The sequence below is a fragment of the Ursus arctos genome, chromosome X, assembly GCF_023065955.2.
Source record: "Ursus arctos isolate Adak ecotype North America chromosome X, UrsArc2.0, whole genome shotgun sequence".
Classification (NCBI taxonomy): Eukaryota; Metazoa; Chordata; class Mammalia; order Carnivora; family Ursidae; genus Ursus; species Ursus arctos.
Genome location: NC_079873.1, coordinates 79,571,876 through 79,643,964, shown reverse-complemented (window position 1 = coordinate 79,643,964; position 72,089 = coordinate 79,571,876). Strand labels below are relative to the sequence as shown.

The following is a 72,089-nucleotide window of genomic DNA, read 5'->3' as shown; positions in this document are numbered from 1 at the left end:
TACTTGGAAAGGAGATCCCAATCCCACATCCTAGATGACATCACCTCAACCCAGAAGCTTACTACTAGAAATGATGTTGCTTCAGATGACATTGTCTCAGTCCAACATCTCACCATTGGAGATGACTTTGCTCTCTACCCAGAGGAAGACTTCACGCCACACAGTGAGACTATCATCTCAACAATGCCTAAATGCTGCCTTTCCAAAGATAATGACAAATTAAACACAATATATTGATTGCTTTTCTTCCTTTGATATTAGGGATTCTATTACATTTCTTGAGTTCATTGTTTACTTTGCCCATGAAGCTGGTATATGTTTTGCTCTCTGCCAAAGGTATACTACATACCTCTGCACTGCCGTTCTAAAAATGAATGGAGATTATTGCTTTCCTCAGGAGGCAACTACCTCCTAGACCACCCCTCAACTAACTTGGTTATGGCTGGCCTAGAAGGACTTCTTATACTTCTACTTGTTTTCCTCCTTTTTACTCTCATAAAAACATGTCGACTTACGCCCTACTCTGTGTAAGTCTTTTCTACTATTTGAGCCATTCGAATATCCCATCTTTTTTGTAAAAATACTGTCTTGAGGCAATTTTGAGGCCCTGGCTAGAGGCCGGTTTGTTGCCCTTCTTGAGCAGCTGATGAAGTACACACTCCAGCCACTTCCCATATCATACATTCACACTCTGGGACACTATGCACCAGCCCTCTTTGCCCAGGGGCCAGGTCACAGACAAGTAAGGACAACCTCTATGCCCCCGAGCCTGAGATATTATTCAAATTAGCCAATCCTCAGAGACTCAGAAAAAATCTAGCTAACCCCAACCCACTTGTAATACAAAAGCTGCCCCTAGAGATCAAACTTTCTGTTATCCAGGCGTAACCTGTGCGGCTCTGCCTGGCAACCTTTTCTCTTTTGAAGCTGTAAGTAACAAAGAGTTCTGCCTTCTATCTATTTTTGTGACAGTGTGTTGTGTTCTGCCATCAAAAGAACCTTTAAATCTTACAAAGCCATTTACAAAAAGAAACTCACACCGCATATAAAAATTAACTCAAAATGATCAAAGACCTAAATATTTGAGTCAAAACTTTAAAATTCTTAGAAGAAAACAAAGGGGTAAATCTTCATGTCCTTGGATTTGGTAATGGATTTTTAGATATGACACCAAAAGCAAGAACAACAAAAAGAAAAAATATATAAGTTGGACTTCATACAAATTAAAAACTTACGTGAATAAAAAGGCACTATCAAGAAAGTAAAAAGGCAATCCACAGAATGGAAGAAAATATTTTCAAATCATATATCTGGAAAGGATCTGTATCCAGAATATATGAAGAACTCTTACAATTCAACACGAAAATGACAAACAACCCAATATAAAAAATAGGCAAAAGTTTTGAATAGATATTTCTCCAAAGAAGATACAGAAATACCCAATAAATATGTGAAAAGATGCTCAATATCATTAGTCATTAGGAAAATGCAAAATTTGAAAAAATGAAAAATTAATAATTGATTTTGAGAATGTAGAGCAATGGGAACCCTCACGCATTGTTGGTAGGAGTGCAAAATGTTGCAGCCACTGTGGAACAGTTTGGCATTTCCTCAAAAAGTTATACATGGAATTACCACATGACCCAGCAATTCCATTCTAAGATATATACCCAAGAGAATAAAAATGTACATCCACACAAAATCTTATGCAGAAGTGTTTAAGACAGCATTTACAATGGTTGAAATGTAGAAACAACCCAAATATCCATCAATGTTCGAATGGATAAACAAAATACAATATGAGCATATAATGACATATTACTCAGCCATAAAAAGGAATGAAATACTATACATGCTACAATGTGAATGAACCTTGAAAACATGCTAAGTGAAAGAAGCCAGACATAAAAAGTCACATATTGCATGATTCCATTTATATAAAATATATAAAATGGGTAATCCCATGGAGACAAAGCAGATTAGTCATTGCTAGGGACTGGAGGAAGGGAAAAATTAGTAGTAAAGGGTATGGGGTCTCCTTCAGAGTTAATGAAAATATTTTGGAACTAGATAGAGGAAATGGTTTCCCAACATCGTGAATGCACTATATGTCACTCAGTTGTACACTTTAAAATGGCTAAGTTTTATGTTACGTTAATGTCTCCTAAAATATAGTCTTATTTGAAAAAAGATGTATACAAGTATGTTCTCTAGGCCAGTTCGCCTTCACATCCTTTATATCACATACCCCTCTGAGCATCCAATGATACCAATGGATCTGATCCTAGGCAAATGCATACACCCAGCAACAAAGTACGTATCTCATCTCTCCCCCAACCACACACACACACACACACACACACACACACACACACACACACACATCATTTTGAATATAATTCCAGGGGATTCAGAGGATTCTCTAGTTAAGAACACTGGAACCCAAGGAGATAGTGCTCTCTCCCTTTAACATAGCTCACCTGCTATTTGTTTCTTCCTTTTTCTATCTCACCCCAAATAGCTTATTCTCCATCTCCTCTGCCTTTTCTCTACCTATAGCTTCTGCTTCTTCAGGATGTCAATCTGCTCATGTGTCAGGGTTTCTTAGGTTCCTAGGGTACAGATCTTTTCACAAGTGTACCTACTCTACTATCTTCTAAACATATGCACACTTGCATATCATTTCAGGGGGTCCGCAGACTTCCTCGGTTGAGAACACCAGGTCTAGGTCAATCAGTACAGTCAGCATGTCAGACTTCCTTAGACACCGAAACAAATCTGACTCAGAGGGCACAACAGTGGGTAGGGACTGAGAGGCAGCAATCCTGCAGCGTGGCTAGGCTCCTCCCAGGTGCCCTGAAGGTGAAGATATTGGAGTTGAGAAATCCATCAGGCTGCACCTCCTAAGTCTAGTGGTTGGCAGCAGACAGGGTCAGAGAAGCTTCCCTGGGCACTGTGAATAAGGGCAGAGAGCGGCCAAGCATGGAGGCTCTCCCTTCAGCCATCACTTCTCTGGGCTTTATGGAAACCCTCTGCTGCAGGAGTATGGAAGGGATCTGTTCTGGTTTCCAATTGTCAGGACAGCATTCCATCTCTGCTGGGGTTGACTAACTTCTGTGGGAATTTGGGGGAGGGAGGGAAGGATCCAAAGACATTTACTCTGATCCTCACTCTACTGCACCCCCTAACAGTCTCCATTTTTCTACCACTGGGCAGTGGCAGAGAAAGTTTACTTCCCAAAGGTTTCTATGTTTCTGAATCCTCCTCCCAAATTTCTTTCTCACTTGTTCTTGACAAAAATGAGGGAGGTTCAGGACAGTGATGTTCAGAAGCCAGATCCTGCTGTACTCAGTTATCTGCCTCCCAAACCTCCCCCTCCAGGGTGCCCAGATAGCACAAAACCCATCACGTCTCTGAAAATGGTGACGAGAGAGTAAGGGGGCAGGGCAGAAATGTCCAGAGCATTCCTGACACCTTGGTCATCTCTCCGTGTATGTTTTAGAGTAAGCAATAGTCAGGTTCTTGTATGCAAAGGATGAGAGCCTCTGGAAGGTGAGAAGGGGCCTGGAAATTGCATATTCCTCCCCTCTTGAAAGGACAGGAAAAATCAGACCATGTCTGCATCCCTCAGATCCTCAGCTGCCTTTGCACAACAGCTAAATCTCTGAAAGAAGATAGCCATGGGCCAAATTTTCAAGATTGATACTGTGTCTGCCATCAGATTCCAGAGAGTCTACTTAACACTCAGTGATTGTTTGGGCACAATAAACACATGTATTGTTAGTAGAACATGACAGAACTACCTATTTATGAAAATTAAGAAAAATATTTTGTGTGTACCTAACTGAATCCATTTTCTATATAGTGAAAATTAATGCAATGAACTTAATTTTGGAATCTTGTTGGGGGGGTTCTATCTTAAACACATTCTTTGCCCCAAATGAAAATAGGTTTATTTAATTTTTTTGCTTATAAGAATAATCCATGCTGAGGGGCAGTAAATTAAATAAAACTGGAAAAAATATTTAGGAGCAAATAAAATCCCCATTTCAGCTATCTGCTTCCCTGCCTGCCAATCCACCATGCACCTATTGTATGAAGGTCTGGAGGAGAGAAGAAATGAACAACAGTGGCTGAGTGGAGAAGTAGATTGAGGGGGTAGGTGCTTTGAGATCAAAGAAGAGAAAGAAAAAATTCCTCAAAGATGTACCAATGGCCAGTTGCCCTAGGAGATGTAGCCCTTCCTTGATAAGATAGAACAAACACATACCACAGAGAGAAGGGGCCACATTTGACCTGTGGGATTAGGAAAGACCAAAAAAAAAAAAAAAAAAAAAAAAAAAAAAGGCCGTGAAAGAAGGGGACTTCAGCGCTGCGAGGCGGGAGCAGGCTAGTCAAGGGAAGAAGTGGGCTGGCTCCTGACGCACTTTCTGCTGGTGGGAGGGGAACCAGGGACCCGAGCCCACTGGTGACGTTTCTTTCACGTGATCAGAAGCCGACGTGTGCAGAAGTCCCTCTCCTCCAGGTACCAGCTCCCCATTTCCGTGGAGAAAGATTTCAGACTGAGGGACAGAGCGGCAACTGCCCTAGAGCCCTGCAGGTAGGTACAAGCTGGAGGAGAAGCGGGGGGGGGGGGGGGTGTGCGCTGGGATAGGGGTGGTAACTGGCAGAGGCTACAGAGAATCTGGTGTGCTTTCCAGATGCCACCCCCTCTCACCCCCATTCATTTTGGCGCAGGAAATTGTATGAGTGTTGGGGGAGAGATCTGGGTACCATCTCTTATTTCCCTGGGTAAGTGTGGGCTTATGGCAGAAAGAAATGGGAGGAGAAGGAGGCATCTCTTTGGAATGACCACAAATCCACAGGCACCTGCGGACCCCTGGGGTGGGGGGTGGCAGAGGGCAAAGACCAGAGCGGGTCCCGGACTGGATTCTCTCTACCCCTTCCTTCCCCGATGGCCATATGTTTGGTGCAAGAAACGGAGGGCTTGGCGGGAGGAGATGGAGAGGGACCAGGGGTTGAGAATGGGTACCCGTTGGGATCTCCTAGGAGGTAGGCTATCTCACTGACGGAGAGGGCCGGGAGAGGGGGACGGCGATAGCGAGGAAATGGCCTGATCTCTGCAGGGCAGCGGGAGAGGGCACAGCCTGTGAACCCGAGGTGGGGAGGGCCTGCGCTCTCTGCATCTTTTCCTCACCTTCCGTCCATTTTGGAGCCGGAAATGGTGGGCTGCAAGTAGGGGGGGAGGGGGAGGTGCTGCAAGGGAGGGGGACAGAGGTTCGTTCTGGAGACCAGCTCCCTTTTGCGGAGGAGTGGCTTCTGAACTAGGGAGGACTGAGCGAAGATACCATGAGCCAAAATGTTTACTGAATTTGGAAATAATTTGTTTCTTGCATTGTCGGAAAACGTGGTATTTCTGTGTATGTGGAGAGGCAAGGGGTGTCAGGAATGCTCTGGACATTTCTGCCCTGCCCCCTTACTCTCCCGTCACCATTTTCAGAGACCATGATGGGTTTTGTGCTATCTGGGCACCCTGGAGGGGGAGGTTTGGGAGGCAGATAACTGAGTACAGCAGGATCTGGCTTCTGAACATCACTGTCCTGAACCTCCCTCATTTTTGTCAAGAACAAGTGAGAAAGAAATTTGGGAGGAGGATTCAGAAACATAGAAACCTTTGGGAAGTAAACTTTCTCTGCCACTGCCCAGTGGTAGAAAAATGGAGACTGTTAGGGGGTGCAGTAGAGTGAGGATCAGAGAAGCAAAGGGAAGGGCAAGGGGGTGGCGGGATTTAGGAAAGTTTGGACAACTATAGTGTGACAAGAATCAGCGTCCCAGTTGCCAGTCGCTCACTTCTCGACCTTTCCTTCACCCTGTCTCCTGTCTCTCCACAGGTCTTCAGGTCTGTGGTTGTAGGCACCAACCCAGACAAGAGAGGAAAAGACCTGCAGGACCAGTGCAGGTCAGTGGGAGAAAGTAACTGTCCTGGAACCACTGGGAGTAAGAATGACTTAAGCTTGAGCAGAAGTTGAGGAGGCCACTACCTGCCAACCCTCCTCCAGGCCACCCTACTGCAGTCTCAGAATACGTGGCCTCAGTCAGGACTCTCAGGGAAGAAACACGGTGCTTTATGACTGTTGAGGACCGAGGGGAGAACAAGGAAGTGAGAGACAGGAAGCGTGGCCTCTGTGAAGCCCCTTGAAGGTATTAGAGTAGCCCTGAAATCTGAGAAGAGGCCATTATTCTATTGTGTCTGAGGTTCTAGAAGTCTTAAAGCTGCAGACAAGGGAAAAAAGCAACTGGCCAGGATTCCTACAGGTCAGTGTAAGTCGGGACTACGCAGTTAAAATTGTCACGGGCATAGCTAACGCCAGAGCAAAGTTTAAGGACAAAGCTGCTCTTACACACTTCTCTGCACACCCCACTTAAATAGAGAAAGAAGCACCTGTGGGAGTTTGTGTAAGGGTGTTATCATGTAAACATGTGTGAAGTGGGAAGGAAAGGAAAAAATGTCTGGGTGGGAGTGCACCTGTAATTCGGGATGGGGTGAGGAAAATCCTAAATCATAAAAGGCAATTATTTTCAAGCTTTGTTTCCCCCAATCTGAGTCCTCCTTTTTATTTCCTAGGACAGGCAAAGGAGGGAGCATCTCAACATGGAAAAGATCTACAAAGAAAACGAACGAAAGCCAGAAAATGAAGGGAACCTGGAAAATGAAGGAAGGCCAGAAGATGAAGTCGATACAGAAGATGAAGGAAAATCAGATGAGGAAGAAAAGCTGGAAGTGGAGGAGAAGCCAGGGCATGAGGGAAAGCTCCAGAGTAAGGGGCAGCCAGATGATGAAGGACAACCAGAAGATGAGGGAAAGCAAGAAAAGCAGGGCAAGTCCAAAGATGAGGGAAAACCACACAGTGAGGGCAAGCCAGAATCCCTGGCAAAGCCCGAGGGTGAGCCACGGGCTGCCGAAAAGCGCCCGGCTGAAGATTACGTGCCGAGGAAAGCAAAAAGAAAAACAGACAGGGGAACGGACGATTCCCCCAAGGACTATCAGGAGAACTTACAGGAAAGGCACTTGGGCAGTGAGGAGATGATGAGAGAATGTGGAGATATGTCAAGGGCTCAGGAAGAGCTAAGGAAAAAACAGAAAATGGGTGGTTTTCACTGGATGCAAAGAGATGTACCGGATCCGTTTGCCCCAAGGGGGCAGCGGGGTGTCAGAGGAATGAGGGGCGGAGGTAGGGGCCAGAAGGACTTAGAAGATGTTCCATATCTTTAATGCCTTTGGCCTTTAATCGTGATCTCTCTGATGACAATATTGCCAACCTTGCTTTCCCTGGCAGGCATTTGCCAGGCTATGTGCTTTAACCTTATGCTGATACGTTGCTTTAGGTGTCACTCTCTCGGTTACCAGCAGCCTTTTGACCCACCTGCAGCACTCTGTCTTTCAGTAGGGGACTTCCGCCCATGTGCATGGAAGAGAGATGTTCGTGGTACATTGTAAAATATTAATAAAAAAAGTTTTCAGAACTACATATATGCATCAGCCCATTTTTGAAAAAAAAATAGTTACATAATACATCCATGAGTAGGGGAAACTATGAAATTGAGTAGATCAAAAGAGAAATGGTGGTTTTCCCTGTGTAGTGGCAATGGAAGAGATTATCTTCTTTCATCTGCTTTTTTTCCTTAAAAAAACATAGATTACTTTTGTCATAAAGTAAACAATAAAAGATTTTCAAAATGGGAAAATACATACCAAGCAATCAAAATAACAGTTCAGTAAGTTTACGAAGGCAGTGGAGACACTTATAATTCCTGTTGTCTGGATGTGAAACGATGTGTAAAACTCGCATCACCTCTGGGGCTCGAAGCTGGAGGAATCAGCCCGGCAGTGATTACAGATCCACTGCTGTAACAAACAGTCTTACCATCTGTGAAATGGGGATAAAACTTCTCTTCCAGGGCTATGGAGAAGATCAGATGAGGTAATGAGTGTGAGCTGTGTTGGGCTGGCTCCTACCCTCTGCCCTGTACTAGCAGAGCCAGAACTCTGTCAGATGTTTGGGGGAGGGCTGAAGGAAATCTCACTGGTGTCCAGGAATAAGTCTTGGAAGCTAAGAGGTGGGTGCCACTTTACCTTGGGTAATACTATGTCTGATGTGCACTGTGCATCTTCTCATGGGTCCTACACCCTTCCCAAAGGGCCCCAGTGCTGGTGGTGGGCTGGAATCCTCAAGGTAACAAAACCCCTTTGATTTCCCTGGAGTCTCTGCTGAGTTGAATCCCCTCTATGTTCCCTGCCGAAGTGTGAAGAAGATGCCTCTTCTCATGTTGTACTGTAGTGTTATTAATCCTGCCAGGAAATGTGGGAAAATGCTTTTGAAAGTTTTAAGTAATATATTTTTCAGACATAATTACCCCATTAGACTTGCTGTTTTCAAAGCAAGGAATTTATCTTACTGATTTTGGTACCCACAACATAGAATACAATATATAAATTATCAAGTCAGAAGGCCTCAACTCTTGGTCCAGTTCTGTCCCTGATTGAATATGTAGCCCTGAGCACATAAAATCATTCTTCAGCAACTGAGGCTTGCCACTCCAAAAGGAACACAACAGGAGACGGGTTATATGAAAATTCATTGCTCATGATTTTAACATTGGATATGGTAGCGTTTCTCAAAGTTTGCTAGCTTCCAGAAGACCACCTGCATTAAAATCACGTAGCTACCTTGTCAACAATTCGGAACCCTGGTTCCCATCTCAGACCCAGTATATCAGAATCTTTTTTGACTTGTCCTCAAAATGCCTGTGTGTGTGTCCTTTGTTTTTAGCAAATTTTTGTTTTTATCAAATGGATGCCTGTAACAAATTTTAAAATCCAATAGTGCAAAATAATTTATTATTAAAAACTTCAGTCTGCCTTGCCATTTCACATTCTCATCCTCCAGAGGCAACTACCATAAACATTTTTGGCTTTTTCTAGTATTTACTTCCATATTTCTGAATAATATGTTTATGCTGCTATTTCTTTTTTTAAACAGCTTGATTGAAATATAACTCACATACCACAAAATTCACCCTTTTAAAGTGTACGATTTAGTAGTTTTTAGTATAACAGAGCTCTGAAACCATCATCATTATCTAGTTCCAGGATATTTCCATCACCCTGAAAAGAAACCTCATACTTATTAGCATATAATGGTGTTCCCATTCTCTCCCCCACCGCACCTAACAAGCACTTAAGCACTGACCTACTTTGTCTCTACAGATTTGTGTATTCTAGATATTTTATATATATATATATATATATATATATATATATATGGAATCATACAATTCACAGCCTTTCATGTAGCATAAAGTCTTCAAGGTTCATCTACATTGTAGTGTATATCAGTACTAAAAATTCTTGTACGTGTTTTTTTTGCCTTTTAAAATAAACTTTATGGAGAAGACAAAATATAATATTTACAAGTACAGAAATGATAGCTCTGCTTTAGTTTATTATGTAGATAACCGTAGTGCATGCTGATAATTATGTCCAAATATTGCTCAATTTTTTTTAAAGATTTATTTATTTATTTATTTGTCAGAAAGAGAATGAGAGAGAGAGTTCGAGCACAAGTGGGGGGAGTGGCAGGCAGAGGGAGCAGCAGGCTCCCCACTGAGCAAGGAGCCCGATGTTGGACTCGATCCCAGGACCCTGGGATCATGACCTGAGCCGAAGGTAGATGCTTAACTGACTTAGCCACCCAGAGGTGCCTCCAAAGTTGCTTTAACTTCATTTGTATGCTTTGATTCCCTCTATGAAAAGGCACTCTAAATTTAACATACTTGACTTTTGTCTGTTTTAAAGTAAACACAGATGTGTAGTATTTGACATGCTAGTTATTCATTTCTGCTGGAAGAAGAAAAATATTTTTTTCAATTTTTTGTTTTTAAAATTAAATTTTTTCCAGTTTTATTGAAATATAATTTACATATATTACTATATAAGTTAAGGGGTACAGAGTATGGATTGATATACATATCATATATATTGTACATATATTATAAAACACATATATTGTAAAATAATTACCACAATGAATTTAGTTAATACCCATTATCTCACATAGATACGATAAAAAGAAAAAGAAAAAGTTTCTCCTTGTGATGAGAACTATCAAGATTTACTCTCAACAACTTTCATACATAACGTACAGCAGTGTTAACTTTTTGCATTTAAATACGTGTTTTATTTCCTTGGGTATATACCTAGGGGTGGAATTGCTATGTCATGTGTTAACTCTATGTTTAACTTTTTGAAGAACTGCCAAACTGTTTTCCAAAGCAACTGTGGCATTTTAACAATCCCATCCGCAGTGTACAAGTGTTCCAACTTCTCGACATCCTTTCTAACACTTGTCATTGCCTGTATTTTTTATTCTAGCCATCTTAGTATAAAGCGGAATCCCATTGTGGTTTTGATTTGCATTTTCCTAATGGCTAATGATGTTGAGCATCTTTTCTTTTCTTTCTTTTTTTTTAAGATTTTATTTATTTATTTTACAGAGAGAGGGAGAGAGCACAAGCTGGGGGGAAAGGCAGGCAGAGGGAGAGGGAGAAGCAGGCTCCCCACTGAGCAGGGAGCCTGATGTGGGACTCGATCTCAGGACCCTGGGATCATGACCTGAGCTGAAGGCAGATGCTTAACCGACTGAGGCACCCAGGCGCCTGATGTTGAGCATCTTTTCATGTGTTTATTGATCGTTTGTATATCTTCTTTGGAGAAATGTCTATTCAAATCCTTGACTCATTTTAAAATTGGGTTGGTTGTCTTTTTATTGTCAAGTTGTAAGGGTTCTTTGTTTACTCTGGACACAAATCTCTTATCAGATGTATGACTTGTAACTGTTATTTCCTGACGTGTTAACTTTTGTCATTATCCACTGGCTCTCTGATAGGATAATCGAGTAGTTCTCTCTTACCATCACAATCCCCACATCTATTGCCTGCCGCCCAGTATAGCTTTATCGTATCTATCGTGTATTGTAACAAGCATTCCAGTGATTCTGTTGTTTAACTCTGAGGACCATTTGTGCATTTGTCAGGTTAGGCTAAGCTTATGTTAAGCTTATGCTAGGATAGCTACCAACCCCAAAATATCAGTGGCTTAACACAACAAAGATTTATTTCTCAAACTTCATGAGAACTGGGGATGATGAGGTTCTGCTCTCCCTAGTTTCCCAGAGATCCAGACTGAACATGATAGCGCTGCAACAGAGGAAAAGAGTACGTGGAGATCTCACACTCATTTTTCCACACTGTGGTCTAGAAGTGATATAGATCACTATTGTTCACAGTCCATTTTTTTCGTATTTCTAGCTCTTTAATTCTGACAAGCAATTCTGAGAGAAGTGTTATTATGCCTTCTATATAGGTGACTGAACTGAGTCTCAAAGAGCGTTAAGTGATTTATGCAAGGCCACACACCGATAAGGGGAAGGGCCTATATTGGAACCTAGGTTTATCTGGCTCTAAGGCAATGATCCTTAACTAGCTTGCTTTCCTAAACAGAAGGATTTGAATTTTATCTTCATCCTATTAACCAACCAATCCTTTAAGATGTCAGAATAGGGACGCCTGGATGGCTCAGTTGGTTAAGCATCTGCCTTCGGGTCAGGTCATGATCCCAGTGTCCTGGGATTGAGTCCCGCATCAGCTCCTGGCTCAGCGGGGAGCCTGCTTCTCCCTCTACTTGCTGCTCCCCCCCTGCTTGTGCTCCCCCCCAACAAATAAATAAATAAAATCTTCTAAAAATATAAGATGTCAGAATAGTGGTAATATTTCTTCAGATGACAGACCTAAAGAGCAACGCTTGGAATGGCATTACTTCCTCCATTATTACTGCCTTTAAAAGGCATTTAATGCCAATTCACAGCTTGACTGCCTTGGTCCCCAAGTCATGGGCTATGCCTATAGTACATGTAGGTATTCTCCTTGAGTTGGAGGATGACATGCCTTTTTAAGCCCCCTTTGCCTGGGGTCTCCTATACTTTTGGGCCAAGGTGACTCAAACATCAGAAGTCCTGTACCAGGCAGGTACAGAACTAACGTCACCACAAAACCATCAAAAGAGGCCCAGGCGCAATCAAGGCCCTTCTGGGAGTCTGCTCAAGGGTGCCTGGGTGATTGTCCTAACTGCATCCGCACCCTTATTGCTCTGGGGGCTATTTCAAAGGACTCTGAGAGAAAGGTTCAACCTTTCTACTTCAAACTCAAATTATCTGGTCAAATCCAGTTGTAGCAGGCTCAGAAAGGGAGCGATGCTTTTAAGTTCTGTGGTATGGAGTTTAATTTCCACCCCTACAAAATTTTCCTTCTAACTCCAAAGGGAAAGAGGGCAGGGGGAAAAAACAAAGCTTTATGACTGAAAATGAAGAGTTCCTGTCACTGGAGACTACTGAGCCTATCGCCTGTTCACAATGAGTCAACAATGACCCATGTTGCTAAGGACAGTCATATAATAAAAGATAGCTACTTTGTTTCTCCCTCACTATCTTCCTAAACTCAGTAAATGCTTTTGGAGTAAGGAAATGAATGTTCCTGAGAATAGGCCCCAACTCCCTGTCCACTGCAAGCCACTAGAGCAAACAAGTTTATGCTGCTTATGGGAACCAAAAGGAACTTTAAATCAAATGTTATTTAATTTGTAAATGAACAAGACAATTTTTGGTTTCAGCTCCAAATGAAGAGCTGAAAAGAATGGCACTCACACTACAACAGGAAAGAAAGTTGGATAAACTGCAAAATAGCAATTTTTCTTAAAACCATCAGAGAACTGAGTTCACAGGGCAAACAATGATCCCAAAATCTAGAGAGAGACTCGTGGAGGGTGAAATAGGACATGAGCATCTGCTTCTCTGGGATAGACACTACCAAACAACATGTAGACCAGTAAGAAAATTTAGCTAGAAATTGCTAATGAATTTCTAAAGACTGAGTGAGGGTTAGCATAAGTGTGTGAAGTCCCTGAGGGCTTTGGACATAAAGGGCTTACACTCAGGTTTTACTCCGGGAACTTCACTAGGTGTTCCCAGGTAAGATCTGGGAGAATCTGAGAAAGCCTGCTCCGTAGTGCCAGCTAAGAGACAGAGACAGCTGTCACTCAGGATGAAACTCCAACCAGATCAAACTCTCCTACCAAACAAAAAGACTTAATCTGCAGGAAGGACAACAAAACCCATATCCTGAAGACACTGGTGGAAACCCACTGCAGCTGGGGAAAGGAAACCAAAAAACAAAAAGCTCTATGAAGGCATGTGTGCTAGGCTCGGCATTGTTTCTGAAGGAGAACCATGAACACTTGTGAAGGTTACATCACTAAAACTCAGGTTCATAGTGCTTGCCTAAGATGAAGACCTGATCAGAACATCAGAGTATGCCTGTCCCTCTCCTCAACACCACACTGACAAACATTGAGTAAAAATAACGGTGGAGGACAGCGAGAAACACATTCTTTCTGAGAAAAGCAAAGAAAACTGCAAGGCCAACTGGAAAGACTCAAAGCCAATGGGAAGAAAACATCAAACTCGGCCAAGCTTCTAACTAGATTAAAGCAAACCTCCATACTAAAAACTTAGCAGGAAAGACAGGTTTATCTTCAGTCATAAATTCTATTTACCCCAGTAATTACTGTCTTATACAAATCCAGTTTTCAGGTAAAAATTATAAGAAATATAGAAAGACAAGAAAATAAAACATTCTGAAGAGACAAAACAATAACCAGAACCAGAATCAGATATGATAAAGGTCTTGAAACTATCAGACGGGGAATTTAAAATAACTGTGGTTGGTGTTCCACTTCTGGCATGGTGATGTGAGGAGCTCTGAGAATCCACTCCCCAGTGAAATTGCTGAAAGTTATTTTTTAAAGATTTTATTTATTTATTTGACACACACAGACAGAGGGAGAGAGCAAGCAGAACCAGGGAGAGTGGCAGGCAAGGGAGAAACAGGATCCCCGCTGAGCAGGGAGCCCGACGCAGGGCTTGATTCCAGGATCATGACCTGAGCTGAAGGCAGATGCTTAACTGACTGAGAGACCCAGGCATCCCTGAAAGTTATTTTTAAAATATAACCATTTAAATTCTTTGGAAGTGGCCATAAGGGCATACAGCAAATAAGAAAAAAAGCCATATTTCTTTAAGAAAATCTACTAAAACAATAAGAACAATGAGGATCTGTGACATTTTAACCAAGATTTTCTCTTTCCTTCCCACCTCCCAGCTCAGCATGATGGAAACCACATGCCTACAGGGTACAGGTAAGAGCACAGGTCTCCTCACCTCAGTTCACATCCATAAGGGTCACATTATCTTTTCGGGAGAGATGGAATTTCTCATCCTGTCTTGAGTTATCTGTTGCTCAGGCTAAGTTCGGGGTGAGTGTAGATGAAAGGTGGGGGCTCCCTTCTGCCCAGTCCTCATTTATCAGAAAGAAGCTCTCCCTCCAGCACAGTGTGCTAAGAATACTGGAGCCCCAATTGCCCGGGAAAGGCAAGCCAAAAAGACTTGAAGGTACTGGGCATCCCCAGTCAAATGCACAGATCCTAAAGCAGGAGTGTCACTTAGAGAGAACTGTGCCACTGTGTCCATCCCTAGATCCAGAGCTTTGTAACAGAGATTTTTCCCGGTGGGAGAGGCAGTCTTTGAAACAGAGAGCCCAATCTCTTTCCAAAGGAACTGTCACACAGTATAGAGAAGTTGAAGGCTAAAAGCACTATAAAAACACGAAGATTGTGGTGAAATGCAATTAGGAGGAGGCCAGTAGATTAATTAGAGATATAACTAAATGTCAGGCCAGCTAGTTTACCAGAGAAGTAGGGAAAGAGACAGCTATGTAGAGTTTTATCTCTATCTCTGAAAAGAAGACCAAATGTTATACCACGAATCTATGAAGTAATTTATGTCCCAGTGCATTTTCAAAAACAACAGACAATCAACTAGCTATTAGTGGAGCTTTAACAGTTAAGTGTGTTCAGGGAAAGAGACAGTGAAGAAGACTGACAAAAGCACTTTCATCCCACAGTGACTGTGGGCATACCCAATGCTGCGCTCTCTCGGGAGCAACATGAGGTTTCACATAGCAGGGAAGAAATGGACATGACTAAAATAGCCAGTCACTAAACAAACAAGCAAACAACAATTTTAATAAGCCCCAGAGGAAAAAAAAAAAACGGTACTCAGAGTTGCTAAAATATATTATCTGAAAAAATTGCAAGACATGAAGAGAACCAGGAAAGTAAGCCCATATATGAGGAACAAAGCAGGCAACAAAGCAGGTCTGTGGGAGTGACCAGATGTTAAATTTAACAAAAACTTCAATATAAATATATTCAAAGAATGAAAAAAACCCCTGTGATTAAAGAAGTAAAGGCAGGTATGATGACAATGTTACATCAAGTAGAAAAAAATCAATAAAGAGATAAATAGTATAAAAAGAAACAAGTGGAGATTCTGAAAAGTACAGATTGAAATAAAAAATTCATGAGAGGAGCTCAACAGTAGATTTGAGCTAGCAGGAGAAAGAATTTGTGAAGCCTAAGATTCTAAAGAAGAGAGAGAAAAAAGAAAAATGAACAGAGTCTCAGAGAAATATGGAACACTCTTAATCATACCAACCATACATGTAATGGGAATACCAAAAGGACAGGGAAAGGAGTAGAAAATAATTCAAAGAAATAACGTTTGAAAACTTCCCAAATTTAATGAAAAACATTCATCTACATATCCAGAAAGCTCAGTGGATTTCAAGTAGGACACATGCAAGAGACTGGCAAACACACACAGCATAGTAAAAATGCTGAAAGCCAAAGACAAGGAGAAAATGTTGAGCACAGCAAGTGAAAAATGACTCCTAACTTATGAAAGAACCTAAATAAGATTAAGAGCTAATTTGACATCAAAACAATAGATGCCGGAAGGAAGGAGGACAACATATTCAAATTGCTCAAAGATACAAACTGTTAACCAGCAATCCTGTATTCATCAAATATATCTTTCAAAAATGAAGGCAAAATAAAGACGTATTCAGATTTAAAAAAAAGACAGAAAAAAATCTGTTGCTAACATACCCACCTTACCAAAAATACAAAAGAAAGTCCTCTAGTTCTGAAAGTGAATAACCCCAGAGAGTAATTTGAATCCATGAAAAAATAAGCACACATACAGGTAATTATGTAATTATAAAAGACAGTACAAACGCATATTTTTCCCTTTCCTTCTCTTAACTGATTTTGAAAAGCAACTGTTTAAAACAATACATTTGCAATGTGTTGTTTGAGTCTATAACATATAGAACAGAAATGTATCTGCCAATAAAAGCACAAAGGAGGTGGGCGGGGGCAAAGCTGTATTGGGCTAAGGATATGAATCCATAAGGTAACTAAGATATCCCTGAAGAAATGAAGAGAACCAGACGAGAACCAGATAAATAAGAAGACTAACATAATTCTATGGATATATACTTGCTATCCTTCATTTTGCATCCTCCATAAAAGACACAAAGTTATGTAAAGTAATAATGACAACAATGGATAGGCTTATAACATTTTTTGATGCAATATGTATAACAATATTCCCACAATAAGTGGAAAAAGGGAATAGAACTGTATGGGAATGATGTTTCTATATCTTACTGGAATTTAGTTAATATAAATATGAAATAGATCTTGGTAAGTTAAGATGTAAATGCCAAGTCCTAGGACAATCACGAAAGAAACACCTGAAAAATATATAATGAAAACATCATTAAAGAAATTAAAATCCTTCATTAAAATATATTCAATTAATGTAAGGAAAAAGAAAGAAAGGAGGAATAGAGGAACAAAAAATACATGAGACATATGACAGACAAAAAGCGAATTGGCAGAAATAATTCCAATTATATCAATAATAACATTAAATGTGAATGAATTGAACAACTTAATGAAAGGCAGAGATTGTCAGATGGAATTTTAAAAAGATCCAACTCTATGCTGTTCACAGGAGACACACTTTAGATTCATAAATAGATTGAAAGCAAAAGGATGAAAAAATATATATCATGAAAACCTGAGTCACTGTATGATAGATGCATGCCCTACCCTCACTGAAAGGGAGGGGGGAAGAGCTTACCAAGTTGCTTTAGAAAACAGTGTTTTGGCTGTATGTTATAAAGCTCAGGACAAAAAGAGCTGTACATAAATTCTGTGCTCTGGTTGGGAAATTTGTTTCTTACAGGGATACATGATAACAATTCTGAAATTACTTTAACTATATACTAAGGTTAAATAAATAAGTAAATAAATCATATATAAGGAGAACCAGGTTTCTCACAGTCAGAGATAGAAGTTAAAAAAAGTGGAGGGGTGCCTGAGTGGCTCAGTCATTTAAGTGTCTGACTCTTGATTTCGGCTCAGGTGATGATCTCAGGGTCATGAGATTGAACCCCGCACGGGGCTCCCCATTCAGCGGAGTGTCTGCTTGAGATTCCCTCTCTTCCTCTCCCTCTGTCCCTCCCTGACTCACCTGCCCCCTCACACACGCTCTCTCTCCCTCTCTGAAATAAGTATGTAGGATCTTAAAAAAAAAATAAGTGGTGAGATTGGAGAGCCTGGCTGGCTCAGTCAGAAGAGCATGTGACTCTTGATCTTGGGGTTGTGAGTTTGTGTCCCACTAGGTATAGAGAGTACTTAACTAAAAGTACTAAATGGAGAGAAAGCTAAATGGATACTTGTCATAATGGATGAGTCACATGTATAAGTATGAACTTATGTGGGGGGAAGGAAGAGGGAGGGAGGGAGAGACAAGGAGAGAGATACAGACACAATAAATAAATGTAGGTATGTCTTTAGACAAACCATATTTAGCATACATACATCTCCTTGTTCTATCAGCTGAGAAGTCCTAGAAACAATGACACTCCAGTAGCAACACAAATATCTTGCATTCAGATCTTAATTACTAAATATGATTATCCAATAAAATAACCAAGACTGCTTGGAGAAATAGCTGATTATTGGGTTGAAAAAACGGAAAATACAGGGGCGCCTGGGTGGCTCGGTCATTAAGCGTCTGCCTTCGGCTCAGGGCATGATCCCAGAGCCCTGGGATCGAGCCCCGTATCGGGCTCCTTTGCTGGGAGCCTGCTTCTTCCTCTCCCACTCCCCCTGCTTGTGTTCCCTCTCTCGCTGGCTGTCTCTCTGTGTTAAATAAATAAAATAAAATCTTAAAAAAAAAAAGAAAGGAAAAGGAAAATACAAGATGAATCTGGAACATCTTGTAGTACCAGAAAGCATGGAAGCAGAAAAAGGATGAGGGTGTGCCAACCTGGAAGACCCCCTAGTGGCAAAGGCTGGAATAATCTGGGCAAAAAATCAAATAACGATCCTATTGAATTATAACCCCAAAGATTTAAAAATTCATTAAGGGGGCCTAGGTGACTCAGTTGGTTAAGCGTAGGGCTCTTGATTTGGGCTCAGGTCATGATCTCAGGGTTGTGAGAGGGAGCCTCATGTCGGAGTCCACACCCAGTATGGATTAAGATTCTCTCTTTCCTGGACACCTGGGTGGCTCAGTCTGTTAAGCACCTACCTTCGGCATGATCCAGGGGTCCTGGGATCGAGTCCTGCATCGAGCTCCTTGCTCAGTGGGAGCCTGCTTCTCCCTCTGCCTGCCCCTCCCCCTGCTTGTGCTCTCTCTCTGAAAAATAAGTAAATAAAATCTTTTAAAAAAAGATTCTCTTTCCCTCTCCCTCTGCCCCTCACCCCCCCTTAAAAATGTTTTTAATTAAAAAATTCATGAGTCATACTGATAGAAACAAGTAGTTGTATCAATAAATAAATGGGACAGGGGAAGACAAATAAATTTTCCTTACAGAATAATTTGGAAGTATTAAATACAGAAGGAAATGAGTAATATAAAAATTTACTATCAGAACATCACTGTAATAATCACTGCAGGCAAAATCCACAGAATATTTGCATAGTTTCAAATTATATCTGGCCCCAAATATTTATTAGTTACTATGGTTGTTTTCAAACATGTATCCACAAATTCTTTGATACTCCTCCCTCCAAGAGGTAGAACTTAATTCCCCTCTTTAATGTGAGCTAAACTTAGTAACTTGCTTCTAACAAATAGAGAACAGAAGGGAAAAACAATAACTTTACAAGTGGAGAAATGCAGCAGACATCATCTTCACCAAGTGATCAAAATTAACTTCACCAGCGATCAGTCATGTTGATATCATGTAACCCTGATATTGTGATGAAAAGGGCATTTCACCTCTGTGATATTCTTCCCCAAACCACTAACTCCAGTCTAATTATGAGAAAAAATATCAGACAAACCCAACTTGAGGAACATTCTACAAAATACCTCACTCTTCAAAAGTGTCAAGTTCATGAAAAATAAGGGAACACTGAGAAACTGTCACAGAGTACAAAAGACTAAAAAAACATGTTAACTAAGTGCAACTTTGTATCCTGGTTGAATCCTGGAACAGAAAAAGGACATTGGTAGGAAACTTGGAGAAATCTGAATAAAGTCTGTAATTTAGTTAACAGTATTGCACAAAAGTTAATTTCTTTGTTTTTATAAACGTAGCATGATTATTAGGCAAAGCTGGGTGTAGGGTATATGGAAATGCTTTGTATTATCTTTAAAACTCTTCTTTAGAACTCAAATGATTTCAAAACACAAAGTTTAAAAAATACACCAGGCTGAGTTTCAAGAACCCATAATAAAACTCTTTTAACGAATGAAAGTGACTGAATAGTTGAGGAAACAAACTGAAATGTCATTACACGAATTCATTATTCAGTGAGAAAGGGAGAATTTGACAGACTGTGGTTGACAGCAATTACTGGAAAAAAATAAAATCATTCCATGTTATGCCAGAAAACTGAAACTACTTAATAAACTAGGGGTGTGTGTGTGTGTATTTTTATTATGTGTATTGCATGAAACAATATTCTTTAAATACTCACCTGCCACTTCCTTCACTCAAAAAATATAATTTTAATATAATTCAATGTCACTCCTATATGATTGTTTCATTCCTTTTTTTATCTGCACAATTGCCATGGTATGGATAATTTAGTTAATCATTCCCATATCGATGCAAATTTAAATTGTTTCCACCAACTTAATATTTCAACATTGGAATGGTTACAAAGTTGAACCAGATAAAGTTTTTGTGCTGATGGCATTTTCAGATAAGTGAGGGATACAAAGTAGAAAGCCAACAAAACAGGGTGAAAGTGTTAGGCTGGGAAAGTACAGGGTCTAAAGGATAATGTAGGACAGGCAAGCAAGGCAGAATCAAGAGGCCAGCACAGACTTTTTCATTATAAATTTAATTTTTAAAAGCACCTCAGCATACAGCAAGGGCACTCTCTCCCCAACTCAGCTTGTGACACAGAAAAAAGTTGCCTGGCCCGAGCTTTAGTACAGCCGAAGTGTGCCTCCCCTGAACCCAGCAAGAGGTTCTATCTAGATGCAGATCTCAAGGCTTAATTACACAAAGCAATCTAGAGAATCTAGCTGGGTGGATTTTAAGCATACTGTCACATATTAAAAGTCTAAGCAGTCCAGCTCAGGGATTCTTATTATGGCAGCCAACATGGATACCATGGGGACATCTGAAATGGCTGTGGTTATGACACAGCATTTTAGGTTCACAGCAATTTGTAATAGCATTATGCCTCGATAACTCAAACCCTTTGCCACAATAATCCACAATGTGTGTAGCATTTAGCTGTGAGTTCAGGAAGTGGGCAAATCATCTGGAAGAGATGAAAAGTATCATAGTAGTTGTGCTTCGAGTTAGGTTCATTTGCTTGGACGTGGCCAATTGCTATTCTGAATGGTTTGTGACACTTTTGAAACTTATCCATGCCAAATTTCCAAATATCAGGGAACATAGTAGGGAGGGATGGTGGAAGAGTTTACTTTCTGAAACAGAGACAGTCTAATTGGAAATCAGGTTTTCGTGCTCCACTTACCAGAATGGGAGCACACTACCCTCCACAGAACAAAGACCTACTGTGTTGTGTTTACTTGTGCTCTAAAAGGGTAAATCATCTTAGGTGGTGGCCACCTTGAGTCCACACTATGCAGCCAAACCTTTGGATCCGGAGCAGATTTTGCCACGCTGGCAACAATGTTTCCAACACATATAGAGTATGCTCCAGAAGTGAGGGAGAGGAATAGCTGTCTCAAGCTCTGCTGTTGGATAAGCTTTGAAACAGCAGTGAAGAAATATGCGGGAGGAGTTGCTGAATAGAGAGTCTCAGAACAAAACGCCATGGAAGTGACTTCTAAAGGGAACATAGAAAACAATATTCTGGATACCACAGTCTTGTACAAGAGCTCCTGGCTGGTAAAACGCTTCCTCCTGTCTTCGCCCCTCATACCACCTGAAGGACGTTGGGCTTTGTTGCTATCCCTAGTGCCCTTTTGGTGCATGAAAACAGGACAGTGATTGGGTCAGAAGCTCGGGGTGTCTACTTTCTAGAATTCATGTCTTTATTGTTAAAATTAATATATGCACCTTTTTCATTTTGTTTTAAAAATAGTTTTTACTTTAATATAACGCTATTGTCTTCAAAAATTGACTTATATTTAAAAGCTACTGTGATGAACTTAATTTCAAAGGTAGCTAAGTGTTATATTGATGCACTGAAATTGCTCAGGGACAACAATAAAGGTAGAGACCTGTATGATCTGGCTGTCAGGTGTGTACCAGTGAGGTGACTGATGTCTGTCTTGTGAGTATTTAGGAAAACAGAGTCAATATTCTCTATTGATAGCGCCATAAAAATGGTGTTAAAGTTGCTCCGACTACACGGAGGCAGAATAAGCAGAGGAGGGGACAATGACACTTCTGCTCTAATTTTTGTGCATACAGAAAGAAGGTACACCTGTGAGTCATTCTGCAAACAGCTCCTTCTGAAACTCTGAGATTTCTGGGAGACGCACCATTACAAATTACAAGAGCCGCTCAAGCAGCATGTGAGCTGGAGCCTGTCTCCCCACACCCCATTTTCAACCCACCTCTGACCATCTGCCTTGTTAGATATGTCCTTCCCCTAAACTCACAGGAAAGGGCAAAGGTACAAGACAACCTTTCCTAAGGGCAATATGAGGGGTGCAGACCGTTGTGCAGCATGGATAGGGAAGGGAGAGATCACTTCTGGTGGGGGTGGCTTTAGAGGCTGGGTGATGAAGTCTGGGCTCCTAAGAATGAGCGGGACCAGGATCTAGGAGGAGGTGGAGGGCAATCACAAGGAAAAAAATGGCCTGTGAGGACAAAGATAGAAGAAGGAATACTTAGGGCCCAGTGAGTAAGAGTTCCTTTTGAGGGGTGCCTGGGTGGCTCAGCCGTTAAGCATCTGCCTTTGGCTCAGGTCATGATCCCAGTGTCCTGGGATCGAGTCCCGCATCGGGCTCCCTGCTGAGCAGGGAGCCTGCTTCTCCCTCTCCCTCTCCCCTTGTTGTGTTCCCTCTCTTGCTGTCCTCTCTGTCAAATAAATAAATAAAATCTTTAAAAAAAAAAAGAGTTCCTTTTGGTGCGGTAGAGAAGTGTATGACAAGGCTGGGAACATGTGTCCTCAGGTTCAATTCAGATCAATACTGAATGTCAGGATGAGTAAAGTAGGATTTACTTCTCTGATGGTGGGGTTACCATCCAAGGCCTTCGAGTAGGAAAATAACAAGTCAAGAATAAGGAAGAGTAAAGTTTAGTTTGATGGTAACGTGCAAGATAAATTGGAGAGGGAGGGGGAGGCACTGAAGGCAGATAGGTCAGAGAAGGAGTTTCCCTGACAGTCAGGCGTGAGGCAATAAGGTCCTAAATCTGTACACAAATGTTTCTAGCAGCTCTTTGCATAATTACGCAAAACTAGGAACAACTTAGATGTCCTGTGGATAAATGGACAAATAAACTGGAACATCCATATAACAGAATACTACTCAGCACAAAGAAAAGAATGGGCTATTGCTATATGAAACAGCTTAAATGACTTCCCAGGGCATTATGCTGAGTGAAAGTAGTCTCTAAATATGATATATGGTAGATTTCTTTTATGTAACATTCTGAAAAAGACAAAATTATAGGAACTGGGAATAGATCAGTGGTTGCCAAAGTTCAGAGAAGGAGGTAAGATATGACTACAAGGGGGTAGCACGAGGGAGTTTTTTTGGGAGGTGACTGAACTGCATCCTGATTGTGGTGTTGATCACACAAATCTATGCATTTGTTAAACTTCACAGAACTGTACACACAGAAAAGGGCCAATTTTGTTGTTTAGTAATTTTTTAAAAATCAGAGTTGTCCCCCATTAAATATAACATCAGAAAAGAATGAATGGAAACATTTAGTGGTAGTTAATGATTACATCCTTACAATTCATTGGCTATATTTACATTAAAAACTCTCTTGAATAATAGAAAATATATCCCTTAACTGTGGGATAAATTCTTCATGCTTAAATATAAATGATAAAACATTAAGCCAGCAAAAATATTTATTTTTTGAACCCTTCCTTTCCTATGGCAGGCTTGGTTGTTGGCTGCCGCATCCCACCATGACCATCCTAGACAAAAGATCCCTCACTTTCTCCTTCTCCTGACTCTCCAGCTGGCTGCACTGGCCAGGATGCCATTTCTGGCAACAACACACTTCCAAGTACCAGTGGATTATGGGTTGTTGGGATATCAGTTTCCTCTTTTAACTAATTTTTTTTTTACAGCAATGATGTTCTCTCTGCTTCTGGTCATAACAATTACGCATGTTGATAGTTCTCTTTTTTAATGGAACAAAGTGAACGATACCAGAATATCTCAAGAGTGCCACGAATGAATGAAAATTCTACCTGCTAATTAGCCTCACACCAAATGGTGAAATACAGGGTACTCTCTCCTTTCTCAGGGCTTTGTGAGTGTACGGAAGCTATTTTCCAACATATTTATTTGAGTGCCAAAATAAAGTTCACTCTGAGGAAAGCAGGCTTTTCTGGGGACTCATCGGATTAACAAGGAATCAGATCCTAGAGGATGTAAGAGGTCTCTCTGAAGCCTATTTGAAACCCAAGTGGAAGCCATCCAGCAGTCATCATTGAAAAGGTCCGACATCTAACAGTTGATAACTTGAGTTCAGCCAGAGAGAGAAAAAGCAATGGATTACTTATATAAAATTGCTAACAAGAGAAAAACGGTCTTCTTTGCACAGATTAATCTGGGAGTCAGTTTTTTTTAAAGGTTCTCTTTTAATAAGATCTAAAAAAATTTTCTAACACATCAATATGTTGTGAGAACTCTCATTTCATTTGTAGCCATTAGGAAACTTTCCCCAGTCTTAAAAATTGATAAAACTATTTTGTCCTCCATATTGTGTCAAATATTGATTATGTAGCATCTTTTTTTAAACATCATTGTAAAACATCATGATCATTTAATATCATGCTTAAAACATTACAAAATTCAAGAGAACTAGTAAAAAAAATTCCACACTCTCACTCCTACATTCTTTTCTATGCGCCTCTACCCCCACCCCTCCCCCCATCTACCACCTTCGCCCATTTTCATGCTTGATGGGACTCCTGGGGAAATGGTGGACTGTAGGTCTTGGGGGAGGAGGGGAGGTGGGCAAATTCGAATCAGAGAGAGAAAGAGATAATTCCCCAAAGAAGGAGAAATGGTCGATTAACCCCTAAAAGCTGATCCTCCCTGGCAATCCAAGAAAGGCGAATAGCAACTGCAGGGAGAAGATACCAGTTCTATTGTCTCTGATTGGCAAATACGAAAAAAGATTGACAGTATCAAGTGGAGGGAATGCAGGGGGCGGGCTGCAGTGTGAAATGGGAGGGGTCACTGAAGACTGGAGCTCATTGATGACGCGACCCTCACGTGACCAGGAGTCGACGTGTGCAGAAGTCCTTATAGTCCAGGGCCTGTTTCCCTGGAGCAGCTCCGTATTGCTGGAGAAGGAGAAAAGTGCCCGGGATCCTTTCAGGTCAGTATAAAAGCAGGCGCTGCCTTGGGGACCCTCGGGTCTGGGAGCCAGAGAGCAGAAGCCAGGCGGGGTCGCCACTGTTTTCCCAACATTACAGCTTGCCAAACTCCCATTTTTGTGCAGGAAATTTGGGGCTCTTGGGTGGGGGTGGGGGTGGAGAGGGAGAACGGTAGCCAATTGAGGGTCCCTAGAGAGACACAGAAACAATTTGGGGAAATCACTTGCGTCTCCCACTCCCTTGCTTGCAGGGAACCGGTGGGCATGCGGGAGGGAGGGCGGGGTTGCCTTAAAAGGAAGGAGAGGATGAGAACGTGGGACAACTTTAGACGAACCAGGCCTAGAATCGTGATAGGGACCGGTGATTCAGGTACTGGCCTGCTCGCTCAGCAAGCACTCCTGTCGGTCTGCAGGACTCTGTGGTCTTTTGGGCGCGACACAATCGAGTGAGGGAAGGAGGCAGGAAAATCCCCTGGATCCCTGCAGGTCAGTGTAAGGGTGCAATTTGCCTCAGGTCCCTTCGGGTAGGGGTGGGGGTGGGGGTGGGGGTGGGAGTGGGAGTGTGAGTACGTGGATGACACCAAAGCCCATCCTGGGGTCGCCACAACCTCTCCCCATCCGGATTAAGCGCTGGAGGCCTTTGCAGAGCCTGCAGCGGAAATGGGGCGGGGGCGGGGGAGGCTGGAGAGACGTGGAAGGGGGAGGGGAGGCCAGAGACTGCACCAGCGGATCTCAGGTGAGTGGCGGGAGATTAGGACGGTCTGGGAAAGCCCGAGAGGGCGGGAATATTGCAGACCAGCGTCTAAGGAGGGGGATAATTGCTTCCGCGCTGCTCCAGTTTCTGGGCTAGGAGAGGCCTGTAAGCAGGGCCTGCTGGGAAATGGTGGGCTGGAGCGGGAGGAGGGAAGATGGAGCTGGAGCCGGAGGGGGAGGGAAGGAAGGTGGAGGAAGGGGTGGAGTCAGGGGAGTTCTGAGCCTGAGGACCTAGCCTTCTCTAGTTGGAAAACTTTGGCTATTAGGGACCTGAATGAGAAGAGGCCAGTCTTTCTGGGAACCCATACTTTGGCTGCTGGTCTGTCTGGCATCTAGTTGTTTTGTTTCCTTGTTTTCTAGGATTAATTTATTCTAAAGAAAGAACAGAAAAATACTCAACATGCAAAAGTCTTGTGAAGAAAATGAGGGAAAACCACAGAACATGCCAAAGACCGAGGCAGACCGCCCTTCGGAAGATGTACCACAGGAGGCAGAAGGAAATCCTCAACCTTCCGAAGAAGGTGTAAGCCAGGAAGCAGAAGGAAGTCTTAGAGGAGGGCTGACCCAGCCTGGCCAGGGGTTTAAAGAGGACACTCCTGTGAGGCATTTGGACCCTGAAGAAATGATTAGAGGAGTAGATGAGTTGGAAAGGCTTAGGGAAGAGATAAGAAGAGTAAGAAACAAGTTTGTGATGATGCATTGGAAGCAAAGACATTCACGCAGCCGTCCTTATCCTGTGTGCTTTAGGCCTTGAATTCTTTTTTTGTCTGATATTAAAATCTGGCCCCTGCTTTCTTTCTGTTAGCGTTCTCTGATGTATCTTTGACCTTCGTTTTACTTTAATCATCTGGTGGAATTTTGTTAGGTAGTTTCCTTGTTACCAGCATCTCACTGGATTTTGTATTTTGACCCATTCTCCAGGTCCGTTTTTCAATTGGAAAGTTTCACACATTTGCATGAAAATATATTCATTCTATATTGTAAAGTAAAACATAACAGGTTACAAAGCAGTATATTTAGTATCAGCTCACATATGTAGGATTTAATCCCAAATTTGTGTGTGCGTGTGTGTGTGTGTACATACAAACATATATCAAAAACGTAACTGCTTATTTCTGTGGCGTGAGCTTTTTTCTTTTTGCTTATGTGTATTTTTTCATGAACACATGTCACACACAAAAAGAAAACTTTTATAAGTAAGAGTTAAATAATTTGCAACCAGCTTATAAGGGCAATGGGGGCATCTAAACTCTTGATGGAAGAACTATTAAAAAATGTAAACCTCAAGTCACCTCTGGATCTCTTAGCTAGAGGAATAAAACTGGCAATTATTACAGATATACTTGCTTAAGACTCCATCTTTTTCATGGGGAAAACATTTGCCTCACAGGGCTGCTGTGAGGAAGAAAGGAGGTGGTTCCTGAGCTGTGCTTGGTTACCGTCTATGCATGCAGAACCCCAACCGACTACAGCATCAGTTATTTGAGGGAGTGCCCTGACACGACTTACCGGTGCTCAGGAACAAGTCCATTAGTAGGCAGGGCGGTGGGGGCTTCATGCCAGTCCTCTGCTGTCGAGCCCCACTCTCCTCCCCTGGCTTCTGCCACACCTGCTGGGCACTGCTTCCTCTTCTGCTAGGTCCTTTGCTCTCTGCTGGCCCTCACTGCTCCTGGTGCACCGGAGTCCTCGGGTGCCAAAACCCACTCACTTTCCTGGAGTCCCCAGTGGTTCAAACCCCCACTCTGTCTTCTGAAGCCTCCCTGCTTCATTAGTGACCCTTAACACAGGTGAGACTCTAGGATTGCTTGGGCCACAATGCCTTGCAGGGTTCTTAGCAAAACAGCCTCTTCTGTTTTCAAACCCAGGACCCCTCCTCTAAGTAGGAGTCAGACATGATGAGGCCATTTTGGGAGTTGGACCAAGGTACAAGTTTGAATAAAAAAAAGCTGTGGTCAGAGTTGCCTTAGGTCTAAGGACTAAGGTTTTGTCTTCCTTCTCTTGTGAGATGATCTCTCGCTGAAGACTCCTGGCAGGCCTGCCCTGGTTCAGAAGACTAAATATCCATAAGTTGCACACAGCAGTAGAGGAAACCGATCTAAGGGAATAGTTCCCTTCACCCTATCCCATCCCCAGTTAAACCGTGAAAAAAAAAACTTGCAAAGGCACTATGAACTATAAATCTGCTAGTAGAAAGGCTAATATGTAAATGTTAGGAATTGTATTTATTTCCCCTACAGAACAACTTTTCCTCCTGATAGTCCTACATACTTGTGTTTAACTGAGACATGTTTTAATATTTAATTGGTTTCTTGATTTAATTGTTACTAAGGAGCTGGTGTTATCCACATTCTGCTGTTGACTCAATAGTCTTCCACAAGGTTTTTATTTCTCTAGTATTATGGTAAGCAATTCCAAAAAGAAAGTGCATGAAATAGATTGCACTCCAAATGTTTCACCAAAGTCTTGCATAATCACTTGCATTAGAACCGCCTTGGGGAGCATCTTCAAAGTACTGATTTCTGGGGATACCTGGGGGGCTCAGTCGGTTAAAGGTCTGCCTTCGGCTCAAGTCAGGATCAAGTCCCTCATGGGGCTCCTTGCTCAGTGGGAGCCTGCTTCTCCCTCCCCCTGCTTGTGTGCTCTCTCTCTCTGACAAATAAAGTAATAAAATCTAAAAAAATAAAATAATAAAATACTGATTTCTGGGGCCCACCCTAGGACTCACTCACTGGGGGTGAGCTATGGAAGTAACAGCAAGCTCCTCTAGGTGATTATGATACACGTTGCAGCATGAGGATGACTGGTATATACAGTATGCTTTCCATTATTACAAATACAAACTTTAATTAGAAGACAATTTTGGAGAATGTTTATTGAAATTCAGAAAGGAGAGGTCTATAACCGTGTTTATCTTTTTAACGATGAAAAGACTGACAGATTAATACATAAAAATTGAAAGATGTCCTTTAATAAAGAAATACAAGATTAAAAGACGAGGGAATGTAAGATTACGTGCACTTCTCTTGACTGAACACCATGTCTGGCCATGCGTTCACTCCTTCCAATATGTGTAAAATGTATTCAAGTTCTCTTTTTGCGATCAGCACACGAAATGGTGAGCTGGTCCTATGCCCTTTGGCTTTGTTTTTGTTTTTTCATTGTGTGATGTCGTTTTGGGGGATCTTCATGTCTCAAGACCATTCTTCAAGGTTGCAACAGCCTGATGGATGCCAGTGGGGTTGGACTCTGTTTGGAGATGAACTTCCAGGGGCTAACCCTACCTGTTTGACAAGACAGGATGAATCCATTCTCCTGGTGCTCAGAGGGGTGGTGTTGTGGTAGGTGTTGTGGTAGGATCCTACCTCAGGTAGGATGTGGAAGGGCTCACCTAAGTCACACTCCTCCTCAGGGTGGGTCTGACTATGGTTTCTCCGCTCCAGCCTGAAGCAGACATGGACTCTCCTAAGTGGATGACTGGGCTGTCCTGGACATACTTGGAGGACAAAAACTGTCCTCACTGCAGGTCAGAGCACTTTGCCTTTCCTTCCTTCTCCCTTTCTCTTTTGGAGAACTTTGTGTGAGGGAAGAGATAAAGCCCCAAAGATTCCTAACTGGAAACGTGGGTCATGATAGTCTTTGGCTAAGCAATTGTCTCAACTGGGTCTGACCAGGTAACTTGGAGATAAAGCAGAAGAGGCTGGGGGCGCCTGGGTGGCACAGCGGTTGGGCGTCTGCCTTCGGCTCAGGGCGTGATCCCGGCGTTATGGGATCAAACCCCACATCAGGCTCCTCCGCTATGAGCCTGCTTCTTCCTCTCCCACTCCCCCTGCTTGTGTTCCCTCTCTCGCTGGCTGTCTCTATCTCTGTCGGATAAATAAATAAAATCTTTAAAAAAAAAAATAAAGCAGAAGAGGCTGACCCTTCTCTCAGAGTCCAATGAAGTAGCTCCCAAAACAATTGAAGTGAAAACGCGGACAGATCTCAGACAAGACCTCCCTCGTGCCTCTCCCACCTACCTTGCTCAGACTCCCAGAAGTGCCTCTGTTGGTGTGATTCTACGATAGCTTTAGCTCTGTGCATGCCCGGTGCAGTACTTCTGATGTCCGCAAGAGCCCAGGCTCAGGGCTATTGGAAACCCCAGGTAAAGGAAGCTTGCAAAAGCATGTGGTCCTATAGTTCAGGAGAAAGGGCGTGTCACCTTCTGTTTGAACAACACCCTTGCACTGCAGACCCAGCTCCCAACTTGGGGGCCAGGGCAGTCAATCTGTGAATTGGTAGGAAGATGCTTTTGAAGGCATTGATGGTGGAGGAAGCAATTATGACCCTTGCTCTTTAGGTCTGTTATCTGAGGAATTATTACTTTTTTTTTTTTAATATCCTGAAAGACTGGTTGGGCAATAAGGTGAAGACACAATTCAAATTCTTGGGTTTAGGAAGGCAAAGTGGTTAAGTGTAAGGTCTTAGAGCCAGAAAAACTTGCGTTCCTATGTGGGCTCTTCCCCTTACAACATGTAACGTTGCATTAATCACTTATTTTTTTTTCTTGGAGGACACCTACTATCTTTGAAATGGGCCATTCATGGAAATAGAACTCTCAGATCAAAGAAAAAAATTTCCTCTCCACCACCATCATTGCTGTTATCATCATCATAATTATTATCGTCATCATCATCTTCATCATCATCATCAAGGGATGGTAGTGAATGAATATTCAAAGGATTCCTGTTAGGCCCAGGCCAGACTATGTAGATTTCTAAGGATCAGTGGGCAAGCCCTGGAAACCCATCCTCTGAAAGCGTGAGACCAATTTAATGGGAAAGCACTGGCTAGAATTGGATTCTCTGCTTATAAGAAGTGTGAGCCCGGATTGGTTCATTCGTCCTCAAAATGAGTATAACCCTGCATAAACCCATAAGACTGTTGTGGGAAGTAAAAGCAGAAAACTATATGAAATTCCTGGCATGCAACAGACCTTCAGAGAATGTTAGATCTTTGATCATCATTATCAAGTGTCGTCATCATCATCATCATCACCATCATCATCAGATGATCCTGAGATAATACTAATACATGGACTCAGAAAGTCTGTGCTTCCTTGACTCCATATCATCCTTCCAAAGGAAAAGTCTATTCTCGTTTCTTTCATTCAAACTTATCCCCTGCATGAAAGAAGCATATAGTACATAAACTAAATGGAATAACTGTCGTTCATTTGCAATTATAAAAGAAATAATTGAATCCTATATACATTTACAGCATTTATGCACTCTGGTCCCTTTTGTGTGTTGTAGGACGAAAAAAGAAATTTCTTCCACATTTCCAATTTATTTAGTTACCTGCCTGAAAATTTGAAATCAAGAAGAAAATCTTACTTTCATGAATTACAAAATATGATGTAGAAACAGCTCTTTGACATGGAAAGCTGTTTCTAACCATCATACTGTTTCATGAAAAAGCCAACTGCAACACACACACACACGCGCACACACACACACACACACACACAGGTTAAAGAGAAATATGAAACTGAAATGAATATTTCTAAATGGTATTATGGGAAATTTATAACTTCATCTTTATCCTTCTCTGTATTTCCAGTTTTAACTTTTTCAATGAACATGTGGAGTTTTTTTTTTAAAGATTTTATTTATTTATTTATTTGAGAGAGAGACAGAGAACACAAAGGGGGAGGGGAGGGAGATGTAGAAGCAGACTTCCCGCTGAGCAGGGGGTGGGACTGCAGGGCTCAATTCCAGGACCCTGGGATCATGACCTGAGCTGAAGGCAGACACTTAACTGACTGAGCCACCCAGGCACCCCATCTGGGGTTTTTATAATTAGAAAAGGATCATAAAGGTGAAAGTAGTGTAATTCTATTCCTCCTATCCTTTTAGCTGAGATGGGGCCTGTTGACTCTTCCAGTTCCTTGTTTTCTTTCTGTTCCATCTTACTTCTGAGAAGAACCTGATGTAAGTGTCAGACCTCTGAGGGTACTAGCTGAGAAGTTACCCCCTGTCTATGCCCCTCTCCCTTGTGAGAAATGCTGTATTTCTGTCTTTGGTCACAAGGTGGCATTTCGTAACTACTTTCTAAATATTCTCCTACAAAGTGATATTAATTTCTCAAAAATAAAATAACAATAAACATAATTTTCAAAGAACATTATGAAACGGATTCCTAATTCTGTTTTTAAAAATACACAATTATAGAAAAATACTGGCAGGATGTACCCTCAGCTGTATTTGCCAGAGCTCCCAAATTTGCATTTCATTTATTGACTCATTCAACAAATATTCGCTGGATGCTTACTGTGTATCAGACTGTGCTAGCCAAAAATCTGTTTATCCAGCCCAGACTTTTCTCCTGAGACTCTATATTCAACAGTCTGCAGATACTGGCCATATGGGCTAAGATAAATGTTATCCAACTACACGCGCATAACCCTGCGTGGACCCGTACTCATCACTTAGCCAGTTTATCCCTTAATCCTGAGGCACACCATGTAAAGCAGAGGCAGTATGAAAAAACTGGGAAAGCACAGGTTTAGAGTCAGAAAAAGTTTTGTTGTAATAGACTTTTATTTTTAAATTTCAGAACACTTGTAATTGATCAAAAGGATTCTTAGTAACCTAGGAAGTGGATTAATGATATAAGGTTTCAGGTACAAGACATACCTATACATCTAGGGTTGAAAGTCAAAGTCTACATTACACATTTGACAACTATTGATGTAGATGGTTTTCAAGGTCTGCTTCCTTCACCCCCCCATCCCCCTACCCCTATTGTTTATTGAGCTCCCACTAAGTGCCCTGGCCCTTGGCTACGCCCCAGGACACAGGTGAACAAAAGAAAGTTCCTGCCTTTATGATGTCTCTATTCTGATTTACACTCTTTAAAAAAAATGTGAGGTAAAATTTACATACAGTGAAATGCACAGATCTTAAGTGTATATAATTGTGTGTAAAGTAGGACATTTCCATTACTCCGAAAAGATTTCCATGACTCCAAAAAGTTTCCTGTCCTTTTCCATAGTGTGAATATACAACAATTTGTTTATCTATTCAGATATTTTGGACATTTGAGTTGTTTCCATTTTTTGGTCTATTATAAATATAGCTGCTATGAATATACTTGTGTAAGTTTTTTGCATGTATGTGTTCTTCTTTTGGGTAAATATCTAGGAGTAGAGCTGCTGGGGCAAAGAAAAGGCGAGTGTTTGATTTAACATGAAATTGCCAACAGTTTTTCAAATTGGTTGTAACATTTTGTACTCAAACAATGTATGAGAATTCAGTTGCTCCACATTCTCACCAAAATGTCAATGTCATGAAAGAAAGAAGGCGAGAGAACTATTCTAGATTAGAAGAGATTAAAAGATGTAACAACTAAATACAATGTTTGAATAAGGATGGTAGATAAGAAAATAGTATTACATCAGTGCTGAATTCCCTGAATGCAACAATTGTATTGTGCTTGTTTAGGAGACTGTCTTTATTGTTAGGAGATAAAATGTTGAAGTATTATCATTCTGCGATTAGCTTTAACATAGTTCGGCAATGAAAAAAGAAAGAAAATAAATATACAACATGAGAGAGAAAGTAATTGGCAAAGTATTAATTGGTGAATCTAATCTAGGTGAAGGGATTAAGAGTATATAGGCATTCAGTTTATTATTTTCAGAATACTTTCTAGGTTTGAACTTTTCAAAATAAAAAGTTAGTGATAGTGGGATGGGGGAAGGCAAAGATATCTGCTCAGCCCTCCAGAAGACAAGGTTGCTAAATGAGGCTCTAGAATCAAGATCGACAGATTTGGTTATTGGCAAACATGAGGTGATAGATTATGCAAACAACTTTAGAGGAACATAAAGACAGGGGCAGCTGGCTGAACTCTAGTTCTGGCAGTAGTTTAAGAAACCATTCCAGAGGCCAACTTGTTGGGACAGATCACCATGTGTCATCAAACCTTTTTTTAAAAGTTAAAATAGCAATATCTACACACTATAGATATGATCAGATTCTTGTGGGAAGAAGAGAGGAGCTTGACAACATCTAAGTATCCAATAAAAGTGGACTGGAAATGACCTTAGGACATTGAGACAAAAAGAAGAATATCGTTTAATAAGAAAACCTGAAGGTATTATATCAGATCTTGATGTAGAAAGACTTATGTGAACTGCTTTGCCAGTAGGGAAAGTATCAAAAAAAAAAAAAAAAAGAGTCACAGAGACCAAGGTTGGGCCTGTCTCGTTCAATCACCATCCAGTGCAGGAAGAAAAGAGTGGTCAGGAGCCCCAGAGCAAGTGTTCAGTGTGAGGAAGGAAATATAACAATGGTAGGAATGGAGTAACAGGGGGTGTGAGGATGCAGCAAGGATGAAAGTAAAGCAAAATAATCCAAAATAAGAGTAATGTAATCTGTATTTACACAAAAGCCAAAGGTGAAACTGGATTCAGACTAGAAACATACCAGGACTATAGTATAGTTGCCCTCCAAGAACCACATTTTATACCAATCTTCTAAACACTCCCCAAATGGAGTTCATCTCCAATAACAGCTAAAGGCTGATATGAAAATATATAAAAATGTTCTCTACTTGTCAGGGTTTTTTTTGTCTTCGAGAATTCGGTAAAAAGTAGAATGAGGATTTCCCAAAGTTATGCTGACTTCATAGAGCTGTTTTAAGGATTATGAAATGTGATATCTTTCCATATGAGATTCAGGAATCATCTTTTTATCGGATAAGGACAATACTTTAGGTGGAAAGACCAGAATGGAGGCTGTTACAGCAGTTTAAGGGAGGTATAAACAGTAGGTCTTGGTAACTGTTCGGATGTGGACATAAGAAAGAAAGCCTGGTTTAGGGAACTAGTTGAATCCTGGTATTTTATTTTATTTTATTTTAGTCCAGGATAGTTAACATATGGTGTTATAGTAGTTTCAGGCGCACAACATAGTGATTCAAAAATTCCACACATCACCCAGTGGTCATCACAAGTGCACTTCTTAATCTGTATCACCTATTTTACCTACCTCCCCTCTGGTAACATCAGTTTGTTCTCTATAGCTCTGAGTCTGTTTCTTGATTTCTCTCTCTCTCTCTCTTTTTCCTTTGCTCTTTTTTGTTTGTTTCTTAAAATCCACATATGAGTGAGATCATATGATATTTGTCTTTCTCTGATTGACTTATTTTATTTAGCATAATGCTCTCTGGCTCCACCCATGTGGTTGTAAATGGCAAGATTTCATTCTTTTTCATGGCTGAATAATATTCATATATATACATAAATATATTTATCACTTCTTCTTTATCCATTCATGTATTGACGGACACTTGGGCTGTTTCTATAATTTGGCTATTGTAAATAATGCCGCAATAAACATAAAGGTGCATGTATCTCTTTGAATTAGTGTTTTTTGTATTTTTTGGGTATATGCCTAGTAGTGCAATTGCTGGGTCATAGGGTAGTTCTATTTTTAACTTTTTGAGGGACCTCCATACTGTTTCTTACAGTGGCTGCACAAGTTTGCATTCCCACCAACAGTGCACAGGGGTTCCTTTTTCTCCACATCCTTGCCAACACTGTTGTTTCTTGTGTTGTTGATTTAGCCATTCTGACAGGTGTGAGGCGATATCTCATTGTAGTTTTGATTTCCATTCCCCTGTTGTTGAGTGATGTTGAGCATCTTTTCATGTGTCTGTTGGCCATCTGGATGTCTTCTTTGGCTTAATGTCTGCTCGTGTCTTCTGCCCATTTTTCAGTTGGGTTGTTTTCTGGGTGTTGAGTTGTATAAGTTCTTTATATATTTAGGATCTGACCCTTTATTGGATATATCATTTGCAAATATCTTCCCATTCAGTAGGTTGCCTTTTAGTTTTGTTAATTGTTTCTTTTGCTATGCAGAAGCTTTTTATTTTGATGTAATCCCAATAGTTGTTTTTTTTTTGTTTTTTTTTGTTTTTTTTTTTTTGTTTTTTGTTTTTTTTTGCTTTTATTTCTCTTGCCTCAGGAGACCTATTTAGAAAAATGTTGCTAGGGCTGATATCAGAGTAATGACTGCCTGTGCTCTTTTTTTAGGATTTTTATTATTTCAGGTCTCACATAGTTTTTTAACCCATTTTGATCAATGTGTCTATTTTTGTGTCAGTACCACACTGATTCAATTACTACAGCTTTGTAATATAACTTGAAGTCCAGAATTGTGGTACCCCAACTTCGCATTTCTTTTCCAGAATTGTTTTGGCTATTCAGGGTCTTTTGTGGTTCCATACAAATTTTATGATTGTTTGTTTTAGTTCTGTGAAAAATACTGTTGGTATTTTGGTAGGGATTGTTTAAATGTATAGATTGCTTTGGGTAGTATAGACACTGTAACCATATTTTTTCTTCCAATCCATGAGCATGGAAATTCTTTTCATTTATGCATTAATTTAGATAAAGGTCCAAGAGAGAGAGATTTTGGGTGTGGAGAAAGAAGAACTGAAAGAGAAGGCATTTAGTTCAAGGTAGAGCATTTAGGTGGCAAAGTCCAAAAGTAAGTCAGATGAAATAGCAAAAGAGCTCAAAAGAAAGATATATGGTAGAGACACAGACTTGGGAGCCAATGTTTATATGACAGTGTAAATCTGAACATTGTGGTAGGCCAAATATTGTTCCCTGAAGATATCAAGGTCCTAAATCCCTGGAACAGGTAAATTTTACCTGATATGGTAAAAGGGATTTTGCTGACGTGATTAAGTTAAAGATCTTGAGATGGGGAGATGATCCTGGATTATGTAGGTGGCTCCTAGATGTAATTACAAGAGTCCTTATAAGAGGGAGGGAGATTTGATGTCAGAAGATGAAAAGACAACGTGATAATGGAAGCAGAAATTAAAATGGTGCAACCACAAGCCAAGGAATGTTGGCAGCAAACAGAAGCTGGAAAAGGAAAGGAATGGATTCTCCCCTGGATCCTTCAGAAGGAATCAGACCTGAAAACACCTTGAGTTTAGCCCTGTAGATCTCAAAATTTGGAGTTCTGGCCTCCAGAATTGTAATTAAATACATTTCTGTTCTTTTAAGCCACTAAGTTTGTGGCAATTTGTTACAGCAGCAATAGGAAACTAAACACTAAAACCTTCTCATTCTGAGAATAAGAGGTCTGTGAAAGAACTCTGGATACCAATATTTCAGGGGGCTTAGAGCTTATTGGCTTTGAGGACAAGTGGTGGTGTCAAACAGATTTGGATTCAAATTCATCTCTACCCTTAGTAGCAGTGTGACTTTGGGCAAGCTATTTAAACGATATACCTAAGTTTCTCTATCTGTAAAACTGAGACAATAACAGAGCATCCATCAAAGAATGGTTGTGAGGATTAAAGGCAAATATCTAATTAATGCCTCTGGTACCTAGTAAGTACTTCATAAATGGTAGTTTTGGAGATCCACGTGTGTAAGTATAATTTACAACTATTATTGTTTAATTAATAAACATTTTTAATGTGGAGATGAATCGACACTGCTAATTTTTTTAAAGATTTTATTTATTTATTTATTTATTTGATGGAGAGAGAGACAGCAGCGAGAGAGGGAACACAAGCAGGGGGAGTGGGAGAGGAAGAAGCAGGCTCCTAGTGGAGGAGCCTGATGTGGGGCTCGATCCCGGAACGCCAGGATCACGCCCTGAGCCGAAGGCAGACGCTCAACGACTGTGCCACCCAGGTGCCCCGACACTGCTAATTTTTGTAGGAGTTGTATTAGATTGTTCAGCTCAGTTCAGCAATCTTTGAGAGCATGTGGAAGCTTGGTTCTAAAGCTTGCACTCTTAATAAAAAATGTGTCTGTTCAGACTGCTGTATGTGTATGTGTGTGTTGTATATATATTTTGGGGAACAAACAGGTCAATATGCAACTTGTTGAGGATGTGAGATGGCAGCAAAATCTTCTTCTACTTTAATAGTGTTTAATTTCCATTAAGATCTCTCTCCTTCCTGGTCCTCTTAAAAAATTTCAGGTATCATTTACATGGAAGTGAATTATAGTTATAATGTTAATGATAAGCTACCCTTAAGTAGGTCATAAACTTGAACTGTTTTTTAAATCCCTTGTGGTTTTTCTTAAGTACGCTGCATGCCCAACATGGGGCTCATGCTCATGTCCTTGAGTTCAAGAGTCACACGCTCTACCAACTGAGCCAGCCAGGCATTCCATCTTTCTAAAGTTTTTAAAGTAAAATTTAAAACAACCAATGACCAAGAAATGGGAAAAAAAAAGTTAAGCTAAAGTTGAAGCTGGCCTAGTGGAATGTTAAAGATCTTAAAAAACAAACAAACAACTATTCTCTTCCCAAATAAAAATAGCTTTACTGTATTAATGATTAAGCAATTATGCAGAAAGATATTGAGAATTAGCAAAAACCACACTTTAGATCCCCGCCACCTTGCATGACAAAAGCAAGGTGGGCACTGGTGGCTGAGGGGGATGATAGGGGAGGGTGGGAGGTAGCAGGAGAGGCAGGTAACAAGAGGTAGAAGAGAGAAAAGTAGAAAATCCAAGGCCTGGCTAAAGCAGGGATGGGGAGTGGATGGAGACATTCACTAGCAACCAGAGAAGAGCAAACTCCAACCTAAGGCAGTGAATCCAGTAGTAGCCCCTCGGATTAGCATGGACAGAAATGAATGATAGGGAAGTTCATGATGACGCTCCATGCGTGGGGGGGTGCTCTGTGAGTATGTATGTTGGCAGGGCTACAGTAGGGGTTCCAGCTGCACTGCCTGCCAGATGAGAGGTGGGGTGGAGGCTAGGAGTGAGATGGGGTGGGGGGCAAGCTCTGAAGTGATGTAAGACCCTCATATGACCAGGAGCTAAGGGGAGCAAAAATCCCTCTTGTCCAGGTCTTTTTGTCTGCAATACCCGCTTTTCCACTGAGGCAGGCTGGCATCTGGTGCAGAGCAGGACAGGGAGGAACACACTTCCCCAGAACAAAGCAGGTCTGTGTAGGCAACTGGACCAGCACTGTGTTGGTGGATGTGGTGTAAAGGGTGTGCGTGAAAGGGAAGGAGGGCAAAGACTGAAGCTGTTTTGGGCCTGTATGCTCTATGCCTCTTCAACCTTTTGGAATAAAAATGACGGGACTGGGGATAGAAGGAAGGGCTGGAGAAGGATCAGGAGGGGCATAGAGACCTGGGGATAGTTTGAAAATAATCTGCTTCTTTCACAACCTGCCTACAGGGAAACGGTAGATAAACACAAGGAGATAAGCCTCAAGATGAAGATGGAGGAGATAAAACAAATGGTGGTTATGTAGAGAGCACACAGTGAACAAATGGAGACTAAGAAATCATTAAAACAAGTTCCCTATTCCAATATGGTGGGCACTTCATGGCTGGGGATGAGGGTGAGGCAGGACAAGAAGGAGGACTTTTGAGATTTCAGGAGATGGGGTGGCTAATCTTGAAAGGGGCTTTTGTCTTGTATTCTGGTCTGTCCACCAAGCACTTCAGTACTGCACACTCTCATCTGTCTGCAGGTCTAAATATCCATTAGGCCTGTCTTAGTCCAAGAAACGAAACTGGAGGAGGAACTGCTTAGAATTTGGGCAGGTTGGTATGACACAGTGATCTGGCCTGGAGCTCTAGGGTGAGGGGTGAAAGGCTGGATACGTCTCAGGCAAGAACATGATGATGCCGCCACACTGCTCCTACTTGTATCTCATTCAGTCAAGGGAAAGGACCATAGAAAGGACTAAATGGGAAATTGTTGCAAGAGAATGAGGAAATCTACACTGGCCTTTCAGGTGTGGGAGAAAGACAAGAATCTGAAGAGAGGAGTGAATTAGAGGAAGGGTGAGACCTTTGCACCCATTTCCTTGATTCAAGAAAGCAGATGGGTGCTGGAATGAACAATACACATTCAACGTTTCCTCCCTAACAGTAATTTAATTCAAAGAAGAAAAAGGAAAAACAAATCTTGACATGGAAAATACCTACTGAGCAATGAAGGAAAGGTTGAGTGTAGAGTTACCTCTGAAAGGAGGTGAAGGCCAGGAAGCTAGAGGAAATAATAGCCAGGAGCAAGCACCCAATAGACATGCCAATAATGATGAAGGGGCAGGAGGGGGAGGAGGAGATGAGATAGAAAGCTATCTGGAAGAGATAAAAAGATTAAGAAATAAATTTAGAATAATACACTGGAAGGAAACGCAGTCCAGGAAGCAGCCTTATCCCATTTAATGTTTTTTACCTTCAATTTTTTTCTTATATAATTAGAGCCCAACTTTTATTTTGGTTGCATTTTCTACATATAACTTTGCTCATCTTATTTTTAACCTTTTGATGGTACTGGTTTTAGATGTTCCTTTGTTACCAATATCTCATTGGATTTTGTCTTGTGACTCTTTACACAAGCCTGCATTTTAGTAGGGGATTTCTCTAAATTGCATAGAAAAAAAGTCATTACATATTGTACTGTGAATTAAGTAGGTTGAAAAATAGTGTATATATGTGTAAATATATATATATATATGACTATCTGTATCTATACATATATATGATATCCCAATTTAAAATAAGTATGTTTGTACTTTCCATATACACACAGAAAAAGTTGGAAAAGATGTACACAAAAAGCTTAATAATTCTGGTTCCTCTCTAAGGGTCAGACTCATGGGAAATTTTAATTTCCTTTTGTATTTTTTGCATATCTGTACTTTCTCATTTTTCCAAAAGAACATGTTTTAGTTGTATCACAAAAATTAATAAAAAGTTTAAATAGAAATAAAATTAAAATTATCAAAATAGCAGGTCAGTTTACTTATAAAGACAGTATGGAACAGCTAACAAATACTTGAAAAATTTTTTTCAAAGGATGATAAATTTCATGTGACATTTGAATCCTTTAGCTAGAAGTATCAGCTAGGCCATTATTGCAGATATATTAATTTCGTAATTAGCCCTTTATGTGCAATATGGGGAAAACGTCTCACAGGACTGCTGAGTAGATCAAATGAAGTAATATGTATGAAATGAGCTGCTGTGTTTGGCTACCTCCTTCACCCCACCCACATGCAGAACCTCAGATCTCTTCAGATTTCCTTCCGTTATTGATGGAGGTAATATCCAAGGTTTACGACACCCTTGCTGAGAAACAAGGCCAGACAGCAGAGGGGGTTGCCCACTCTTCCGTTCTTCTGCTACTATGCCATCCACCATGGGCCTTACCCTGGAAACTGCCATGTTCTGCTTCGCACTGCTGAGGATGTTTTAGAGTCCTCGAGATAGTACAAATCTTACTGATTTATCTGGAGTCCCTGGTGGACCAAAGTCCTTCTATATCCCTAAGTAAATGTGGAGAATATGCTTCCTTCCACTTCAATATTACACTTACCCAGATGGGTACTGCCCCAGCGTGGCTTGGGCACTGATGCCACACATACACAGAAGAAGCCATTTTAACTCACAGGCCCTTTTTTTCCATGATGAATGCACTGGGGGCTAGGGGCAAATTTGAGCAACAGGTATCGTGCTGTAGTAAGGATTGTTCCTTATTCTCCACAAAGCCCTATTTTCCTGTTTCCTTAAGTTGAAATCATTACATATTCCCCTATTAGGGCCACTCTTCCAGGTGTTAATAGAAAACCACAGGCCCCAAATAGAGTCAATTATGCCAGGCCAGGTCACCAAACTGGGGCTTAATACCTAACCTAATTGCAGTTTCAACCTTCCTCAGAAATGTAGTAATGTAGTCTTAACTGGTCAGTCAGGAATTTTCTGGTCAGCAGCAAAGAGGTAATTTGTCACATGGGCCCTCTCCATCCCTTCAAGAAAGATGAAGTAATCCACTTAATAAGACCCTCTGTTTTTACCCCCAAAGGAAGGTGATGTTGGCTGAACCGATCCTTTCTTTTGCTAATAACTTCCTTGTCCCACCATCCTGCTTACTAAAGCCGATTATATCTTCAAATTTACTAGGCTGAATTTTGTTTTTTAACACAGGTCAGGAGACTTCCCTGAACGTAGTAGTTATAGGGTGGCACCGTATTTAAGTCCACGCTAAAACATTGTATCCCTCACTCTATCCCACACAATCTATATCCCACAGATCAGTCTCTAAAGCGAAGTACTGTGTAAAGCATCATTATTTCCCCATATATTATGCTCAGTTAAAACAGAGACTTTTTTTTTATCCTGGCCTACTACATGCCTAGTGCCTGATAAGGTACATTACTACTTAGATATCTTACACATATTAAGCAAACACACCATCATGGCAAGAATATACCACTCTTTACCTTGGGAGCAATTTCTTTTTTTTTAATTTAAAACATTTTATTTGAACATTTTATTTATTTATTTGATAGAGAGCACAAGGAATGGGAGCTGCAGAGGGAGAAGGAGAAGCAGACTCCCCGCTGAGCTGGGAGCCCAATGCGGGCTGGATCCCAAGACTCTGGGATGTGACCTGAGCCAAAGGCAGATGCTTAACCAACTGAGCCACCCAGTTGGCTGAGAAGGCTGTATGAACAGCCCTTGTGACTTTTTACTAACTAATTATCCCTGCCCAAATTCTGCTTAGAATGCCTTACTAACTGAAGCTCCCAAAATTGTTTTCTTTGTCCTGTCAATCCCTCACAGAATTATTGGCTCTTTGTCTAAAAAGTATAACAACTGCCTCCCTTGGTCATTTCTTTAGGTCACAATTTCATTATGAGGTCTCTGTGCACATGTAATAAAACTTTTTTTCTCCTGTTGATCTGTCTTATGAAAATTTAATTCTTAGTCTAGCTGGAAGAACCCTACAGGTAGAGAGGAATTGTTCCTTCCCTTCATGTGCAATGTAAGGATTTAACCCAATTTGCCTATATCTAAAGTTGCAGTTTTTAACAACTATGTCGTGTTGCATCCTCAGTGCCAATTCAATGGCTTCTACGTAGAATATTTAAAAAGTTGTTACCACTCCCAGTGTCTGAATGTTTTTTACTATTAACATGTCCAATTATTTTTCTTTTTTTCTGCTATCTACATGCATCATTACAATCAGAAAATTCCATGAAGATTATTATAAATGCTTTAAAACAAAATAATATTATAAAGCATGTTAAAATACAAATAAACTCAAAACAAAATGAAACAAAAAACATACAATGCAATGCAATATTTTCAACATATATTACGGATTTGGAGTTAACCTTAATATTTGAATAGCTCTTACAACTCAATAGCAAAATGGATTTCCAAGCAACAAAAAATAAAAATGGAAGCTGCAAAATAAAATATGTGTGCTTATTTGGGGTCCTAGGGATTGCAATCCAGGAGACACAGATTTGACTAAAATCAAAAGCATGTTCCAGAGAGATAAAGAAGGTTAGAGTTTTTAAAGAGAAATGAGGGGATTTACATAAATTGTTTTGAAGAAAACGCGATTGGTGCTGGTATTGCTACAGTTATACTAACCCATGTATGATTGGTTGCTAGGGCTAGTGTTGGGCAGAAAGTCCGTTTATGTCCATTTTAACATATAACAGATGCCTTGGCTTTTAGCGGAGTTAAGCAAAAATTCTGAGAATTTGAGACAGAAGATGTGCATAAGCCCCACCTCTTCAATGTTTTCCTGGTTGGTCCCATTTTAAATAACTCTCTTAGAAAGGGTTACTTCATCTTATTCTTCTTATTGTCAGGACTAAGGATATGAATGGGAAATTTACAGTAAGGAAAACATAAAGGACCAATAAAGAAATGGAAACCCAACTAATAATGGAAGAAATATAAATGAAAACAAAATTAAACCCTTCCTTTGCCTATCAAATCAGAAAAGATTAGAAAGACTGATAAGATTCTGTGTTTGGGTGTCAGTAAATAGAACTAGCATATGTTGCTGATGGGAGTAATGTATAGCCACACTTTTATAAAGGGGAGGTTTGCATATGAATGTCAATTACAGCAATAATGATAATACTGAAACTTGAAAACAACACAAATAGGCATGAATAGAGTATTGGCTCAATACATTATTATACACATATGGAAAGAAACACTATGTGGCAAATCAAAAAAATTAAGGAGACTTCTGATTAAATGTTGTAAATTGACTATAAGCTTTTATCTTCCTTTTTAAATAAGATCTCACAAGAATTAAGTAAACTGATAATAACATTAAAAAAAACCTTTTTATTTTGGAATAATTTTACAGAAGAGTTGTGAGAAGAAGAGAATTTTATAGAAGAGAGTTCCTGTATACCCTTCAACCAGATTTCTCTAATATTAACATATTTCACCTATAAAAATTAATAAATTAACATTAGTTCAATATTACTAACTAAACTTAACACTTTATACACATGTCAACAAGTTTTCCCCATAGTCCTTTTTTTCTGCTCCAAGATTCAGTCCAGAATACTAACTGTATTTAGTTATCACGTCTCCTTATTCTTCTACATTCTCTGACAGTTGCTCTTTCTTTTGTTTCATGACCTTGACATTTTTTGAAGAGTACTGGTCAGCTATTTTGTAGGATGTCCCTTAGTTTGGGCTTGTCTGATGTTTTCTCATGATTATTGAGATTACAGGATTTAGGGAAGAATAGCACAGAGGTGATATGCCCTTTTCTCTGGTATTCTGTGATGTGATTCATGTGATATGGTATCAGCATGATTTGTTAGCGGTGGTGTTAACTTTGATTCCTTGGCTAAAATGATGTCTGCCAAGTTCTTCCTCCGTAAGATCTTTCTCCATTTCCATACTCTATTTCTTAGAAGTGAGTCACTAAGTCCAGCCCACGCTCAAGAGAAGGGGAATTAAGCTTCACCTCCTGTGGGGAGAAGTATCAAAGAATTTGTGGGTGTTTTTTTAAAAAAAATAGTGATTAATTAAAATTTGGAGGGGAGATATTTTGAGGCTATGCAAATATTTCTTCTTAAATATTTCCTCTTAAAGTTTTACTCATTAAATTTAGCATCCATCAGTGGGTCTAATGTGCAATAATTACTACCTTGGTGTTCTAATGTGGTTTTCTATATTCCTCATACTGACTGGATTACCTGGAATTATTCTGTAAGAAAGTTTTATCTATCTATCTATCTATCATCTATCTATCTATCTATCTATCATCTATCTATATCAGTATGGATGTTTTTATTCTTTGGGGTATAATTCAGTGATATCTTTTTTTCCAAATGGATCCAGTTTTGGCCATTAGAAGCTTGTTTGGGTTGGCTCATGTCCCTCTGATATGCACAATGTGTTAGGCAGAATTTTAAAGACACCTTCAAGATTCCTGTGTTTTGGTTATTCAGTAAAACACCAATCCAGGTATTGCTGTAAATGGACTTTTCAGATGTAATTTAACACTCAGTCAGCTGACTTTAACATTGGGAAATTTTCCTGGATTATTCTGGTTGACCCAAAATAACCACATGAGCTGTTGAAGCACAGAAACTTCTCCAGCTGGTGGCAGAAGAGGAAGGCAGAAAAGAAAAGGAGAAGAGAAAGTCAAGGATATTGAAAGCATGAAATGGATTCAATTTTTCATTGCTGACTTTGTAAATGGAGGTGGCCAGAACCAGAGGAAGTCTGTAGAAGCTGAAAAAACCTGCAGGTGACAACCAGCAAGGAAACAGGGATCTCAGTCCTACAACTGTATGGAACTGAATTCTGCTAACACCTTGAATGAGACTGGAAGTATGTTCTTTCTCATAGTCTCCAGATCAGAGCCCAAGCTGATTGGCTCCTCAATTTCAGCTTCTTTGAGACTGTAAGCAAAGAACCTAGTTGAGCCCACCTAGACTTCTGTTTTAAGCTGTTATTCTTGTTGTTATGTAGCAATAGAAAACTAATAACACTTTCACACTGTTTTTAAATCACTTCCTTACTTTCTGGGACTATAAGATGTTCCAGGTTAATCCTATATTTTCCCCGCTCTGGCCCTAGGATCAGCTATTCCTTTAAGGAGTCCTGGTTCCTTTTATTAGAAAACAGTATTTTAGAAACCAAGATCTGGGCCCTATGTGTGTTCATTGCTAAAGGGGCATCATTGTGTCTAGGCTCTCTCAGAGGACAGAGCTAGTAAATCTATCTATACTAATCTCTGTACACACACACACACACACACACACACACACACAGAGGCTCATATTGCTATTTCTAACTCTAAATCTTTTCTTCTGTGCTACGTCTTTCTCTGACAGTGGGAAACTTGGCTCTGGTTATATATATTAACTTACTTGTTCAACCCTCATATAGATGCAATGTATTGCTATTCATGTAATAAATTGCTATGCTATGCTCTGTGAGAAACAAATACACCAACTGTCATACAGTTCATTTTGTCTTTAGCTTTGCAGTAGCCAAACATTGTTTTCCAAAGTTACTTAGGTCAAACCACCAAATTTACATGTTGAAATCCTAATGCCCAATATGATCATATTAGGAGGTAAGACCTTTAAGAGGTGCTTAGATCATGAGGGTGGAACCCTCATGAATGGGATTAGTGTTCTCATAAGAGATTCCAGAGAGCTCCCTAGTCCCTTCCACCATGACAGGACAGAGTGAGAAATCAGCCATCTGCAACCCAGGAAAAGGCCTTCATCAGAACCCGACCATGCTGGCACCCTGATTACGGACTTCAAGCTTCCAGAACTGTGAGAAATAAATTTCTGTCATTTATAAGCTGCCCAGTCTGTAGTATTTTATTATAGCAGCTCAAATGGACTAAGCAACAATTTTAATACAGTTAGATGTATTTGTTACAGTCTGTATTCCATTCTGAATTCTCCCGACATTTGCGATGATTTTTAAAAATTTTCCGTGTATCAGGATTTCTCAACCTTGGCATTATTGACATCTCGGGCTGGATCATTCTTTCTTGGGATGGCTGTCCTGTGCCTTGTTGGGTGTTTATCAGTATTCCTGGTCTCTATCCACCAGATGCCAGCAGCACCCACCTCCATAGAGTGAGAACAAAAAAATGTCTGTAGACATTGCTAAATATCTCCTAGTGGGAAAAAAAATGAGAACCACTGGCATAGGGAGGTAGTCACCGTTGGTGGTGGTGTATAGTTCTATTGGTTTTAGTATGTACATTAGCTACCACAGTAACATATAGAAGAATTCCACCACCCTAAAAATTTCCTTGTGCAGACCCTTTGTTGTTAGTCACATTCATCACCCCCAATCCCAGGGAGCTACTGATCTGATTCTGATTGTATAGTTTTGCCTTTTCCAAAATATCATGTAACTGTAATCATAGTATATGTAGCCTTTAAGATCTGATTTTATTCACTAAGCATAATGCTTCAAATTTGTTCATAAAACAAGAGTTTCTTTTTATTGCTGAGTAGTGTTCCATTTTATGGATGTACCAAGGTTTATTAATATATTCACCTGTTGAAGGTGGATTGTTTCCAGATTTTGGTGACTATGAATAGTGCTACTATGAACATTTGTGTACAGGTTTTTGTATGAATATACATTTGAAATTCAATTGGACAAATGCATACAAGTGGGATTCCTGAGTCATATGGTAAGTGTACATCTGATTAACTTTATATTAAACTGTGAGTGTGTTTTCCAAAGCAGCTGTATCATTTGCATTTCCACAAGCAATGCATGGGAAGTCCTGTTGTTCCACATCATCACCAGCATTTGCAATTGTGGAGGTTTTTTTTTAAAAAATTTTGTCCATTCTGATAGGTGTATCTCATTGTGGTTTTTTAAAATATTTTTTTTTGAGAGAGAGAGGGAGAAAGAGAGAGAGAGCATGAGTGGGAGGGGCAGAGGGAGAGGGAGAGAGAATCTCAGACTCTGTACTGAGCACAGAGCCCCACATTGGGCTCAATCTCATGACCCAGAGATCACGACCTCAGTAGAAACCAAGAGTCAGATGCTCAACTGACTGCACGACCCAGGTGCTCCATCACTGTGGTTTTAATACACATTTCTCTAATGACTAACAATATGAAACATATTTTCATATGTGCTTATGTACCATCTGGATATCTTCTTTGGTTAAGTGACTGTTCAGATATTTTGACAACTTCTTAATTGAGGTTTTTTTCTTTTAGCGTGTTTTAGCAGTTCTTTAAATATTCAAGATATATGTCTTTTATAAGATATGTGATCTGCAAATATTTTCTTCCAGTGTGGCTTGTCTTTTCACTCTCTTAACAGTGTCTTTTATAGAGCAAAGATTGTCATTTTGTTCAAGTTCAGTTTATCATTTTTTTCTTTTATGGATATCATACCTAAAAACTTCTTTCATTGTCATACCTGAAAACTCATTGCCAAAATCAAGATCACACAAATATTCTCTTATGTTTTCTTCTAGAATTTATATATTTTTTGTCTTACATTTACATTTAATACATTAAAATTTATTTAAATGTCAGCTTACATTTAAATATATGTTGCATTTTGAGTTAATTTTTCTGTAAGTTGTGAAGTAGGTATTGAAGTTCATATTTTTGGTTATGTATTTCTAGTTGTTTTAGTTTTATTTCTTCTTTTCCAATATATGTCTCTTGAGATTTTCTTTTTTTTTAAGATTTATTTTATTCAAGAGAAAAAGAACGTGCACAGGTGGGCACACGTGTGCACGAGTGAGCAAGTGAGGGGAAGGGCAGAGGGAGAGAATCTTCAAGCAGACTCCCCACTGAGCAGGGAGACAGATGTGGGGCTCAATTTCATGACCCATGAGATCATGACCTGAGGTGAAACCAAGAGTCAGACGCTCAACCAACTGTGCCACCCAGGTGCCCTGGGATTTTCTACATAGACAATAATGTCATTGACAAATAGGGAACGTTTTATTTAATTATTTATTTACTATTGAAGTATAGTTGACACACAATAGGAAAATTTTATTTTTACTTTCCAATCTGTATGCTTTTTATTTATTTTTTTTGCCTTATTGCACTGGCTAAGACTTCCGTTATGATGTTGAAGGAGACTGCCGAGAGTGGATGTACTTACCTTGTTCCCAGTCTTGAGGAAAAATATTCAGTCCTTCACCATTAAACGTGTTGACTGGGTGTTTTTGTAGAAGCCCTTTACCAGGTTGTGGAAGTTGACTTCTATTCATAGTTAATTGAAAGTTTTTATCATTAATAGATGTTGTATTTCGTCAAAAGATTTCTCTGCATCTTCGGCAATGCTCATGTAGTATTTTTTCTTTAGACACTTTTTAAAAATTTTAAAAAGATTTTATTCATTATTTGTTTGAGAGAGAGAGAAAGTGAGAGAGGACATGAGAGCAGGGTGAGGGGCAGAGGGAGAAGCAGATTCCCCGATGAGCAGGGAGCTCCATCCCAGGACTCCGGGATCATGACCTTAGCTTAAGGCAGACACACTTAACCCACTGAGACACCCAGGCACCCTTTCCTTTAGATTCTTAATGTGGTGGGTTGCATTGATTGATTTTCAAATATTGAATTATCCTTTCATTCTTGGGATAAACCTCACTTGGTTGTGTGAGAGAGAGAGAGAGAAATTTAATCTTGTAATATGAGGGATACTAGTCTTAGTTTTCTTTATTTGTACTGTATTTCTCTGGTTTGGTTATTGTAAAATGAGTTGGGACGTATTTCCTCCTCTTCTGTATTAGTTTTCTATTGCCGCCATAAAACATTGCCACAAATTTAGTATATTATTTTAAATATAAAATTTTATATTACCTCACCATTCTCTAGGTCAGTCTCACATAGATCTCATTTGCCAAGAATCAAGGTGTTGGCAGAGCTCTATTCCTTTCTGGAGGCTCTAGGGGAACATCTCTTTCTTTGCTCATAAAGAAATTCTTTTTTATATCTTCTGTTTCTTGGTTCATAATTTCAGTTTTAATTAGGTTTTTAAGAGTGATGACTCTTTTGGGCATTTTTTATAATAATCATTTTAAAGTCTATCAAATATTTATGGCATCTGTCATCTTATCATAGGTGTCTGTTGATTACCTTTTTCCATGCTTTTGAGAATTTCATGATTTCTTACATGCTGAGTAATTTTGGTTTGTATACTGGACATTAAATATTTTTTATTATGTTACGGAGACCTCAAATAGCTGCACCATGCATTCTCTCTGTTTTTCATATCTGTGTTTAGTACTAGAAAGAGTTAGAATGTATTCCATCTTACTTGGAACCAAAACTACACTGCATAGATTTTTATGTTTACTTTTAATTTTTCATTTTTTAAGAAAAATCACGAAATTATGGAAAAATTGCAAAGACAGTGTAAAGAATTTTTCCCTGAATTATTTGAGAGTAAATTGCTAGTTTAATGGCCCATCCACCCTATGGTAGGTAGAATTTTAAGATGGCCCCTACAACTTTCGCCTCCTGGTTTTACTCCTACCATTATGTTACATTATACGGCAAAAAGGATATCACCCAGATGAGCCTAATCTAATCACACAAGCCCTTGAAAAGGAGAAAGCTTTATTTGGCTGTTGACAGAAGTTAAAATCAGAGAAACTCAAAGCATGATAATGCTTGGATGAATTACCATTGTTGGCTTTGAAGATGGTAGGGGCCAAGTGCAAGGAGCACAAAGAAACGTCTAGGAGCTGAGAGCAATGTCCTGTCAAAAGTCAGCATAGAAATGGGGATAACAATCCTATCACTGCAAGGAGCTGAGTTCTGCCAACAACCTGAATAAAGTTGGAAGAAGATTCTTCCTGGTCCTCCAGATAAGAGCCCAGGACAATCAACACCTTCATTTCAGGCTTATTAGACCCTAAACAGGAAACTAGCCAAGACTACTGATCTATAGAACTATGAGCTATAAAGGGGAGTTGCTTTAAGCTGCTGAATTCATGGTAATCTGTTACACAGAAGTAGAAAATGAATATAACCCCAAACACCTTTTGTGCACATTTCCCACAAACACAGACATTTTCCTACATAACCAAGATACAATTATTAAAATCAGAAAATTAACACTGACGTATTACTACCATCTAAACTCAGATCCCAGTAAATTTTTAACCAGTTATTCAACGTCTTTATAGAAAAAGGACATTCCAGTCAGAATCATGTATTGCATTTTGCTGTCAGATCTCCTTATTATCCTTCAGTATAGAATATGCCCTCAGTTTTTCTTTGACTTTAATGAAGCTATCTTTCAGTTAAATTCTACAGTGTCCTTCAATCTGGTTTTGCCTGATATTTCTTCTTGAATGGATTCAGGTTATGCATCTTTGGCAGCAATATCACAGAAGCATTGCTTTGATATTCTCTTTTTATACTATCAGGTGACACAATCTCAATTGGTCCCATTACTTACAACGACCTCTTTGTCCATTTGTTTAAGGTGGTGCATTCTAGGCCATTTCAATGTCTTTTTCCTTTGTAACTATTAAGCATTTTATGGGTAGGTATTTTGAAACTATGTAAATGTTTATTTGTGTATTATTAATTTAGATACTGAATATATTTTCTTTTTTTTTAAATTCAATCAATTACACCATGTTCTATCATTATCTATTTTGATACTTATATTGTCCTCCATGTGATTTGTAGGAGCCTCTTCAGACTGGCTTCTGTGTCCTTTTGGTATTCCATAATTTTGTGAGCACTTTGTTTTCTGGCACATCAAGATGTTCCAGGCCCATTGTGTTCTTTACCTGCCACATCCATGTAATCAGCCATTTCTCCAAGGAGTTCTTGTTCTTTTCGATCAAAAATACTATTTAAAAGACGGGCTATGGACACTAGGGATGTTTCCTGCTATTGAGATACTGAGCTCCCAGGCTCTTTCAGTGGAAAGAATTAAGCAATATTTGTGTGTATACACACACAGACACACACACTTATATATAGGTACTCACATGTATATACATTTACACACTTACAAGTATATTTCTATATATATCCATTGAAAGCCATGTAGGTGCCCTCTTCAGATTGCTGGCAACCTTCTGCATGGACATGTTTCTCACCCTGTTCTGATTTTAAAATCCTGCTCCAGTCTGCCACACACTGCCTCCACATGGACACTCCCTTCAACCAAATAGAAAGAACCCAATACTCCTCACCTGGTTAGTCTCCTACCCAGGAAGCCCGCTTTTCAATTCTTAGAAATAACTCTACAATAAGCCACTCTCCCAAGATGGATGCCTTCTTCACCCTGCTCAGGCCAACAAAATTCTGTTCTCTCCTACCATGCTTTTCCCCATCTAATGGTGTTATGACTGAATTGTTCAGGAAGAGAAGGGCTGAGGAAAAGGAAAACAAATAGCTTTTTAAAAAAAAGTCAACAAAAATTTTTTTCATCGAGGTAAGTGTACTCTTTAAACCTCATCACCTATTGCAGCCATCCGTCCATCCACCTCCCTTCTGGTAACCATCAGTTCTCTATATTCGAGAGTCTGTTTCTTGGTTTGCCTCTCTCTCTTTTTTTCCCTTTGATTGTTTTGTTTCTTAAATTCCACATATGAGTGAGATCATATGGTATGTGTCTTTCTCTGACTGATTTATTTCGCTTAGCATTATACTCTCTAGCTCCATCCATGTCATTGCAAATGTCATGATTTTTTATGGCTGAATAATATTCAATAATATTCAATGATATATATATATATATCTCATTGTGTGTATATATATATTTATCTCATTGTGTGTGTGTGTGTATATATATATATATACACGTATATATATTTCTTTTAAATTCATTCATCAGTCGATGCACACTTGGGCTGCTTTCATAATTTGGCTATTGTAAATAATGCGGCTATAAACATAGGGGTGCACGTATCCCTTTGAATTAGTGTTTTTGCATTTTTGGGGTAAATACCCAGTAGTGTGATTACTGGATCATAGGGTAGTTCTATTTTTAACTTTTTGAGGAACCTCCATAATGTTTTCCACAGTGGCTGCACCAGTTTGCATTCCCACCAACAGTGCAATACGGTTCCTCTTTCTCCACATCCTCGCCAACACTTGTTTCTTGTGTTCTTGATTCTAGTCATTCTGACAGGTGTGAGGTGGTATCTCATCGTGGCTTTGATTTGTATTTCCAAGATGATGAGTGATGTTGAGGGTCTTTTCATATGTCTGTCGGCCATCAGGATGTCTTCTTTTACTACTCATGTCTTCGGCCCATTTTTGAATAGGATTATATGTTTTTTTGGGTGTTGAGTTATATAAGTTCTTTACATATTTAGGATACTAACCCTTTATTGGATATGTAATTTCAAATATCTTCACTCATTCAGTAGCTGGTCTTTCAGTTTTATTGATTTTTTCCTTTGCTGTGCAGAAAATTTTATTTTGATGTAATCTCCATAGTTTATTTTTGCTTTAATTTCTCTTGCCTCAGGAGACCTATCTAAGAAAGATGTTGCTATGGCTGATGTCAGAGAAATTACTGCCTGTACTCTCTTCAAGGATTTTTATGATTTCGGGGCTCACATGTAGGTCTTTCTTCCATTTTGAATTTATTTTTGTGTATGGTATAAGGAAGTGGTCCAGTTTCATTCTTCTGCTTATTGCTGTCCAGTTTTCCCAACACCATTTGCTGAAGAAACTGGTTTTTTTTCCTTTGGATATTCTTTCCTGTTTTGTCAAAGACTAATTGACCATAGAGTTGTGGATTCATTTCTAGGTTTTTTATTCTGTTGCATTGATCTATGTGTTTTTCTGCCAGTACCATACTGTCTTGATCACTAAACCTTTGTAATATAACTTGAAGTCCAGAATTGTGATGCCTCCAGCTTTGCTTTTCTTTTTTGGTGTTGTTTTGGCTATTTGGGGTCTTTTGTGGTTCCATACAAGTTTTAGAATTGTTTGTTCTAGTTCTGTGAAAAATACTGTTGGTATTTTGATAAGGATTGCATTAAACGTGTAGATTGATTTGGGCAGTATGGACATTTTAACAATATTTGTTCTTCCAATTCATGGGCGTGGAATGTCTCTCTATTTCTTTGTGTCATCTTGAATTTCTTTCATCAGCGTTTTATAGTTTTCAGAGAAAACTTTCATCTCTTTGGTTAAGTTTATTCCTGGATATTTTATTGTTTTGGGTGCAAGTATAAATGGGATTGTTTTCTTAATTTCACTTTCCACTTCATTATTAGTGTATAGGAATGTGACACATTTCTGTACATTGATTTTGTATGCTGCAACTTTACTGAATTCGTTTATTAGTTCTAGTGGTTTTTTGGTGGAGTCTTAAGTGTTTTCTATATAGAGTATCATGTCATCTGCAAATAGTGAAAGTTTTACTTCTTTTTCAACAATTTGAATGCCTTTTATTTCTTTATGTTGTCTCATTGCTGTGGTTAGGACTTCTAGTACTATGTTGAATGAAAGAGGTGAGAGTGGACATCCTTGTCTTGTTCCTGACCTTAGGCGAAAAGCTCTCAGTTTTTCCCCATTCAGTATGATGTTCACTTTGTCTTATTGATGTGACGTATCATGTTGATTTTTTCACAAATGTTGAACCACCCTTTTAATTCTTTTTTATGACTGACTTGTGTGAATATATTACCAAGCTAAAAAGTATAAAATATGTTGTGTTTAAGTTAAATTCAAAAGTAAATAGAACTTGTGTGTTGTGAAGCTTCTCAGGAAACAGCACTTGATCACAAACTGATCACCATCTTCATAAGCGGGTGAGGATATCCTCTGTCAATAACTCCATTACAGTGGGGTTAAGGTAGCTTCTGACTATATGTAAGCAGAATAAGCAGGAGTCAACAAAATTTCTGCTCCTGGGGTGCCTGGGTGGCTCAGTCAGTTAAGCGCCTGACTTCAGCTCAGGTCATGGTCCCGGGGTCCTGGGATTCAGCCTCTGTGTCTGGCTCCCTGCTCAGTGGGGAGCCTGCTTCTCCCTCTCCCTCTGCCTCTCCCCCTTTTCCTGCATGCGACGTGCACGCTCCCTCACTCTCTTTCAAGTAAATACATAAAATCTTTTTAAAAACACCTGCTCCCAACTTTGGGCAGAAAGAAAGTGTATCTGTAAGCCAGTAAGCAAATGGTTTCTTCTGAGCTTCCAAGATTTCTGGAGATGCACAATTAAACATTAACAGAAATCACTGTGACAGAATGAGGGTGGGCACCTGCCTGCTATCCTAGCACCTAACTTCCTGAGAAAGTAGCCCTTCCCTTCCACACATACACTAGAAAGAGGAAAGGGACAAACCATCCTTTGTTAGGAACATAAGAGTGGTCGAGACCCCATGTGCCTCAATGACCATTAGTGACAGAGATGGGACAGTTCACTTCCAGCTCACATGGTCTCAGATGCTGTGTGGTCAGAGCTGGGCCTCAAGGAATGAGCAGTACAAGGATCTAGGAGGTATATCAGAAATTGCTAACGGGGTGCCTGGGTGGCTCAGTCGGTTAAGCATCTGCCTTCAGCTCAGGTCATGATCTCAGGGTGCTGGGATCCAGTCCCATGTCAGGCTCCCTGTTCAGTGGGGAGTCTGCTTCTCTCTCTCCCTCTGCCCTTCCCCGTCCCCCCATCATGCTCTCTCTCTCTCAAATAAAAAATAAAATGTTTTTTAAAAAAGGAAATCACTTGGGGCGCCTGAGTGGCTCAGTCGTTAAGCATTTGCCTTCGGCTCAGGGCGTGATCCTGGAGTTCTGGGATCGAGCCCCACGTCAGGCTCTCCCGCTGGGAGCCTGCTTCTTTCTCTCTCACTCCCCCTGCTTGTGTTCCCTCTCTCACTGGCTGTCTCTCTCTGTTAAATGAATAAATAAAATCTTTTTAAAAAAAGGAAATTGCTTAGTATGATGTAAATAATCTTAAGAGTTATGGAAAAGGAAATGTTGGAATGTGCTTATCATGTATTACATACTCATCTACTCCCTAACTATGTCTAAATAGAGGGCTAGAAGATGTTATCTTTAACAGGAAATTGAGCAATAAATAAGCAAGCATATTTTGAAAATCTTATAATGGCTATTATCATTAGGCTGAGGATGCTGGGAGTGATTCTGAAACTTGACACAGCCTCTTAGTTTCAGTAGTGATGCCAGGATCTCAGGGTAGGATAAACTAAGAAGCTGCATTTAACCACCAAAGACAAGGAAAGCTTAGTTACCTTTACATGAATCAAGAATGTCATGGTAGACAGGATAGTTTGAATTAGGAATTTTTGTCAGTAGCTAACTGATCCTGTGAAACTATGGCAGAGTGTGTATACATGTTTAACAAATTCTGTTGCATTTCATCCTAGGTTCATACTTATGGACTGCCTTCCTCAGACAGCTGTGCAGTTGACTGATTTGTGGTCACTGGAATGTGAGTAGTAAACTTCAGCATAATCTCCCATGAGCCTTCTCTCTCCTATATTCCAGCTGGATGTAAGCACCCAAGACAGTCTTGGAAGTCACACACTGAAGATGGTGGCGTTTCCTGCCAGGTTCCTGCCACCTTTCTCCCTGAATGATTACATGGAACAGATCCCACTCCCTCCAGTCTGTATTGCACTGCTAGCTGAGCCCCTGAGATTTGGGAAATGTTTTTAAAAGTACTTAGCCTATAATAAAAAAATAAACATAAAAATAAAAGTACTTAACCTATGTGATGAGCACTGAGTAATGTATAGTATTGTTGAATCACTATATTCTAAACCCGAAACTAATAAAGTACTGTACATTAGTTATACTGGAATTTTAAAAGAACTAAGAAGAAAGAAAGGAAGAAAAAAGAAAGAAAGAAAGAAAGAAAGAAAGAAAGAAAGAAAGACTCTCCAGAACAATAAACTCTAGCTACTTACGTAAAAAAAGTACTTAGCTTATCTTGACATGTAAGTATTACTAAGAGAACATGGATAGGTGGCCCACTAAATTCGTACTTGATTTGTGTTACCTTAAAACCCTAGGTATGGCAAACAGAGGGCTGATATGAGCCACTAGATAGTCTGGATTCCCTCTTAATTACCAGACCTGAATCAGTTGAAATATTATTCTCAGAACTTGAGTCAGGCAGGACCTTGCAATAACATCACAAGTAGGTACTATGAATATTCTTCTTCCCCAAAGGTCTTGCAGCCACAGTTGAATATCATTGATCCTAACTGATAGATGAGAAAGCTGAGACTCAGAAAAGTTTTCCAAGATCACACACATAGTAAATAGCAGACCTGGAATTCTAGCTTGTATTCCTTATTCTTAGATGACAAGACTGATTGTTATAAACTTTTGTCATATGATATCCATACCTTGTCATGCATAGGTGGAAATTCATTCAGCAACACCTCTTAATAGGAAGGGATGTTGGAGATAAAATGCTTCCCTTTGGGGCTGAGAGGTCTAGTTCTGGAAGTCACATTAATTTGCTGATTCCCAAGTTAGCATAACATAAATAAATGAGAAAATATATTGAATGATGCAGCTCTTCTTTTCAGATTTGACATACCAACTTTATCATATATTAAAAGACTTTCGTATCTAAATATGTCCATGCTACTATTTATATATTTTTCTATTACTGGGAGATGACCAAACTATGTTATTTATTTATAGTAAATTGTTCCATCTGGCTATTGATGTTTTCCTTTATAATACTCCAGAAAGAAACTCCATGCCCCTTAGTAGTCACTCCTCATTCCCATCCCCTGCCAGCTACTAACACTATTTTACTTTTTGTCTCAACAGATTTGTCTATTCTGGATATTTCATATAAATGGAATCATACAATATGTGGCCTTTTGTGTTTGGCTTCCATTTAACATAATGTTTTCAAGGTTTATCCATGCTGTAGCATTTACCAGGACTTCATTCTTTTTTATGCATATTGAATACTATTCTGTTGTATGATTATACCACATTTTGTTTATTGGTTTGTCAGTTCATGGACATTCAGGTTGTTGACACTTTTTCACTATTATGAATACTTGTGTACAAGTTTTGTGAACATAGGTTTTCAATTATCTTGAGTATATTCCTACAAGGGAATTGCTAGGTCACATGATAGCTCTATGTATAGCTTTTGGAAGAATTGCCAAACTGTTTTCCATGACAACTGCGTGGTTATATATTCCCACTAGCAATGTATGAACATTACAATTCTCCACATCTTCATCACCACTTGTTATTGTCTTTTTTTAAATATAATAGCCTTGTCAGTGGATGCAAAGTGCTTAAGGGACACATCTCCAGTGGTTCTGCTCTTGTCTAACCTTTCTGCAGAAATTGGTCCTCGTGACTGGTTTACTACTGGACCAGATTCTGCCATTCACTTGAAAATGTTTGGCCTAATGGTCAGAAGCCACTTATATTTTACATTGTTCTCTATACACATCCTGCTGCTTTCCAAATGCAAGTCCTGGGCCCTGGCATCCTTCTCAGATATCCTTATCAGAAAGGATCTGAATAGGTCATTTACATGAAGCTCTACTTGACTAATTGTGATGAGTGTGGGAAACTTCCAAAAATGAGAAAAAGAGAGAAGACACCCTATGTGAAACACTCACAGAGTTTTCAGCTTCTTTCAGTTTATGGACACCCCAGGGGCTTTGTCCTTGAGTGCTGTGACAAGACACCTGCTTTTGTGTTTTTCCTTACAAGAAACACTATCTCTATTTGCAACTATTAATACAGCTATTCTCACCAGATTGATCTACAGATTCAAACCAATCCCAATAAGAATTCTTGCAGGCTTAAAAAAAAATAATGAGTTGATTTTAAAGTTTATAAGAAAATTCAAGGGACCTAGAATATCCAAAGCAATTTTAATAGAGAAGAACAGAGTTGCAGGAGTTTCCTTACCTGGTTGCAAGACTTACTATAAGCCTACAATGATCAAGTTAGTTTGATATTGGTGAAAATATAGACATATAGATCAATAGAGCAGAATAGAAAGTACAAAAGTATACCTACATATATATGAGTACTTGATTTTTGACAAAGGTACAAAGGCTACAGGAAGGAGAATGGAAAGTCTTCTCAACAAATGGTGCTATATTAGTTGAATATCAACATGAAACAAAATGAACACCAGAGTTTACTTCATACCTTACACAAAAATTAACATGGGATGGTTCATAAAACAAAATGAAAAGCCTAAAACTATAAAACTGTTAGAGTAAAATATAAGAAAAAGTCTTCATAACCTTGGATTAGGCAACACATTATTTAAATAAAGCAGAGGACCACAGGAAGAGGGAGGGAAAACTGAATGGGAAGAAATCAGAGAGTGAGACAAACCATGAGACACTCTGGACTCGGAGAATCAAACTGAGGGTTACAGAAGGGAGGGGGTGAGGGGATGGGGTGACCAGGTGATGGGTATTAAGGAGGGCACCTGTTGGGATGAGCACTGGGTGTTATAAAGCAATGAATGAATCGTTGAACGCTACAACAAAAACTTATGATGTACTATACGTTGGCTAACTGAACATAATGAAAAATAAAAAATAAAATGAAAAAATAAAAAATAAATAGAAAACAATTATAAAAGGAAAAGTGGATTAAATGGGCTCATGTAAATTTAAAACTTTCGGTCTTTGAAAGAAACCATTAAGTAAATGAAAAGGCAAATCAAGACTGAGAGAAAAATTTACAATATATATACTAAAGAAATTGAATATAAAATTTATAAAGAAATCTTGCAACTCAGTAGTAAGAGGATGAACAATGAAATTTTAAAAATTAGCAAAATATTGGGGCACCTGGGTGGCTCAGTTGGTTAAGTGTCTACCTTCAGCTCAGGTCATGATCCCATGGTCCTGGGATCGAGTACCACATTGGGCTCCTTGCTTATCGGGGAGCCTGCTTCTTCCTCTGCCTGCCAATCCCCCTGCTTGTGAGCGCTCTCTCTCTCTCTCTCTCTCTCTGACAAAAAAATGAATAAAGTCTAAAAAAAAGTAACTCAGTTCTCCTTCAATCACCTTCTGACTCGGTGACTTTTACTTTTCCCCCTGGCTATTACTTTTATCAGACAGTTCTGTTTTCATTCCTCCACCCCTGCTGAAACATCCAGGAAAGGGTGCTTCCTTGTTTATCTTCAGTCATGTTCTGATCATGGTCCCTGTACTCCACTGCTTCTAGAAAGTTCTGTACTCATACCCCACCACCAGAGAAACTCCAAGGAGAAGGGTCTTAATTTGGTTCTCCTTCAATCAATCACATTGTGACCTTGTTCCCTGACCTTTACCACTTACAGAAAGTTCTGACTTCATCATCCCACTCCCTCAGAAACACCAAGGAGAGGGGATTTATTTCAGTTCTTCATAAAATCTTATTCTGAACCTCAACATTGACCTTTACTTCTTTCGCAAAGTCTGTCCTCATCTCCCACCACCCCCAAAGAACCCTGATGGGGAGGCTTCCTTCAGTTCTTCTTCCACCAATCATGTTCTGATCTCATCTCCCACCCACAGATTTTTAAAAATTGAGGCTGCCTTCAGAAATCTGGGATTGGTGTATGGAAAGTTATAGTATTGATTTTAAGAGGGACCAGGCGGCCATTCGTGAACATCACTCAATCAGCTAGCCTTTATGAAGTGCCTATGAGTTCACCACCTTGCATTTCCAGATCAGACTCTCCATCATCCCCTTTGTCTGGACAGAAGCTGAAAGATCATTCCAGCTCCAAAATATTACAAGTGGCACAGAGCTCTCCTTAAATGTTTGCCAATTAAACATGCAGGGATTCTGATGACTGAAGTGTGAACAACAAATGAACAGTGATTTTGTATAAGTTGTACATTTGTTAATGTACACCACTGGCAATCAGCATACACATATTTCTAAATCATGCCTTGTGGAGGCACTGTGGTAAGGAGATAAGCACCCTAAACTGGGAACCGTGGTCCCTACCACTAACTGGCTATGTGACCTTGGGAAAGCCATTTCCCTACCTAGTTTCCTCATCTGTGAAATGAAGTTTGAAGAAGTGACTTTTAAAATTTGTTATTTTTGAAAAAAATTTATTTAAATTCAATTTAATTAACATATACTGTATTATTAGTTTCAGAGGTAGAATTCAGTGATTCATCACTTGGATACAACATCCAGTGCTCATTACATCAAGTGCCCTCCTTAATGCCCATCACCCAGTTACCCCATCCCCCTACCCACCTCACCTCCAGCAGCCTTGTTTGTTCCCTAGAGTTAAGTCTCTTATGGTTTGCCTCCCTCTCTGTTTTCGTCTTATTTATTTTTCCTTCCCTTCCCCTATGTTCATGTTTTGTTTCTTAAATTCCACATGAGTGAAATCATATGGTATTTGTCTTTTCCGACTCATTTTATTTAGCATAATACCCTCTAGTTCCATCCATGTCATTGCAAATGGCAAGATTTCATTCTTCTCTTTTTTAAAAAGATTTTATTTATTAGAGAGAGAAAGCACAAGCAGAGGAGAGGGAGAAGCAGTCTCCCTGCTGAGTGGGGAGCCCAAAGTGGGGCTTGATCCCAGGACCCTGGGATCATGACCTGAGCCGAAGGCAGATGCCCAACCGACTGAGCCACCCAGGAGCCCCAACATTTCATTTTTTGATGGCTGAGTAATATTCCATTACACACATATGTGGGGTGCACCCCACATTTTCTTTATCCATTCATCTGTCGATGGACATTTGGGCTCTTTCCCTATTTTGGCAATTGAGGACATTGCTGCTATAAACATTGGTGTTCATGTGCCCCTTCAAATCACTATACTTGTATCTTTGGATAAATACCTAGTAGTGCTATTGCTGGGTTGTAGGGTAGGTCAGTTTTGAACTTTTGGGGGAACTTCCATATTGTTTTCTATAGTGGCTGGATGAGTTTCAATTCTTTTACCCTGCAACCTGAATTTAGAAATACATTTTATAAGGCTACAATATTTCCTACATGTAAAACTAAAACAAGTTCTGCAAAATAATTTCTTAATTTACTTAATTTCTTTATTTACTTTAGAGAGAGCTGGGGGGGGGGCGTAGAGAATCTCAAGCAGGCTCCCCACTGAGCACAGAGCCTGATCTCAGGACCCATGAGATCACGACCTGAGCCAAAGCGAAGACTGAAACGCTCAACTGAGCCACCCAGGCAACCCTCAATATAATCCTTAATGCTACTCATGGGCAATGGACTATGATTTTTTTGTTTGTTTTTTAAAATTGCTTGTTGTGACCCACAAAACTAATTTCAAGAGCCATAATGGGTGGCAATTGTCACTTTGAAGAATACTGGATTGTCAGGTTTTTCAGATTTCTTTCTGCTCTTTTCTAAAAATTCAAAGTGTCTGCATTGAAAATATACAAAAAAAAAAAATAGCCTCAATCTTTATCTCTCTTAGACCTTCCTCAAACTGTTACCAGTTACAAAAGTCAAAAATCCTGTTATCTCCAGATGACGGAGTCTTAGAGAAAATGGCCCAGGACAGATATATAGGAAGGGGTAGCTTGGCATTTAGCATCTCTGTACTCCAGTACCCTCATCTACCACTATCCTTACCACTCTTATAATCAGTCTATTTTAAGGTCTTGTACTTTTCTAATGTTTTTGTCCATCAAATTCAGGTAAGCATTCATCCTGTTATTTTACTTTATCGTTCACATTAATATGACCACACACACATATGTACATAGACAGATACATACATACATACAACAGTGGCCTCAGATTAAAGGTGTACATTAGATTTACCTGGAAAGCTTGTTAAAAAATGGAGATTCTGGAGTGCCCATCTGTGGGTATGTAGGATAGAAGCCAGATGTTTTACATTCTCAAAAACCTCCCCTCCCAAGGTGTTTTTATGCAGGTGGTGGACTCACACTCCTTGAAAAACAGTAGGACATACATTCTTTTTTTTTTTTTTTTACATTTTTTAAAGAATTTTTTGTTATGTTAGTCACCATATAGTACGTCCTTAGTTTTTGATTCAGTGTTCCATGATTCATTGTTTGTGTATAACACCCAGTGCTCCATGCAATATGTGCCCTCCTTAGTACCCATCACAGGCCTATCCCAATTCCCCACTCCACTCCCCTCTGAAGCCCTGTTTGTTTCCCAGAGTCCATAGTCTCTCGTGGTTCATTCCCCCTTCTCTTTACCCCCCACTTCACTCTTCACTTCCTTTTCCTACCGATCTCCCTGCTATTTCTTATGTTCCATAAATGAGTGAAACCATATGATAATTGTCTTTCTTTGCTTGACTTATTTCACTTAGCATAAAGAAGATGTGGTCCATATATACAATGGAATATTACTCAACCATCAGAAAGAACAATTACCCAACATTTGCAGCAACATGGACGGGACTGGAGGAGATTATGCTAAGGACATACATTCTTAAAATGATATCAGATGTCGAGTTATGAGTATGATCCTTCCTTGCTCATTGGATGGGAACAACAACAAACAAAGACCAGAGATCTTGAGTCCAGGTAGCTAGGAGAGGAAAGGTAGTATTAAAAAATAAAGACGAGGGTAAAAGTGGAAGATTGCTTTTTTAAACTGCTTTATTAATTTCATATCATGAAAGGAATAGTTTTTCCTAAAACTGAGTGAAATTGCCTTATTGGACAGAAAGTTTAACAGAGACAAAACAATATTTAATTACAAACTGGTAAGTGGAAACACCAAAAGGTTACAGAGAAAGTAAATCACAAAACTACGAGCTTGTAGAGCAGAGGCCACATTATTAACCTCGCAGAAAACCTTAGGATTCAAGGAATAAGGCAAAAGTCATAATGATTATCAGGTTCAGGAGTTTGGAAACGCTTATGATGCCTCATCTGCTGCTCCTTAGTCTTTCTCCTGACTTCCATCATCTGCCCTACAAACTTTTCCTCATCATCTCCCACTTCATTGTGATCAACATGCTTGTTGGGTATGGCCCACCGAAAATTAGGGACAAGTCGTCTCATTCGCCCCAGCCTAACATTTTTTCCATGCTTCTGGCCTTCACCCCCTCTCAAATTGCGTGATTCCTCTTCATTCTTCACGGGGCCCTGTTCTTCTCCTTCGTTTTCCTGCTGGGCATCTTCGACGTTGATATTTTTCACCGCTTGTTTCTGTTTGGACGCCATTGCTCCTAGGAGGTAAGGGACCGGAAAAAGGGCTATTCTGTTGGTGGGACGATCAGCACCGAGGACAGAGGCCCTACTACGCACGTTTCAAAATTCAGAGCCCGGCATCTCAAAGGCTTTTTAAAATTTTACTCTCGCACGGGGAAGGCTCTCTACGCTCTTCAGGGGGCTCCCGGGCCGAGCCCTGCCCCTTCCCTCCCTGTCGCTCCTCTCCCCTCCCTCGCCCAAAGCCCACCATTTTCCCTGCCGATCCCTGCCCAGGCCTCTGCAGGCACCAAGATGGAGGACCGGCTGGGGCCGGGGTGGGGTGGGGGTGGGAAGGGAATTTGGGGTCTCAGGCTTTCCACACGTTCCCCCCGGCCCCACTGTGCCCCGCACCGACCTGGGCCTATCCTTGCAGTCTCCTCCTCCTCCCGATTCTTGCCGAGAGTGCGCCGCCGCGACACTTAGACCTGCACACCTGCAGAGGGCCGGGGTGGGGGGCAGCCGGGGCTGCTGCAGCCGAGCGCTCCGCGCCCACCCGACGCTACCCAGCCCCTCCCGGACCCCCCACGGCCGCCTCGCCCCCACACCCAGCCGCCCCATCCCCCGTGCTGACCACCATTTTCTACACCAAGAAGGACGGGGGCGGGACGCGGCGTGCACCAGGTAGGTGTTTCCGAAGGGTCGTCGCCTCACCGCGGTCCAGCCCTCGGCCTACCTTTTGCAGCGGCCAAACGCGGGCTGCTGTGGGGCGTGGGGGCTGCGGTCCTCGCGCCGCTTCGCCCCGGGGCAGCCGGACCCCCAGCAGGGCTCCGCGAGCCGCGTGGGCTGTCCCACAGCAAGCCCAGGGAACGCTCCCCCTCCTCCCGGTCCCTTACCTGCTTCCCCTTCGCCTCCGATTCTGGGGCCGCCTCTGGCGCGCACGTCTTCAGGGCCACCGGGAGCAGGTAGCGAGAAGTGAGCGAGCGAGGGCCGGTCTGACGCTACAGCTGGGCGCGGGAGTCAGCGGCGGCGGGTCACGTGAGGCTTTCGTCACCGCGAGCGGCCCCGCCCCCAGCCCGTGCAGGCTTCTGCCCGCGAGGTGGCGCCCAGCCGGTTGGCCCGCCTGGCACCTCTCTGCTGCCGCGTTCTTCTTAACAGCACTGGCCTGGGCTCTGTGGCTCTCCCTTCTTTGCATATTCCTGGGCCTTTCTCTGCCTGCTGGGGAAGGGCAGTATCTTCTCAGGGACCTGTTGGCCATTCCCACTTCTTCCCTGGGGACTTGCTTCTTGCTCTCTTCTGCTCGCGAAATACATCCCTCCCCTCTCCAGGACGCCCGCACAAAATTTAAGGGGGTGCAGAAAACCTCAGTAGTGAAGATAATTGCATTTTAAGGCAATATTTAAAAAAAAAAACAAAATTAATGCAAGAACATCTGTGAGCAAGATGTCCCACCCACCCTGCTCCCAACCTGTGGTCCTCCTGGCTACCAATGTTCACCGTTTTCTCTACACCAAAATGTGTATGTGGGGGGAGGGGGCAAGAAATAGATGGAATTTTTTCTAATTCTTCTTAGTACCTTTTTGTTTTGTTCTTTTTTCGATTAGAATTGTGTTCTTTTATAGTTTACACTGACTTTATTTTAACTTTTGTTATGGAAAATTTCGAACATATGCAAAAATAAAATAGTATAGTGAAAGCCACTGTACTCATCACCTAGCTCCAACAGTTAACTCATTGCCAGTAATATTTCATGTGTATCCTTACCCACTTCCTACTCTTAGAAACTATTTTTGAAGCAAATCCCAGTCGTAATATCATTTTGTGCATAAGTATTTCAAAGTACATGTCTATAAGGACTCTCATATATTTATATAATTTATATATATATAATATATGTGTATTTATATCATAATAACATTTTCACACCTAACAATAATTCCTTAATACTGTTTTATGTCCAATCCGTGTTCAAATTCTCAATTCTGTCATAGTTTTTTTTCAATAGTTTGTTTGGATCAGGTTCTAAATAAGACCTAGTATGTATTGCTCCTTTCAAGATACTCTTTTTGTCCTTGGCTTTGACAGTTCGACTACAATGTGTCTCGCTGAGTGTATTCTGCAAGTTCATATCTGATGTTGAACCTTTCTATTGAATTTTTAATTTCAGCTACTATACTTTTCCGCTCCAGCATTTTTGTTAGTTCCTTTTAATAATTTCTTCCTGTTTATTCATTTTCCCTATTTGGTGAGACATTATTCTCCTGGTTTATTTTACTTCTTTGTCCATGGTTTCCTTTAGCTCTTTGAGCACATTAAAGACAGTTGACCTAAAATCTTCCCCTAGTAAGTCCAACTTCCTCAGGGACAATTTCTACTAATTTCCTTTTTGCTGTGAATAGGCCATACTTTCTTTGCATGTTTTATAATTTTTTGCTGTTGAAACTGGACATTTTGAATGTTATGATGTGGCACCTCGGGGCATCATATTCTTCCCTCTCCTCAGGATTTGTTGCTAGCTGTTGTGGGCTACTGTTTGTTTAGTGACCTTTCTAAATTGTTTTTATGAAGTCTGTATTCTTTTATCATGTGTACCACTAAAGTCTGTTGCCTTAGCTTAGTGATCAGCTGGTGTTTTGACAGTTACTTTTTTTTTTTTTAAAGATTTTATTTATTTATTTGACAGAGATAGAAACAGCCAGCGAGAGAGGGAACACAAGCAGGGGGAGTGGGAGAGGAAGAAGCAGGCTCATAGCGGAGGAGCCTGATGTGGGGCTCGATCCCATAATGCTGGGATCACGCCCTGAGCCGAAGGCAGACGCTTAACTGCTGTGCCACCCAGGCGCCCCGACAGTTACTTTTAATACCTGGAGCCAGTAAAAGAAAAAGAAGAAGAAACACTCTCAGTCTTTGCAGACTGGTCTGTGCTGGGGAACTCATTCACTGCTTAGCCAGACCGCTTTCAACTCTGCATTTGTGTTCACTTCCTACTTGCACAGAGTCTGAAGGCCAGCCAGAGGTGGAAGGCCTCCTCAGGCCTTGGAAGCACTTGCCTCCCATCCTGGGCATATGTGTGGTCTTCTCAATCTCCCTGTATATTGGGGAACTTTTAAAAGCCCTTATTCTCCCATGTACCTCCTTTTTCCAGCCTCTTCCTCCCAGCTTTTTTATTCTATTTATTGTTTGTTCTCAGCACTGTCCTTTGCTCTAAACTGCTGTGTCTAATAACGAGGCCTTTAAATGCTTTTGACAAAAGCCTCTCCACTCCTGGGAAGGCTCTGAGGCAAAATAAAGATAAACCTCGTGCCTTCAGGGAGAAGGACCTGACAGATGGTAGAGACCCACAGACACAGTTCTTTGAGAATAAGGTCCGTAAGGTTTCTTCTGGTACTAGCAACCTTCATTACCTGATCTAGGGTGTTGGGGATGGCGGGATGGCAATTTAAAATGCCATGGTACTCTCTTATGGCAATTCCGGAGTTTCTCTCTCCAACTAGTTTTCCTTTCATTGTTGTAAGTTTTTATTAGATTCCAGAGTGCTGCAAAAGTTGACTCTGACCATTTTTGTCATGGAAACTTTGAGTTCCCTACTCTGCCATTTTTTGTGATGTCTTCTCTCTTTATATGTTTCAATTCTCTACAGCGTAATGACAGTATACAATTACTTTAAAAAATTATCCTCTTTAAGAGGCACCTGGGTGGCTCAGTTGGTTAAATGTCCAACTCTCGGTTTTAGCTCAGGTCATGATCTCATTGGTTGTGGGATTAAGCCCCCTGTCTGGCTCTGTGCTCAGTGGGGAGTCTGCTTGAAGATTATCTCCCTTTGCCCCTCCCCCAACCCATGCATTTACTGAAGACTCTTATGTTGGGGGCTCCTTGGTTCTCGTTTTTTGGCCACCTTACCCCTTCATGCCATGATCTCTCATTAAGTAGCCATCTCATCTATACCTGTATTTTCTTTTTTTTTTTTTTTAAAGATTTTATTTATTTATGTGACAGAGAGACAGCCAGTGAGAGAGGGAACACAGCAGGGGGAGTGGGAGAGGAAGAAGCAGGCTCCCAGCGGAGGAGCCCGATGTGGGACTCGATCCTGGAACGCCAGGATCACGCCCTGAGCCGAAGGCAGACGCTTTAACGACTGCGCTACCCAGGCGCCCCTATACCTGTATTTTCAATCACCGTCCACCCATATATGATTCCTACATTTTCCTCTCTAGCTCAGTCTCTGATCCAAATATCTTGCTATATTCTTAACATCCGCACTGGGGTATACAAAGGTATAGAGAAATCAAGATGGCCCATTATGTTCCCTCCAGAAAAGATTCATTCTGTGTTGCCCATTCCAGCTAACATTACTACCTATCACCCAGACGATCAGGTGAATCATCTGAGAATCCCACTAACACTTCCTTTTATACCCCCACTACCCAATTTTCATCTTTCATGAGTTCATCTCTTTGTTCATTCATGAATATGTTCAGTCATCTGGTAGAGGAATATTGATGTATCAGGGGAGAAGGGGGATAATTACACAATCACAGTCCTAGCGTGGGTGATTATTGCAATGAGAAGGGGCTGCCTTAGTAAGATTTGTCATATGAGAGAAAGTAGGAGCCATAGTTGCTGATGTGGGTAGTTTGGTAGGTTCGGCAGTGGGAGCATATACGCAATCTCTTCTGTGATAGCATCTACTTTTCCAAAGAAACAAGAAGCCTAAAGAGCAGTTGAGAATGTTGAGGTGTGAGACAGTGTTGAAGGTTTGTGCAGAGAATAGTTGTTGTGCCATAGTGTTCTCACATATTGAGAAAGTATATTGACTATGACAATATAGTGAGATTACTAGCCAGGTCTGAGTACTGCTCCCTATCCTGCATTAGCTTCCCTTCAACCCGAACTCCCACAATTCTCCTACTATTTCCACCAGGCTCCAGCCACACTGGCTTTTTTTCGTCTTTTTTGGGAACAAGTCATGCTCACTCCCACTTCAGAGTCTGCTGTTCCCTAGTCTAACGTCAAAAGATTTTTTACACACAGCAGCTCTTTCTTGTCATCCAGTTCTCAGATGAAAAGTCATGTCCATAGCATGGCCTTCTCTAGTGATAAAGCATGGTGCAACTCCCGGGATCCCGGGCATCGGGCATAGTCTGAGTACATGGTGGTCTTTGAAGTTGTTAAACTGGGTGGCACTGGACATCCTTCACTGCCCTCTCTGTAAATGTTATTTTCTATCCCATTTCCCTTTTTTATTTTCTTTGGGGCACTCTTCACCCACTGAAATCACATTGGTTGTTGTTAACTTTATGTGTATCCAAAAGAGAATGTAAGCCCCCTAAGGGGAAGGGCCTTTCCTCTCTTGTTGCCTAGCAGCCAACCTGGTAGGCAAAGAATAAACACTCAATAAACAAGTGTTGCATGTATGGATTGTTATCCATCAAAAACACCAAAACAGAACTAGGTACTTGAAGTTGAATGGCAAAACCATTGATGGAATCAGAGATCACCGTATGCAAAATACTTAAAGAAATCTTGGATGTGATCTATTCAGCTGTTTTTAAACTATAGGAAACATCAGAATCTACCAGGGAAATTGTTCAAAATACAGATTCTTGATCCTCAAACCCCAGCGAAAGGATTCTGCAGGTCTGGGGTAAGGTCTCAGAAGTTGCAATTTTAACAAGATCCAGGTGACTCTATTAAAGATAGCCTGCAGCTCATGCTTAGATCAACACATACCTTTAAAAATGGTGTTTTCCTAGGGAAAATTGCTTCTATACCATTAATCTATTATCTATTGTGCAGAGTTCTGATATCTTAATTTGACGGCTGGAGTATTTAGTGGGAAACCAATCATCTAGGACCTCAGATTGCTTTTCCAGATGGGATCTCATTTAACTTTTGATAAGCAGTCAGGGTCCAATGGATCCAGTTTTTGTTTTTGAGCTTTTCAAACTATTTGTAAGGATTGCTATTTTATGATTTCTACTCTTTCTTAGAAGTCTTCCACAGAACAAGGAGAAAATTAATCTCTTATTTTTAAATAGACATAAGCCCATACTATCTTGCACACACCACATGGGAGAAAGGGGCCCCTTTGTAAAATTAACATGTGGGATCTCATTGATTTTATTTTTCCTGTATCTTAAAACAATTTGCTATTCTTCAATGTAAGAATTATTTCATTATTAGTTAATTATTCCTAACTCTACTAAAAAGACTAAAAAATAAGAGAAAAAAGCAAGAATGATGGAATAGCTTACATCAGGAATGAGGCAATACTAAAATAATACCACATCACATTTAGTTTTTTACTGCACAGTCCAAAGTATTACACCATTTTTCAAAAAATACAAAAGAAATTAAGAGACTCCATCTTTGCATTTATTTAATCCAGCTTTCACTGAACACTAATGAGAATTTTTTTTTCATTTTTCTTCCCATACTGGCAAAGAAAAGTAAATTGACAGAGGAATTCATTTTACAATGATTAGATCAGAAGACAAAAGTACAGTGACAGCAATACTCTAGATGCCATTATCGATAGTGAAATTGATATCTCAAACTATGAGTATTCAAATGATGATATCTTAAATGAATTTTTTCAAACCCAAAAATCAATTAGTGAATAGTGTGCTTCTAAGGACCAAAATGATAAATGGTGTTCTCAGTTTGTCACTTGTCATACGATATGTTACAACAAGAAGTAGGAACATCCCAATTTGCTCAAAGGACATTGGACAATTTTCTGTCATTTTTTATAACATTGGATATTTAATATGTGTCCAGTATTTAATCAATAAGTTTTCTAAGTGAACAGATGTTGAATTCAGGTAAGAAGAAGGAAATAGATCATGTGGAAATGAAAAAAGAAGTCATTGGACTGGTCATTCTAACTGGTGTTTATCAATCTAAAAATGAAAATATCTTGCAATTATGGAGCAAAGAAGATGGCTATCCTTCCTTCAACAAAATTATGAGCTGTCAATGTTTTGAAAAGATTTCTGTTTTGATGATACAAGTACAAGAAGAACTAGAAATAAGATAAGGCAGAACTTATTGGGGATACAAGAGAGCAAGAAGTGAGAAACCAACACCTACAGATGGATATATTCCAGGTTCAGGCATGAAAACTGATGAGGAGTGAGCCGTATTCAAAGGCTGATGCCTTGAGTATACGTATTTTCAAAGCGAGGAAAATGAGGAATACAATTCTGGTTTGATATATTTAAATTCTTGTTAAGTTATCTGATTTAATTGTCCATTATGTCTTTATTTTTACTTCTGTGAATTATTCATAAAGTCACTTAATACACAAAACAGCAAATGGGTATTTTGTACACAGAAGGTGATGATGATTTGGTCCCGGTATTCTAAGGGTTAACATCCTAAGTACTCCTGAGTGGCTGGGAGAACTTAGTATTTTTATCTTGTTTAATGGATGAGGCTGGTGTAGGGGAAGTTGTGGAGTTATTCTTAGACAATATATTATAAGCCCTAAGGAGTGACTGTGGATGCAGCTGAAACGTCAGCAGCGTTCCTGTTCTCGGGCTGTTGAATGCAGTGGTCTGATAAGAGCAGGATCCCACGATCCCCAGGGGCAGGGCATTAAGTTAGGAGCTATGAAAGAATGTAACCCTCAGTCCCCCCTTTCTGCACCTAACGACAAACATCCCGCTCCTCCCTGATCTCATGACTGACTCCCTGCGTGCCTATGCGTAGGGGAGAATGCAAGCCTGCTTCAAGATATTTGCCATCCCTTTGTACTCCTTTCCCACGCTTGGAGCCATCTGTCCTTGCTTTTCTGATAAAAAACAAAGTAAGAGCTATGTGCAGGATTCAGCTGCTGCTGCTCTCCCTTGCAGAGGCAGCCCTGCATGGCCGCTCAGATGGTGTCTGAGAACTTAATTTTAGTGCCCGATGACAGAAGTGACCGCTCCAAAGTGCCTTCATGATAGGACCTCCTGACTCTCATTTCAATGTTCTGTTTAGCCGAGTCAATCTCACACCTTGTGCTTCCCTATCACCTTCTGCGTCTCAAGATTGAAGTTCACAGACTTTTCACATGTTACTCTAGAAGTCAAAATAAGACAACTGAAAAGCTTGTGAAACAGGAAGGTAGGGGAAGATTTTCTTTCCCCGAGACTCACCTAGAGGATCATTCAACTAAACGGAAATGATGTAATGACGCTCTCCAGGGGTCTATCAGGCAGCCAATCCTATCATAATAAATTGGCACAGAGACTCTTGCGAGCATGTAATGACTTTGTATGCCTATCCCTTTATGCTGTCACCTTTTCAGGTATTCCTTCTGGGGGTCAAACTTCTCATTTCATGTCCAGGATACCTCTTTTAACGAATGGAAGAGGCACAGTGGGATGGGAACTGGCAACTCGTGAAGTTCTTCACTAGG

At 40.3% G+C, this 72,089-nt stretch overlaps 3 protein-coding genes across 5 annotated transcripts; 2 read left to right on the top strand and 1 right to left on the bottom strand.

Moving 5' to 3' along the window:
- The first annotated feature begins 6,645 nt into the window (after nt 1-6,645).
- Nucleotides 6,646-7,306, top strand: TCEAL5 (transcription elongation factor A like 5). The gene has a single exon (XM_026489503.4). It carries the CDS (start codon nt 6,653-6,655, stop codon nt 7,271-7,273), a length of 621 nt encoding a protein of 206 aa, XP_026345288.1. The 5' UTR covers nt 6,646-6,652; the 3' UTR covers nt 7,274-7,306.
- Nucleotides 7,307-24,933: 17,627 nt separating this feature from the next.
- TCEAL8 (transcription elongation factor A like 8) lies at nt 24,934-27,129 on the top strand. 3 transcript variants are annotated; one of them, XM_026489493.3, is made up of 3 exons: nt 24,934-25,041; nt 25,452-25,524; nt 26,152-27,129. In XM_026489493.3, exon 3 carries the CDS (start codon nt 26,192-26,194, stop codon nt 26,543-26,545), a length of 354 nt encoding a protein of 117 aa, XP_026345278.1. In that variant the 5' UTR covers nt 24,934-25,041; nt 25,452-25,524; nt 26,152-26,191; the 3' UTR covers nt 26,546-27,129. The 3 variants fall into 3 exon arrangements, with proteins under 3 accessions (XP_026345278.1, XP_048069196.1, XP_057170730.1); XM_048213239.1 differs by lacking the exon at nt 25,452-25,524 and having other exon boundaries at nt 24,937-25,041; XM_057314747.1 differs by lacking the exon at nt 24,934-25,041 and having other exon boundaries at nt 25,429-25,524.
- Nucleotides 27,130-63,133: 36,004 nt separating this feature from the next.
- On the bottom strand, nt 63,134-64,705 carry BEX4 (brain expressed X-linked 4). The gene is made up of 3 exons (XM_026489499.4): nt 64,582-64,705; nt 64,104-64,181; nt 63,134-63,726 (listed from the first exon to the last, which is right to left on the bottom strand). Exon 3 carries the CDS (start codon nt 63,719-63,721, stop codon nt 63,359-63,361), a length of 363 nt encoding a protein of 120 aa, XP_026345284.1. The 5' UTR covers nt 63,722-63,726; nt 64,104-64,181; nt 64,582-64,705; the 3' UTR covers nt 63,134-63,358.
- Between the last annotated feature and the right edge of the window lie 7,384 nt (nt 64,706-72,089).

What these genes read in the sequence shown, in the direction of transcription:
- TCEAL5 (XM_026489503.4), top strand. Translation starts at nt 6,653, where the DNA reads ATGGAAAAGATCTACAAAGAAAACGAACGAAAGCCAGAAAATGAAGGG.
- TCEAL8 (XM_026489493.3), top strand. Translation starts at nt 26,192, where the DNA reads ATGCAAAAGTCTTGTGAAGAAAATGAGGGAAAACCACAGAACATGCCA.
- BEX4 (XM_026489499.4), bottom strand. Translation starts at nt 63,721, where the DNA reads ATGGCGTCCAAACAGAAACAAGCGGTGAAAAATATCAACGTCGAAGAT.